We start from the raw sequence: 72,089 nt of genomic DNA, 5'->3' as shown, positions 1-72,089 counted from the left end.
ATATTTAGGGTGACTCTTAAAGAATATAAATTATTAATATATGTATGGAATAAAAATCATAGAGGACAAAATGGGAGGAAATGAAAAAATAAAAACTAAAGACAGGAACGGATGAAAGAATTTTTAAAAATAATAAGATTTTAGAAATAAGTCCAAATATATTAATAATCACAATAAATGAACATGGATAAAACTTACCTATAAAAAAACTGAGTCAGAGAGAGTTGATGAAAAACATGATCTTGCTCTGTGCTATTTACTGGAGACCTACCTAAAGTAATGCCATGAAAAATGTTAGATGTATTAATCATGAACAAAACATGTAGCTAAGAATGTGTTTCAAATTATATATAGCAAAACCTGAAAAAATTATAAGGAATCAAAATTTCAAATACTTAGAGAATAATTTTAACATCTTCTTGAAAAGGACCTTTAAAGAAAATTTTAATTATTGGAGAGATAACTATGTTTATGGATGGGAAGACAAGAGGGCTATCAAGTTTACATATTGTGGGGGAGGTTCATTTATATTGAAAAGAAAAAACTGAGGTTTTCAAACATTTTGGAGAAATGGTGAATCTTGGTTGGTACCGGAAAAACAACAAAACTGCATCTAGGACACTTGTGCAAGAAAGTAAGGATGTTTTCAAACACTAAAAATGGTCATGTCACAAGAACTTGAGGCCAACCTGAAAGAATTCCCACTAGCCAAAGATAAGGGAGGTTTGAATATCTAAAAGTAAAATGACTACAATTTGATTGAAACATATCAAATATGTAAAAATCAATGAATTCATAAAAATGCTTAAAAGCAAAACAATTCAAATCATACTAGTCACATTTGGTGGTTACTTTGTCCCAATCTACCATCTAATTACTCTGCAAATTAATTTTCTTAAAGGGGGTAGTTTGGGAAATAAATATTTATCCTGACTTTTTTGATTGGACTACATTTCAGGGTAACCAGAAAATTTGTGATGGGGATTTCTTTAGAAGAATTATAGCTTGCATGTATACAAGGGATAGTAGAATTAGGAAACCAATTTACAATGTTTAATGACATAACATATCTAAGAAATGATCATCATTTACTTCCAAAACTTTAAGTGAAAGATTTATGGGAAACATTAAAATGGAAGGTCGGAACTTGAAAGCACCTGAACCCACTACTTAGTTAATTTAGCAGCCCTCAAGTATTGTAACAGGAAGTGTATAACAGGTATTCTTTCCAGAAAAAAAAAAAAAAAGAACTTTAGTCTTCACAGGCTTCTGGAATAAAAGGACCAAGTACCAGGAATGGAATAAAGAACAAATTAAAACACCACAAGGAAACAATTAGCCAAATTATTGATGTGGATGTTCTGTAGAAATGCTATTTAAAGTGTGGTCCCTGGAACAGCAGCATTGTCATCACATGGGTCTATTATTACAAATGAATCTTGATTCCTATCTAGGACCTAATAAATCAGAATCTCTGGGGATGATGTCCAGGAAACTGTGTTTTATCAAGTTCTCCAGGTGATTTTGATGCTTAATGAAGTTTGAAAACCATTGTTTTACAGGATAAATGTCTGGGTTTCTTTAACAAATCAATGGTGCGATGAATTTTTTTAAAAAGGTAGGAGGTAACTTACAGAACAAGAGAGATTTAAAAAACATGATCAGTTTAGTTCAGTCGCTCAGTCGTGTCCGACTCTGCGACCCCATGTATTGCAGCACGTCAGGCCTCCCTGTCCATCACCAACTCCCGGAGTTCACTCAAACTAACATCCATCGAGTCGATGATGCCATCCAGCCGTCTCGTCCTCACTGGGGCTGGAGGATCCACTTCTAAGATGGTTCTCACATGGCTGTTGGCAGATACCTCATTTCTCACTGAGGACAGAAGGCCTCAGTTCCTCACCACATGGGCCTCTCCACAGAGCTGCCTAAGTATTCTCATGGTATTTTAGGTAGCTTCTCCCAGAGTAACTGATCCAAGAAAAAAGCAAGGAGGAAGAAAAGTGAAAGTCGCTCAGTCGTGTCCGACTCTGCGACCCTATGGACTATATAGTCCATGGAATTCTCCAGGCCAGAATACTGGAGTGGGTAGCCTTTCTCTTCTCCAGGGAATCTTCCCGATCCAGGAATCGAAGCGGGGTCTCCTGCATTGCAGGTGGATTCTTTACCAACTGAGCTATCAGGGAAGCAGAAGGAGGAAGATGTAGTGCCTTTTACGAGCTAGTCTTAAACGTTTCACACCATGGCTTCGTCTTTGCATTTTCTTCTATTCATCAGAACTAAGTCCCTAAGACCAGGCCACATTCAAGGAAGTGGGGAACTAGGCCCCACCTTTTGAAGGGAAGCATATAAAATAATTTTTGGACAAAATCAAATAATCTTGGACATACTCAAAAATCACCACAAATAACACAGGCCTATATGTACTGAAATGGGAGGTTGTACACTATACATTACCTGAAAAAGCAAACTGCAGAATTATGATGTCTTTGTTGTGAAAAAAACATTAGTGGGGTATGTGTGAAAATAAGGTCAGAACGGACACAATTAAAATAATAGTGGTTATTTCATAAGTTATTTGTGGAGGGTAGACTTAATTTTTACTTATATTATTTTAGCATTGTTACAATTTTTATGAACTTACTTTCAGTAAAAGATACTAGACTCTTAATCTCTAGTATATTTTAAAAATAAATTCTTAAATCTTCCTTAAAATGACAATCAAAACCAGTAACAACAGACTGGGTTTTATATACTGTACTTTATAAAAAGTGAAGGACCAGTGAGTTCATTTCTTTTTCATACTGACACTAGTTTGTCAGTTTCTGAGAATCCCAATTTGTATGTGTTAAGTAAACTTACTGTCTTTAAAATTTTTAGCATTTATAAACATTTAAAAAATAAGTAGCACTGTTATCTTCTCATTCTTGAATTCATATTTGTGATTAATGTTTCACTTTTCATGGGTTTTTATTTAGTTTATTTGGAAAATGGTACCTGGGTGGTATATTTTGAATCCTTGAATATTTCAGTATATCTTCCTTTTATCCTTCTATATTAACATCATATGGCTGTGTGGGGAAATCTTGATTTACCACCCTTCACAAGTTGTTTTTAACTTCTCTCACTTTTGCTTAGGAGGTAAAGCAGCAGTAGGCCTGTGTTAAAAAAAACACTACTTTGTAACTACAGGATCTTGTAATAGTTACTTAATCTTGCTAAATTTTAGATTGCTTTCTTTTAGTGTTGATAATAATACCTTACTGGATTATTGTGATGATAAATGAGATAACGTAGCCTATTTCACATAACTGCCCCTAACTGCTAGATAATATTTAGCTGCTGCTATGATTATAATTTTATGATGATGATAGTTTAGTTTTTTTCATCTTATTGTAATCTCCTTAAAAGTATCTATTTCTTTTATTCTTAATGGTTATTGAACATTTTAAACTGACTTTACAATTAAGAATATATCATCAAAGAAATAAAATGAATTTGTTACACAGCCAACTTATGATCTGTTCTACTAAAATAATTATTTTTAGACAGAATACATGCATTATCCCTTCAACTTTCTAAAACTGCATAATAATAAAAAACCAAGAAATTAATGGACTTACAATGATGAAACTGAAGAGCCATTAGCAAATGAGAAATTTCAACAAAAACCTGGATGGCAACGTAGGAATAGCGATCAGAGCCATTTAGGGCTAAAGATGTTTTATCCCAGAGTACAGCAGAGTAAAACAGACAAGAAAGGAACTGATGAGCCCGTGAACTTTGGAGAAGCTCAAATCCATATACCATTTGGGGCAGAAGGCCAGCCATTAAAGACCACCCTAAAATATTTCCAGAGAGGAAAGAAAAAGTTACCTACAAAGGAATTTCAGTTTATTATTATTTTTTTTTTAAATCAGTCTTGGCAACACTAAAACCTTATAAAACAGTGAAACAGTTTTAAGGAAAAATATTTTCACTCTAGAATTCTACACTCAGCCACTTGTGAGGGACAGAAAGACTTCAGGTATACAGTGATTCAAATGATTCTTGGGAATCTTTCCTAGTAACTATGTTTGGAGATTCTCCTTTGAAGAAAACCTCACCTGTTTCTCACCTTTGCTTTTTTCAGTGGTTAAAAAGTGTAATGTTCACAGGCTTGATTGAATTCATGTTGTTATGTGCCCTCCAACTAATGGAGTAAATCACAAAAGAGGAAGAGTCATGTGATTTTGAAAATGGAGCACTAAAGAGTAGCAGGCCCTGACTGGAGCAGGAAGATAGACTTTCCAAAATAAAAGGGGTGGGCAAGGGAATGAGACACCAGATAAAACAGATTATATAAAGCCTTCTAAATAAATCAAGAATTTGAGGACAGTAAATTTATCAAGTAAAAATTAAACAGGTAATCCTCCCCAAAAGTGTATAATCATATTCAAAATTATATAAGTGCTGCTTATTGATTTAACCAGAAAGTTAGCAATAATGCTATGCTGCTGCTGCTGCTAAGTTGCTTCAGTCGGGTCTGACTCTGTGCGACCCCGTAGATGGCAGGCCACCAGGCTCCTCCGTCCCTGGGATTCTCCAGGCAAGAACACTGGAGTGGGTTGCCATGTCCTTCTCCAGTGCATGAAAGTGAAGAGTGAAAGTGAAGTCGCTCAGTCGTGTCCTACTCTTAGCGACCCCATGGACTGCAGCCTATCAGGCTCCTCCACCCATGGGATTTTCCAGGCAAGAATACTGGAGTGGGTCACCACTGAGGATGAAAAGTAGAGGTAGGAAGTAAATAGATAACGTCTAAAATGACCAATCATGAAGCAATAATACAAGCAACATGAAGTGATATTGTTATAGTTGGCAAACAGTTCTTTTTCAAAGCGTGTAGACCTGGATCCTAGCTGCAGTACCTCCAGGTTCATGATCTTGGGAATTAATCTTTTTCAACCATTATTTACTAATGTGTAAATGGGGATAATAATAGTATCTGCAACAAAGGATCACTATAAGGATTACTTGAGATACATGTGAAGTACTTACCTGGCCCAGTGGTTAGCAGACAAATGGTATATAAATGTTTCTTATGATGGTGATGGTATTCATTGATTATATACATTATTTAACCACTTGACCTATGTTATGTCTCTTCTTACTTTTCTTGTTTTTCTTCATTATTAGAGTTATTTCTTTTTGGTTTACCACTTATGTTACATGCTGAATGTTTTTTTCGTTGTCCATCTTCTTATTTAGATTGCTTCCTCCTGGAAAGCTAATCTTCGACCAGATGGCAGTAACATTTGAAGATGTGACTGTTAGTTTTACTTGGGAGGAGTGGAAATTGTTGGATTCTTCTCAGAAAAAGCTCTACAGAGAGGTCATGTGGGAGAATTACACAAATGTCATGTTAGTAGGTAAAGTTATCCCAACTCTTAGGGAATAAGGTTAGTTTTTTCTGGGACCTGTTTTGTTGAGTATTTTGGTTCTTTATCTGATTGCTGTATTGAGGTAAAAGAGATTCTCAAAAATGGGTCTTAAATCACATGAAAAATTACAGATAGAGAAACGATATCTTCCAAAATGTGGCTATATAATTAATAGGTGTCTGTGATTATTATTATTTGTGAATATTTTCTGGATTACACATAAAGCACAGATTTCCATCTATAATTTTGTGCAGTCCTAAGTTTGTTCTCGCTTATGTTCTATTTGTATGAGTTAGCTTTTGTTATATAACAAACTACCCTAAACTTAGTAACTTAAAACTTTGTTATGTTTCATGATTCCAATTGGTTACATGGATCTTCTATCAGGAGTGACTTGTTTGGGGCTAGATGGTCTAAAATAAAGCTGAATAGCCTTATTCAGATGTCTCATGTCTGGCAGTTGGTCAGTATCAATGTTATAATGGCCATGTGTTGACCATATGTCTCTCCTCAAGGAGGCCAGCCCAGGCTTATTTTGTGATCACAGGACTATCAAAACCAGCAAAAGAGACCAACCCCAAAATACAAGTACTTTTCAGATTTCTGTTTGTCTCACTTTTGTCCCAGTGGCCAAAGCAAATTAGAGAGTCAGTGTGTAAGAGGAACACCCAAAAATGTAAATAAGCAGAGAATTTTTTTTTTACACAATCTACTACACTATTTTAGAACAAAAAAGAGAAACAGGTATTTTATTTCTTATAATAATTTCCCAAATAGAGTAATCTAATTAAATCTCAGTCTGTAAGATGATTTCCATGTAGCCAATCACTTTCTTTTTTATTTCTAATAATATTTAGTAAGTAGTAGATGCTCAAGGTATGTTTATTGAATGAATGAGTGAAATGAATACATCTATGAATGAATAAACAAATGAATTTCATACCCAATATGGAGCAGCCTAAATCATAACCCTTCTTTCTCACTTGTGCCCACACATATATTCCTATAATTCTGGAGCTTGTTGACTTGAGATACTTGGAAATTTTTAAACATAGCTCTCATCTCACCACTGGATTATCTGCTTATATTTTAGGAAATTGGAAAGAGAGCTGCAAACCCCAGGAAGAAAGATTCAGCTATTTAGACCATGAAAATCTTTCCTGCTGGCAAGGCTGGAAGACTGCCAGCACTCCGATATATGAGAATAAAAACTATGTGGAAATGGTTCAAGGTATAGATTCCAAAGACCTAAAGCAGCAACACCTTTCTCACTATCAAGAATGGTCAACACTCCCCACACAAGTAGCAGGGTATGGGAACTATGAACTGACTTTTGAAGGCAAAAGTCCCAGGAACTTAAAATATACCAAGTGTATACCTTGTTGGTCCTTAGAAAGGAAACACTCTGAAGACGATGGTAGAAAAATCTATGTGAGTGATTCATGTGGTTTTCAAGGACTCAGATACCATGTTGGCATATCCAGGAAAAATCTCTCTCTGGAAAAAGAACAGAAGCTTATACATCAGCATTCTATCCCAGGACAGGAAGCCTTTCCAGAGAACATTGGGGAGATATGCCAAAATTACCTGCTGAAAGGCTCTATGCAAGAGAAATACTATGCATGTAAAAAGTGTAAAGAAATTTATTATTGGAACTCACAGTATGTTCTCCACAAGAGAAATCAACTTGGAGAAAAGTTGTATCCATGCTCCATCAGCCCCACATGCTTCCCTCAGAGATCAGACCTATACAGACATCCAAGAATCCACACAGGTAAGCAGCTGTACAGATGTGATGAAGTTGCCAGTAACTTTAGGCAGAGCTTTGGTGTTCACTTTCATCAGAGAGCCCACCCAGGGGAGGTACCTTATATATGTAACCTGTGTAGTAATAGCTTCAGTCAGATCCCCAGGCTTCACCATCATCAAAGATTCCACCTGGAAGAGAAACTCTATAAATTGCAGTGTGATAAGGACCTTGGTAGAAATTCATTGCTTCACATTCACCAGAGACTTCACATAGGAGAGAAGCCTTTTAAGTGTGATCAGTGTGGTAAGAGTTTTAGTCGGAGTTCAGTACTTCATGTTCATCAGAGAGTCCACACGGGAGAGAAACCATATAAGTGTGATGAGTGTGGTAAAGGCTTCAGTCAGAGCTCAAATCTTCGAATTCATCAGTTAGTCCACACAGGAGAAAAGTCCTATAAATGTGGTGACTGTGGTAAGGGCTTTACCCAGCGCTCAAATCTTCAAATCCATCAGAGAGTGCATACAGGAGAGAAGCCATACAAATGTGACACCTGTGGGAAGGACTTTAGTCACAGCTCAGATCTTCGCATTCATCAGAGGGTCCATACGGGGGAGAAACCCTATATTTGTCATGAATGTGGGAAAGGCTTCAGCAAGAGTTCAAAACTTCACACTCATCAAAGAGTGCATACTGGAGAGAAACCCTATAAATGTGAACAGTGTGGTAAAGGTTTCAGTCAGCGTTCACATCTTCTCATTCATCAGAGAGTCCATACAGGAGAAAAACCCTATAAATGTGATGACTGTGGAAAGGGCTTTAGTCACAGCTCAAATCTTCATATTCACCAGAGGATCCACACAGGAGAGAAGCCTTATCAATGTGCTAAGTGTGGTAAGGGTTTCAGCCACAGCTCAGCTCTTCGAATTCATCAGAGAGTCCACACAGGAGAGAAAACTTATAAATGCCATGAGTATTACAAGGGATTCAATCAGAATTCACATCTTTACAATAACTGCAGAAGAGAAACCTTGTAATTCTGTTCATTTTGTTGTAACGGCTTTAATCAAAGCTTCACTTTAAGCCTAGTAAATGCTGCTGGAAAAGTGCTATAAATAACCCAAATAATCCCAAGCACCATTTAAAATTTCCTCTAATTCCTACTAAGAATCATTTGCTTTAAGAAGAGATGCATAGGACAGTATTTTAAAGTATTTTCTTTTTCTATCATATATATTAGGTATAGTAGTGTGTGTTAGTTGCTCAATTGAGTCCGACTCTTTGCAACCCCATGGACTGTAGCCTGCCAGGCTCCACTGTGCATCGAATTCTCCTGTCAAGAATACTAGAGTGGGTAGCCATTCCCTTCTCCAGGGGATCTTCCTGACCCAAGGATTGAACCCAGGTCTCCTGCATTGCAGGTGAATTCTTTACCATCTTAGCCACCAGGGAAACCCCATATGCATAGTCATTATAAAATATGTAAATGAGTCAAGAAGAAAACGTCTCATCCTGTTTCATTCTAAGTCTTTTTTCTGTGCATTTTCATGTGCATGAAATCATACTGTACGTTCAACTTTGTGTTTTCACTGACTTCAAAACATTTGCTTGTATTTTGGTTTGAACTGAAATTGGCTAGCTCTCAATGAACAGCAAGAATCTTGACTCAACTGTAAAGTCCCTTAGAAGCTACAGAAAAAAAGAAAATATGCAAAACCTGTAACTCAAACTGGCAGACAACTCAGATACGGAAGAATTAACTAACGGGTCAGTAAATTTCAATTGCTTATGAGAAAAGATCAGAAAACACTGTATTTCCCTTTATCCAAGACAGGATATCGTAGATAATTTATTTCTGTCAACCGGAAAACTCAAGAACCATCCTTTTCTTGCAAGGGTGCTACACTCTGAAGTTACCATAACACACTCCCACCCATTCCCCTGCCCAGTTTTCTATATTTATGCATTCGTTTAGACCCTAGGAGGTGTGGAAAAATTCTGGTTATCTACAAAACCTAAGCGGGAGAATAGATACAGAACTCTCCAATAGTAAATGTCAAGAGACAGTGTGATAACACCTTCAGAATTGTGAGACTCAAAAATCTGTTATCACCTATATTTTTTCTTATCAACTAAATTGTCTTTATATCTATAGGTAACAGATAAGCAAAAACAACAAAAACAAAACCCAGAAAACATATGTACCTTTCTTAAACAGATCTCAAGAATGTGGAATTCATAATGTAAAAGGACGGTAACAAACACTAAAATTAGTTAAACATGCAGTTAATTCTGAATTGTTAATTTGTTTACAAAACTTGAAAAATGTTAAAATAGTTGTACAAGAAGGTATTAATATAGAAATGCTGAGTATAAGAACATTATATATTAAAGACTGGATGGGATAGTAGGATTATCAGGTAAAGGAATCCAGGACACCCAATTAGGTCTGATTTTTCAGATCAGTTCAATTCAGTTCAGTCGCTCAGTCATATCTGACTCTGTGACCCCATGGACTGCAGCACACCAGGCTTCCCTGTCCAACACCAACTCCCGGAGCTTGCTCAAACTTACATCCATCCAGTCGGTGATGCCATCCAATCATCTTATCCTCTGTTGTCCCCTTCTCCTCCTGCCTTCAATCAGGTTTTTCTGAATTTTCATCATATATCTGATTTGTCAGATCTACAATGATCATTTTTTATAAGCATGTCCCAAATACTGCATGGAACTTATACTAAGAAAGTATTTGCTTATATGAAATTCAAACTTAACAGCACCCTGTGTTTTTATTTGCTAAATTTGCCAACAAGATGAGGGAAGAATAGCAAAAGAAAGTACTCTACATTTATGGTCATATTAAATAGCATGGATTCATTACATTTTCTTGAATTTAACAATTCCAGAAATAAAGGCCTAAAAATTTTTTTTTACAGAGTTCGAAATTACAATTAAAAGAACTAAAGAAAGCACATATATTTCAAAATAGGAAGATAAAAACAAAGAATATTCAGTCCCTAAAGCAAAAGGCAGAAAACAAAAACAATAGATTTAAAAAACTAGAGAACACATATCTAGGTGAGAGCAAATCAGATTTATCAAAATAGCTTAAATCTCCCTTTAAGAAGTTTTGAAAACCCTTGATTGAATTAAACTTTTTACTTATATGTGATTCAAAGACTATAGCAAAATGATACTGGTTAATTGACCAATTTTCAACTTCTCAAACTTCTCAGTATTGATTTATTGATTAATCTTATTCATATAAGAGAACAGGCAAATGTTTATTAGGCAAACATAAAACAATATGTTTTAAAAGTTAATTTAAATGAACTAATTATAAACCATTAAGGTGGGTAAAAATATAAAAACCAATAACTTTCTAAATATTACAATAATCAGAAAAATACTATGGGTGCAAAATAGAGTTTGTAATACTAAGTGAAAGTGAAAGTCGTTCCATCATGTCTGACTTTTGCGACCCCATGGATTATACAGTCCGTGGGATTCTCCAGGCCAGAATACTGGAATGGGTAGCCTTTCCCTTCTCCAGGGGATCTTCCCAACCCAGGGATCGAATACAGATCTCCTACATTGCAAGCAGATTCTTTACCAGCTGAGCCACAAGGAAAGCCCTTGTAATAAGAGATGGCACAGGACACCAACAGATTAAAGCAATGTGTATATGTGCACTCAGTCATCTCCAACGTTTTGCAACCCCATGGACTGTAGCCCACCAGGCTCTTCTGTCCATGGAATTTTCCAGGCAAGATTACTGGAGCAGGTTGCCATTTCCTTTTCCAGGAGATCTTCCCAACCCAGAGATCAAACCCATGTCTCTTTTTGTCTCCTGCATTGGGCAGGCGGATTCTTTACAATTAGCGCCATCTGGGAAGCCCCTTAAAGCGATGAAATACCATTTTTTAAATTAACAAAAATTATAAAAGCTATTTTCAGTGAGTACAGGATGACTGATACTTATATACTGCTTTTGTTGAGAGTAAATTGATAGACTTTGGAAAAGCTATTTGGTGAATCATAAGCCTTAAAATTGTTATTACTCATTCTCCTACAGTGATTTCATATCTAGGCATATATTCTATGGAAATAGAGTTACCTACTGTTACGGAAATCATATCTGCAAAGAGCAAAGCTCTACTTATTTCATACAAAAAGTGTTATATAACATTGTTTCAGAATCTCACCAAAACAACAAAACCCACAGGGACAGAAGCTTAAATGTGAGAACTTGCTCTAGAAAGCCATTAGACGAGGCTACTCCTTCAAGAACTTATTTTTGTTTCTCTTTGGTTATCCACTCCTCTACAGACTGACTTCCTGTTCACTCTGTGCATGCTTACAATCGCACCACACCCTTGAATATATGTATATATATTTTTCAATTTTATTGTCCACCACTAACTTGTAACTTCTTTCTGGGTCTCCAGATTTCTGAGTGGCAGGGAGATGATTGGTTCAACTTATAATTACTACCTCCTGACAAGTCTTTTAGTCTGGGCCAAACCATAGGCTAGTAGGTAAGCCTTTGGTTTGGCTAGCTTTGTTCAGATGTTAACTCTGGTGTTTTCAAACATGCCCTGGGAGCACTGATGTTCAATTAGGTTTCTCCAGAAAGTGGTGAGTCTGGGCCAAGCATTCTGAACTACATTAGAACACATACACAGATAAATGTTCAAGATATTTACAAAAATATTTTTATGCTGTCCTCCCCCCCAAAATAGGGGAAAGGTCAAATTATGATGCATCTACATGATGTAATATTATGCAGTCATTAAAACTTTTTATTTTCCAAGAATGTTTTAAGGATAAGAATATACTTATGGTATTGAGGAAAAGTACAAGATATATATAGAACTCTATATAGGATAAGATTCTATTTATATATAAATATGTATTTATATTTTCATGGAGAAAATATTGGAAATATACAAAAATGTTAATGAGTTTGATAGGCTGAATTGTGGTTTTAATGTTCTTCATATTTTTCTGTATCTTTTATATTTTTATTGGTGTCTGTTTCATATAAACTTTTTTACATAAAATTTAAAATGTAAATAATGGCTACATATTCCATTGTGTGACTGTATCATAATATGTAATTATCTTTATATTATCAGGGATTTACATTTTTAATTTTTATATCATGAATTGAACTGCCATAAATGTGCTCATGTATCAAGTTTTCTATTACTTTAGGTAATTTTTATAATGATTTTCTATATTCAGTTATTGGGTTAAAAGGAAGCAGAAATATAATTTGGTAAAGAAATGGAATAATGAAATTACATGATACAACCAGCTACTATCAAAGAAGGAGCAAGCATGGAGGTCATGAGGCCATATAGTAGACATGACAACCGGGAGGTGTCAATGAGTTTTGATAATAGGAAGCAGTTTCCTTTTATAAAAGTTGAATTTATTTTTCACTTCATTAGTATGCCCACCAGAGTAAAACTGGAAAACACAGTCACTAAAAAATGAGTTTATTGTTTTTTCATGCTGAAATGCAGTTTCAGAGTCATCTCAAAGATCTTGTCCCCAAGGTGGAGGCTTAAACTTAGCCAAATCTGGTCTCTGAAATCCTGTGCTTTCACATCATTTGTATAGTACCTTCTACATAGGTATCATGAGTTCCTGGAGGGTCTCCAACTTCTAGTACAGTGTTGACATACTATAAATGTTTTAGGAGTGGATACTGTTAAAGAGACAACATCATCTTAATTAACTTCACATCTTTGAATGATTTCAAGTCTATTGAGAGGAAAAGAATTTGGGGGGTTTAGGAGCAAAGAATCCATTAAAATCTTTACAGGTGCCCCACAAAAAGTTAAAATGGTAGTTGCACAGTCGCATCTGACTGTGACCCCACAGGCCGCCAAGCTACTCTGTCCATGGGATTCTCCAGGCAAGAATATTGGAGTGGATAGCTATTCCTTTCTCCAAGGGATCTTCCCCACCCAGAGATCAAACCCAGGTCTCCTGGCATTGCAGGCAGATTATTGTCTAAGCCACCAAGGAAGCCTGTTATTTCCAGTTCCTTTTATATGAAAACTGAGTCATAGGAAGAGAAACCTGACTTTAAAACTCCCCTACTCTTTAAACTACAGCATTTTTTATATTCATAATGCAACTGAGAAGAAATAAAACTTTAAAACAGCATCAAGCAAATCACTGTGCAGGTTATCCTCAGGTCAGCTTTCTTTCTCCACTTTTGTATTATCCACTAAATAGTGAACATGAAGGAATTATTTTAGGATCAAAGAATCAAATAGTAGCTGATGCAGAGTATTGGTTTAGATTTTTTTAATTCCAAGGGATTACACATTTTCATTCAGAAATCAAAACCACTGAGATGTTACCATTTTGTATCCATGAAGACACAAAGGAAAATTCTGTTATTCTGGGAAGTTTAATCTAGTAGCCTCTTCCTTTTCTTCCCTCAACCCTTTTATCTCTTGTCCTTTTTAGTTACGGTTTCCTCTATGACGTGCATACAGGCACACCTCCCTTAACTGTTCTTCACAGATGTTGAGGTTTGGGTTTTCTCAATTGTTTACAAATTGAAGGTTTGTGGCAACCCTGCCTTGTAAGATGATGGTTAGCATTTTTTAGCAATAAAGTATTTTTAAATTAAGGTTATATACATTTTCTTTTTAGAAATAATGCTGTTGTACACTTAATGGACTATAGTACAGTATAAACATGACTTCTGTATGAACTGAGAAACCAAAAAATAAAAAATGACTTGCTTTACCAGTTTTTGCTTTATTGAGGTGGTCTGAAACCGAACCCAGAGTATCTCCAAGGTATGCCTGTATTTTAGTATTAGACCAGATGGCTGGTTTTATCTTCCAGTGGGCAAAAGGCCTCTTTACTTTCCTGTTGTCTCCCACCTGGGCAGATCCTTATCAACACCCACTTTCCGATTGTCAGACAACAGATGAGTATGCTCCCATGTGTTAATTTCTGCTGGTTTTTCTTGTTTTCAAAATAATTTCTTTGATCTAGTCAGTATCTGCTATCCTTGGTAAGCCTGCATTCACATCTGTAAACATTCAGTTCAGTTGCTCAGTTGTGTCCGACTCTTTGTGACCCCATGAATCACAGCATGCCAGGCCTCGCTGTCCATCACCAACTCCCAGAGTCCACCCAGACTCACGTGCATCCAGTCAGTGATGCCATCCAGCCATCTCATCCTCTGTCGTCCCCTTCTCCTCCTGCTCCCAGTCCCTCCCAGCATCAGGGTCTTTTCCAATGAGTCAACTCTTTGCATGAGGTGGCCAAAGTATTGGAGTTTCAGCCTCAGCATCAGTCCTTCCAATGAACACCCAGGACTGATCTCCTGGGTGAACATGAAATCACTCAGTCGTGTCTGACTCTTTGCGAGTCCCCATGGACTGTAGCCTACCAGGCTCCTCTGTCCATGGGATTTTCCAGGCAATAGTACTGGAGTGGATTGCCATTTCCTTCTCCAAGGGATCTTCCCAACCCAGGGATCGAACCCGGGTCTCCCGCATCGTAGACAGACGCTTTACCATCTGAACCACCAGGGAAGTCCATCCTTTAGGATGGACTGGTTGGATCTCCTTGCAGTCCAAGGGACTCTCAAGAGTCTTCTCCAACACCACAGTTCAAAAGCATCAGTTCTTCGGTGCTCAGCTTTCTTCACAGCCCAACTCTCACATCCATATATGACCACTTGAAAAACCACAGCCTTGACTAGACGGACCTTTGTTGGCAAAGTAATATCTCTGCTTTTTAATATTCTATCTAGGTTGGTCATAACTTTCCTTCCAAGGAGTAAGCGTCTTTTAATTTCATGGCTGCAATCACGATCTGCAGTGATTTTGGAGCCCCCCCAAATAAAGTCTGAATGTGTAAACATAGACACACTTTATTGAGAGTACTGCCACAGGCATAGGATTTTTGAATGGATTTTTCCATAGTTGATAGTCATCTCTGAACAGGTCTCCAGGAGTTATTACTTTCCTTTTCTAGTTCAGTGATAGATAGGAAAAGTAAAGGTAAGCCTCTCTCCTTCTGAAAAAAAAAAAAAAAATTAAACCATTTCACAGCTGAAAATATACTAAAGTAAATAGTGGGGGCAGAGTGGGATCTATCCCTGTCAAAATGAACTGCTGTATCAGTGATGAATTCTAGGGCTAAAGGTTCCCCCAGAGAAAAATAAATTTCACTCTTAGAAAATCTGAACACATACGTTGAGGAATCCTTCATCCCTGGAGCTAGAATTTGTTTACTGTATTTGATATTTTAGAGGGTTGACTGTTTAACAATTTCTGAGCCAGGCTATTGCTTCTTTGGTCAATGATTAACATCTATAATGGCTGTGACTTTTTAGCATTTACAATGAGTCAAACACTGCTAAAAGTCATATATCTGCATTTCATTTGCAATTCCTGTACTTACATAATACATATTATTCCATTTGAGCTGTATAACAATCAAAATGTGGACCCACTATCCCTTCTCAAATAAAAATTAGAATCCCAAGTTAAATAACTGGTTATAGGACAAGAAGTTCTAATACTGTGGCCACTTGATGCGAAGAGCCACCTCATTGGAAAAGACTTTGATGCTGGGAAAGACTGAAGGCAGGAGGAAAAGAAGACAACAGAGGACAAGATGGTTGGATGGCATCGCTGACTCAAAGGACTTGAGTCTGCACTAACTCTGGGATATAGTGAAGGACAGGGAAGCCTGGTGTGCTGCAGTCCATGGGTCACAAAGAGTCAGACATGACTGAGCAACTGAAGTGGCTCAGTCAACAACGAAGTGGCAAATTGAGAATTAAAACCTAGAAGTTTGCCTTTCCATCTCTTAAGACTATATTAGGAGATATATTAAAATTTTCATTGAAAAGTGAGTATCAAAATACAAATCCTACATATTTTCCTCAGAAACTTTTTTTAGTCACTAAACTCATTGTCAGATATATTTAGTAAGTGGTATCTCTTATGATTTTCTTCACTTGCTAGAACGGTAACCTAGTTATCTCTGACAAACAAAAGTAAATCTTTCTTGTAAGAAATAACCAATGCTTTCAGCCATTACAGCATCAAAATGAAGTAATAAGAGCAAGAGAAATCAACTTGGATATCAAAGAGTTCTAAGAGAAAACTGATAGAGCACAACTGCTGTTGCTGTTGCTGCTAAGTCGCTTCAGTCGTGTCCGCCTCTGTGCGACCCCATAGACGGCAGCCTGCCAGGCCCCCCTGTCCCTGAGATTCTCCAGGCAAGAATACTGGAGTGGGTTGCCATTTCCTTCTCCAGTGCATCAAAGTGAAAGGTGAAAGTGAAGTCGCTCAGTCGTGTCTGACTCTTAGCGACCCCATGGACTGCAGCCCACCAGGCTCCTCCATCCATGGGATTTTCCAAGCAAGAGTACTGGAGTGGGGTGCCATTGCCTTCTCCGAGAGCACAACTAGTATTGGTAAATGACTAACTTTAAAGATCACATCTATGAAGATAATCAGGCTTCCCTTGTGCCTCAGCTGGTAAAGAATCAATCAAAGCTGCCTGCAATGTGGGAGGGTTCAATCCCTGGGTTGGGAAGATCCCCTGGAGAAGGGAAAGGCTACCCACTCCAGTATTCTAGCCTGGAGAATTCCATCGACTGTATAGTCCATGGGGTTGCAAACAGTCAGACACGACTGAGCAACTTTCACACTCACTCATGAAGATATCAGGACCACTGTTCATAACCCAGTCATAATTTAGTGTGAACAATACTTTTTTTTTTTTTTTTAATTCAAAGAAACATATAAACTTGAAGAAAGTACTAGTATATGTTAGTGGAATCATCAGTACAGAGCCAGTATGGACAACACCTTCAAGCAGTTTGGCTGGCCTGGAGATGATGTGTTAACTATAAATGGGAGGAATCCTTTCACAATGTATAGGTAGCAAATCACCAGGGTGTATACTTTAAGCATCTCACAGTTTTATCTGACTTACTTAAAGATGATTTTTTGGATTTGACACTAGAAGCAAAGGCAGCAAAAGCAGAAATACACAAGTAAGACTACATCAAACTAAAAAGCTTCTGCCCAGCCAAGGAAACCATCAACAAAATGAAAAGGCAACCTACCAAATGGGAGACAATAATTGTAATAAAATAAAAATAAAAAAGTATATCTGATAAGGGGTTAATATCAAAAATACATAAACACAACTCAGTTGCAAAAACCAATCTAATGAAAAAATAGGCAGAGGATTGGAACAGATGTTTTTCCAAAGATGACAAATGAATGGCTAAAAGGTACATGAAAAGGTGCTTAACATCACTAATCATCAAGGAGATGTCCTCAAAACCATAATGAGATACCTCACATCTATTAGACACCTCACATCTATTAGAATGGCTATCTAAAAGACAAGAAATAACAAGTATTAGCAAGGATGTGGACAAAAGGGAGCCCTTGTGCGCTGCTGGAGGGAATGTAAATAGGTACAGCCATTACTGCTGGACAACAGTATGGAGGTTCCTCAAAAAATTACAAACAGAACTACTGTATGATTCAGCAATCCACTTCTGGGTATTTAGCCAAAAAATAAAACACTAAATCAGAAAGATACCTGCACTCCCATATTCATGGCAGCTTTACTTACAATACCGAAGACATGGAAGCAACCTAAGTGTCCAATGTGGTATGTATATTTATACACAATGGAATATTCTTCGGCCATAAAGGAAATCTTTCCATCTGCAACCACATAGATGGATCTTGATGGCATTGTGGGTATGAGCGCTCAGTCATGTCTGACTCTGCAACCCCACTGACTATAGCCCACCAGGCTTCCCTATCCATGGAATTTTCCAGGCAAGAATATTGGAACAGGTTGCCATTTTCTTCTCCAGGGGATCTTCCCAACCCAGAGACTGAACCCATGTCTGTTGTATCACCTGCACTGGCAGAGGGTTTCTTTACCACCAGCACCACCTGGGAAGTCTTGATAGCATTATGATAAGCCAAATAAGTTAGACACAGAAAGACAAATACTGTATGATCTCACTCATATATGGAATCTTAAAAAAAAAAAAATTAACCACCTCTAAACAACAAAACTCCACAAACTCACAGATACAGAGAACAGATTGGTGGTTATCAGGAGTCAGGGAGCAGGGAATGGATGAAATGAATGAATGTGGTGAAAAGGCACAAACTTCCAGTTATAACATAAATAAGTCTTGGGGATAAAATGTACAGTATGGACAGACTATGGTTAATAATACTGTATTGTGTATTTCAAAGTTGCTAAATTTTAAAAATTCTCATTTTAAGAAAAAAAATTGTTATGTGCAGTGACAAATGTTAACTAGTCTGCTTGTGGTCATCACAATATATACAAATAATGAACCATCACGTTGTACACTTGAAGCTGTTATATGTCAACTGAATCTCAAAAACAAACAAAAACACTTCTATTTATGCTACAGATAATCTAAATGGGTACAGAAGCCACTCCAAGGAGATCTGGACACCCTGTATATATCACAGATATATCAAGAAAGACTGAGGTCCACTAAAAGTCTCTCATCAGATCATTCTGGATCCTGTCCATTGCCAGGGTGTCTTCCATTTGCTTTTCTAAATCCACTCTTTATCCTTCTCTGACATGAGAAGACTGACCTACATGGCTCCCCTAGGGCTCCAGCTGTGACTAGGCTTGGCCAATGGGGAGCCCTGACAGACTGGAGGGTTGATTTTGACAGGCTACTTTTCTAGATCTGAAGTCACATTTCTTACCAAAGTGCCTTCTTTACATGACCTCCTTCTAGCTTCTCCTTGCTCTTGCCTCTTCAGGCAGGCCTAGCGATAAGATATCCCCTTGTTACTACCCCTGGAATATTCCCATTTCTTGGGGTTTCCCTAAACTCTGTCCATACCTCCTAAATAATCCTATATTGTCAAACTGTCATCAAATTATTCTAAAATTAGAGTACGTTTCCAGCTAGGACCCAGACTGAAATATTTACTGGGACCAATGTGGACATACAAAACAGATCCTTTAAATGAGGTTCATTGGGCTGCTAGGAGCAGCACAGAGATAACCTCCTTGCTGAGGGGAAAACAATTTTAAGGCATAGAGATTTCTCCAGGTATCACTAGTGGTAGAAGTGACTAAAAGTGCAGGTGAGGGCAAGGTGTTGAGAGATCAAGTGGCCATGGCATTCAGTTGCTATGGTGAAAATAATGATTTTAAAGATGTGGAGCCATCTGGATTTTCTGTCACCTTAGAGAATAAACACAGAGAACAAGAGCAACCAAGAGCTGTGAGCATACAATTCAGAACCAGAGGAGGATCACCAGAGGGACCCTATGGAAATTTTGTAGTAGTTCCGATTTTCAACAATTGCAAGGCAAATATGACTAAGGGTTGAACCTCACTCTTGATTGAAGTAGTTGAAAAATCGCCGTACCAATTAAATTCAGAACTTGGTATGAAGTACGGTTAAGAAAACTGGTGAAGAACAATGGACAGGCACTTGGGCAGACACCGATGAGGCTAACACGGCCATCCCATTCCTCAGAACCTCTCTTCAATGAAACAGTATCCCTTATCTACTTATTTGAGCATGTCACACCTCCAGACAATTCAAGCTTACTCCTGACTACACCTGGAGCATTTGCCTCACAAGCTGATATCACACCTCTCCACTGCTCACCTCCACCACTGTCACTGGCTCCAGGCCCATAATGAGACTTAGATCTCAACTTAGCCCTGATAGAAAAAATGTCCTAGAGATTACCTGTTGTTAGCACTGTAAAAACTGCAAGATCTCTGTATTAGCAAGAGCCATGAGAGAAATTGTGGGAGTAGATTCTAAGATAGACCAAATGGAAATTACATTTGGGTTGAATTCACTGTCATGGGTGGAAACATCTGGGGCCTGGAGTTTAATGTGTTGCTTTAAACAAAAGAAAACCTATTCTGTTAAACTGGCTAATTAAAACCTGGAATCAAACTGGGCCTACTTCTAATAACTTCTCAAATACCATAGGGACAGTGTTAAGAGGTTCAGGGTGATGGAATGTTGGAATGGATTATTACTCTCTTCTCCAAAGATAAGAGGTATTTTGAAAAAGGTGCAAAGACATTCTTGAAGAGTCCTGCAGTGTCTGTCTAGGCTAGAGATGATGGTGAAAACTGCTGCAAAGGAAATGCAGCAGTTTCTTGATCTTAATGGTAATCATATAATTCAAGAGAGGCAGATGACCAGATGGTATACATGTGTTAGAGACAAATGATCATCATAATTACTGCAGTAAGTTATGGGAAGGTAGGAGCTATCCATGTTCTGATCCAGAGGAATCTGTGCCAATGCAAACTTGATCACAGCTCCCTAAATATGAAGCAATGGACAAATATTTAAGTGATTACTGTTATATTTAAATGGTTATCAGAGAACCCGTGTGATGTGCTCACCCCTAGCTCATCTCTGACCTAGTCCCTCACTGATTGTTGCTGCTGTTCCTGCTGCTGTTGCTGAGTCAGATGGTTCTTGAATCATGCTTGTTTTTTCGCTATCTCAGGTTGAGCTCTGCTTACTCCCTTACTTTATAGGCTGGATGCCTGGTCCTTTGCAACTCTTCTGCGCTTTTCTGTTGTAGATTGTGATCCTGTGCTGCCTGCCCTCTAGGGAAAAGTCATGCATTCTTGAGGTTCCTAAATCCTTAACTCCTGACCTGTTCCCTTCAATGTATTCTTTTTAAAGGTTCTTCATATAGGTAGTCAAACTGGCTCTCCAGAAAGGCAGTAAGTCAGTGGTTATTAGTTGCCATTTGGTTAACCATTATGCCAATGGTTATTATAGTTGCCATTTCTTGACAGTTCTGTTAAAATAAGTATTATTCCTTTCATATGTTATGAGCACCAAATGCTATGTTTTTATTATTAGTAAAAACAGTGTTTCCCCTGTTTATTGGTTATCCTTTTTTCATATATTGACAGTTCACTTTTTAGACCAGTTTTCACTGATGTTCAACTTATAATTTTTGCTTTTAATAAATATCAACCTACATTATAAATTCACCTAATGAATGTACCTGCATGATATAAATGTAATATTAACTAGTTTTTTTCCCACACCAATGTGAAGTGATAATTTATGATATACTAAATTCTTACAAACATCTAGGTCTAGTTACAGTTCTGTTCCAGAGATTTCAATTCCTAGGTTAGTACCATACTATGTTATTAAGGTTCCTATTATCATTCCTCTTTAATAAAAAGTTCATAGTTATTTTAACTTGTTACTTCTACAAAATAAACCTTTCATCACTTTGTGAAAGAAATCTTCCTAGTAAAATGTTTAATTAAAATTTAAAAGTTTAATGTGGGGAGACTCAACATCTTTACAATAATCTTCTCATCTAGAAACATAGTCCTACTTATTCAAGGTATTTTTTTTAAGGGAAGTGGGATGTATGTAGTGTATCTAAATTCACTTCTTAAATCTATGATTTTCTTTGAAGCTAAGTATGTTTAACTTAGTAAATAGTATACATAATCTTTTTTTTGGGGGGGGAAAGCTTAGAGATCTAGGAGAAAAAATAAGCATTTTACTTAGGCCAAAATAGCTCCTGAGAAAAAAAGATAAAAAATGAAAATAGTACTTTTATCTTTCAATTACCCAAAAGAAAACAGCTTATAAAAAAGGTAAACTATTAGACTCAGAATGCCTAAAATGAGAATGTCATAATCCATTATATTAAATGTGTCATTGCTTTGATGAATGACTGAACTATGTACCTCAAGAATTTATGATGTTTGGAGTGTTTTGCTTTTGTTTGGGAAATTCATATAAATAAAAGACAACTTGTGGAGAATCCTACCAATTACTTCTGTAGGGATTTGTCTTAAGTTAATGGCTTGTGGTATAAAGGATGAACAGATGAACACAGAATAATTTTTTCACATTTATTAACTCATTGTAGGGAGGGGTTCACTTCAGAATACATTTTCCACCTTTGGATAAGGTATGAACCCTGACAAAAGCCACCATCAACATTCACTGGGCATGTCTCCAGTATGTTTCTTTGGGGGCAAACTAACATAAGCATGTTGGTTCAAGAATCCTCTGGGATCCCGAGGCAGCTTACAGAAGAAAGAGGAAGTTCTGACACACAGAGGATTAGGACTCTGCTGACCTTTTAATGTTTGGGATAAATGACAAGCCTTAGGGTTATGGATGTCTCTCAAGCTTAGATCCCAGAGTACTTTAACAAAGGCAGATATTGAGAATACATGTAGACTAACAACGTATCTACCCACCATTGCAGCTGATAATACTCTTCCATTCCAGTCCCCATTCAGCACCAGGACACCCAAGGACATCACCACGGGTGGGGTAACTGGCAGTCTCTGTAGTCTTCGCATTAATTCAGAGTCAGTCCCTAGAAGTGTCCTTCTATATTCTCATGAGCTCCTGGTTGCTTGTGACCTTCTTATGAGGACTGAAAGTTTGAGTTTAATTAGATTTCACTCCAAGGGTATTGCTTGGCTCCACCCTAGTATCTACTTCATCAATATATCAGGTGAATGTAATTATTCCATAGGTTTCATTTATGAACTAGGGAGAGATGATGGTAAATGGACATCAGAATAATGACAAACACTACCACGTTGCTGTTTAATTCCGAACCCTTATGGCTTCATATGAAACCTGGAAAAGCTCCCTCAGATTTATACCCAATTTACCTCCAGTGTTAATTCAGTCATATCAATTAAAGAATACTCTCTAACAAATATTTTCTTCCATTTACTATATTCACAGGATTCCTTCCAGAAGAAATTCACAGACTTTGAATGAGTTTTGCACTCTGACTAAAGAAATCCCACATTGTTGCTATCACAGGACTTCTCTCAAGTATGAATTTTTTGGTGTTTAAGCAGGTTTGAACTTCTGGTAAAGGTTTTCTTACATTGCTTACATTTGAATGGTTTCTCTCCTGTATGAATCATTTGATGTCGAGTAAGTGAGGAGCTACGGGTGAAGGATTTTCCACAGTTAACACATTCATGGAGATTATTTGGAGAATGGAGTCTTGGATTTTTATTACTGTCTTTATGCGCACTGAGGGCTTTTCCAGATTGACTGCCTCCCCAGGCTTTTGTGGCAACATGAAGTTTTTGATGCTTAGTAAGGTTTGAACGTCGGTTGAAGCATCTTCCACATTCACTGCATTTATAGGGTTTCTCTCCTGTGTGAATGATCTGATGTCGAATGAGCGATGAACTGCGGCTGAAGGCCTTTCCACACTGATAGCATTTATAGAAATTCACTACGGTACGACTTTTGGGGAGCTGAGTATCTGAACTCAGGCTCAAGGCACTCGCACACTTATATGCTGAATGCTGCTTACCTACTGAGTCTAAATTAAATTCAAAGTTAGTTTTAAGCTGATCACACTTTGGGGAATCCTTTCTCATAGGAATTCCCTGTTGTGTATCAAAAATTGACTTAACTGACTTAACATCAGAGCTTACTTTATTTTCACTGTATTCAAAGTCTCCCTCCTTAGTGTAGACTATATTAGGAATGAAAACTTCTTGTGGCAAATTTATGTCCCAGGGTTCCTGATTCCTATATAACCAGTCATCACTGTTCCGGGCATCTATAGGAAAATGTCCGCCTTCAGTCAGTCTTGTTATAATCACTGCACGGGATGATTCTTCTCCAGAAATTCTCTGTTTGGGGACTAATTCCTGATTTTCTGAAATTCTCTCTCTGTCTAAAAATAAATAAAAAATGCCATGAACTGGAAGGAAAATTGCTTAATTAGCAAAGGAATGCTAAGCCACATAAGGGTGTATCTTATGGATCTTTAAATACAGAATTAAAATGTGAGGTGGGGTTAGAAAACAAGGATTATAGAAGAAATAAATGAGATAAAAATATTAAAAAGAGGATGAGGAGATCATAAAACATGAGGAGAGCTATTTAGGAATACTAAGGAGAATACACAGAACTTGGCAGAATATCAGTAGATATACAGAGATGGCACGGCATATCACATTTCAAGCCATCACTGGTTCATAACTAGTCTGTGAGAGTTATACCTAATCTTGCTTTCTCCAGTAACTTGTCTCTTTTAACCCAAGCTGTTTCAAATAATACGCCCTTCTAAAATGCCAATTTAATCATTTCTTTAGAACATGTCTAAATTTATAGGCCCCGTACCTTAAAGCAAACCTGCAATCATAGTGCCCCTATTATCCTTACAGCAGCAATTATTCCCTGTATTTAAAAGAGGCAGAAAGAACTGAAATATATAATAGCATGGAAACTATTCTTATTCTGGGTACAAAAATCACTCCTGATTCTAAAAGTGCTCAGACATTTTTCTATGTGTTTCTTAGGACTCAAAACTTTACCTGATTCAGGCTAGGTTTTTCTCTTTCCATCTCTCTTTAGTTTCTCTATTTCTTGTGATAAAGTTTCACTTCCTTTCTCAAAATTCCTTTTTCACTTAGTTTCTGTGTGTATATATATACCCAGTAAACTGTGCATTCTAGCATTTCTTTAAAAATTAAATTTAAATGACCTTTCTTTCTCTTTTTCCACATAATTTCAGATATGTCTAACATTGTTATCTTTCATGATTTATCAGTAGCTAAGATCTTCAGCTTTGCAGTTTCATACAGTTTCTAGGACATCTCCACTTGACTATCCCTACTCTCTTCCAAAACTCAGCAAATGAGAGACCATCTCCCTCCATGTGGAAACAGCTTCCCTTGACATCCTCATTTTTGTTCAATGAGTCACTGGTCTTTTAACATTTACACTGGAGTTTATAAAGAAAACTTGAATAACCACGGCTCTTCATCTCTCACATCTAATCTGTCCTTAGGTAATACTGTTTTACTTGATGAAATGACTTTTACCTCAAAGCAGCTCCCACTGATACATCCAACTTTGTCAAGTATATATCAGTTCAGCCTCCTTTAGTCTAATTTCTAGGAGAAATCATCAATTGTCTATACAATGCCCATGCTAGAAAGTAGACTATTAAATCAGTGTCCTAGGGTGGAGCCTCGGCATATACTGGGAATCCTGACTGCAGTTTTCCTGTCTCTACTTCACCAGTGTATGCTGGATGTGTGGGAGCAGATAACTTGTTCCTTGAAGTCACAGGTTTTCAGAGCAAGAGGAATCTCCTCCAAACCTGGACTTAATTCACAGAATGAATTTCTGCACTTCAAACTTGATGCCATAATGAGATGACATCTGGGGAGGGAGTAAATGTAATTAACAAGGAAAATGAAGTCAATTTGTGGTCAGAGGACAAACTACAGCAGATCAAAATTATGGCACGTTCTCTGATATGCTCTTCACAGAGAAGTGCAGTGTTTTTTAGTATTTTTTGTTTTCTTCCCCAGGAATTTGGGCTGATTCTGTCCCTGCTTAGCCAACAGAATGTAGCAGAAGTGATACGAGGCTACTTCTGGGCCTAGCCTTTAGAAGACTGACAGCTTCCAATTCCTCTCAGGATGTTTCCTGTCAGAGTATGGCTGCTGTGCTGTGAGGAGTCCTTGCCTCAGAAGGCCAGGTACAGGTATTCTGGTCCACAGGACCAGCAAAATTCCCATGACAGCCTGCATCAACCTCCGGCTATGTGATGAGTCATCTTAGCCATTCCAGCCCAGTCAAGTGGCCAGAACACTGCATCCTCAGCTAATATCGTATGGAATCTAAGAATTCCTAAGTCAACTCACAAAATTGTGAGAATTACTAAGATAATTGTTTTAAGTCACTAAGTTTTAGAATGATCTGTAAGAAGTAATAGATGATCAAAACCATAATTGTTCTAGCAGGATTTACTGAACAGCAAAATTCCTGGTTGTATTTCCCTAATAAGTCTATGTTCTCTTTACATATGTACAACTCATTTTCACGTAACTTCTTTACTTCTATTTAAAAAATCACTCTAATGTATTTTGTTATTTTCAAGTCACTTAGTTCTAAGATGTAGAAAACCTACTAATCTATTTATTTTATATCTGGCCATCTTACAAAATCCTTAACAGATATAATAATTTTGATACTGAGGATATATTTTGATATATAGACATGCCTAACTGCATCACTTTTCAGTACACCAGAAACTAACACTACATTGTAAATCAACCACACATCAATTAAAAAAAAATAAGGAGTCTGTGTTTCTAATCCACACCACTGTTTGCCTGTTCACATAAGAAAAAAAAAAAGTCTGTGAATGAAAAGCAATGACTTTTTCTTCAAAGTTTAGCTGGTTTGTTGTCACCTCCTGACTACCAACTCAAACCCAACTCAAATTGGGTCATACATTATCTATGTATTTAATGAACAGAAGCTTCTTACAAATGCCTCAGATCTGCCTGATTCTTACCAAAAACAGCTGTTCTTTGGATTTCTTGCTCCATTATCCAACTTTCTTTCTTACTCTCCAACTTGGAGGTCTCAACTGGTTTGGAGAGTAGATGCTCTTTTCATGGGGAAAAGGAAACAAAGACATTTCAGACATTTTTAGAGAGAAGAGAATTCAATCCCAAAGTAGTAGTCTCTGAGCTGCTAAAAGATAAGGCCAGTGAACCTGTGTATTTCTAGCTCTACATCAGAAAGGACTTTCAATCACATTCAGCAAGAACATCTGCTATTGTTCCCAAGTTATTAGAAAATCTAAACCCAAACTCAAATGCCCTCAACCACTTCAGCAGTCCTAGTTTTTAACAGAAGATGAAGAGACTACTGGGCTTCCCAGGTGGCGCTAGTGGTAAAGAATCCACCCAACAATGCAGGAGACATAAGAGATGAGGCCTGGATCTCTGGGTCAGGAAGATCCCCTGGAGGAGGGCATGGCAACTCACTCCAGTATTCTTGCCTGGAGAATCTCCATCAACAGAAGAGCCTGGCAGGCTACATACAGTCCACAGGGTTGCAAAGAGTTGGACACAACTGAAGCGACTGAGCACGCACACATGAAGAGACTACGAAAGGGCAGATTAGGTAAATACACAGATATCACCTTTATGCAGTGAATTCAGGTTCCTATAGTTCTCCAGCATCACATGCCTGTACAGGTTCTTTACAGCAGGGTCCAGTTGCCCCCACTCTTCTTTGCTGAATTCCACAACCACATCTTCGAATTTCACTGGTTCCTAAAACATTAAGTTCCTATTTAATTAAAGTTCTCCAAAATACTAGTATTACTAGAGAAGAAATGAATTTGGAAAGAATAGGGTAGGTGGTCAGAATATACAAAAATAATTGATAGGACAGTGTTGGCAGTTCTAAGTGGTAAAAAATCAAGTTACATGAGGGCCCTATCAACTTGGTACTCTGTGAGGGCTGCAAAAGGAAAATGAAGGGCCGTCCTAACTCTAGATGAGCTTATATTTTAATTGAGGAGAAAAAACAGCTGGAATAACTGTGGAACAAAAAGTTAGAGTACAAATAACTTACACAAAGAGTTCAGAACAGGAAGAGTTTAAGGTATAATGTGGGAAATTTGTAATGAAGATGTAGGTTCCGCTAGCAGAAGAGGGAGCATCTCTAATTGGGAAATGCAACCTTTTAATGCCTAATCCTTCAGGTCTCAGAGCCCAGTGTCACTCTGTTAAATACGTACCCCCCCTCCCCACCCCGCCTCTGATTACCCAACAAAGTAGCCTTCTTCCTAATCAGTCTACTGGGTTATGTTTATTTTTCTCTGTAATAATTATTACTCTCTGCAATTATCTTATTTGCTTGTATTTGTCTGTCTACTTCTACTAGAATATAATCTCCACAACGGCAGGTGTTTGCTTTACTGTCATATTCCCAGCGCTTAGAAATGTTAGGCACTGCAGAAATACTTCAGGCCCTCATCCCACTAGTTGTTGCACTTCTCTGTTCAGCACTCTTAACCTTGTCCTTCTAGGCACCACCACTCACACTGAAATACAAATCACACAAACCCTCCTCTGCCTCAGAGCCAGTCTTTGTGAATAAGTTGTCTACGTGTGTTCAGCCTACTTCCTCACTTTTCCTCTCCTCAACCCTCAACAATCTGGCTTCTGTTCCCATGCATGCGTATATCTCCTTGACGCTAAGAGAACAGACACTACCCAGCTGTACTTTCCTGAACTTTTGAAGAACTGAAATATGAAATATACTTGAAAATGTTCATCCTTTGCTTTCAAGGTGACATCATTTTGACCTGGCTTTCCTCTACAACTTTGGTCCCTTCATTTCAGTACCCTTTGAGGTTTCTTCTGCTCTTGCCTATTAATTGACATTGCTCAGGATTCTACCTTTGGTTCTCTTCACTTTGAATTCTAAACATTCCCTGGGGAGGCCCTATGCCTACAGTTTCAGTTATCATCTACAATCTTGAGGGCATAGATGCACAGAGAATATACAAAATTAAATATTTTCCAAAAAGTGTATCATCAGCTAAAATGGGTCCAGTGTCCTGTGGGAGAATAACAGTCATGCCCTTATGTTTGGCAAAAGTTCAAAGACCAAAAAGAAAGGGCAGGATTTTTCAATAAAGACTGGAATCCTAATTTACCTGGGATTTGCCTGTTATTAAGTCAGCTTCCATTTTCTTTTTCTTGAAGCTCCCCTTCTGATGTAGGACAGAATCCTTGCAGGTTATATCTGAAGATGAAGAAAACGTTAGGGAGAAACATTTTTCCCCAGAGAAACTTCTAATAATTACAGCAGTTCCACCATGCTACTTCAGAAGCTTGAAAAAAATGTCAAGTTCTACCAGCAACCAGAATCTCCAGGGGTGGGGCCCAGATTTTTATTTAATTCTTTATTATTGTTATTATTTACTTTTTGACTGCACCATGCAGCATGCAGGATCTTAGTTCACTGAGCCAGGGATGGAAACCACAACCCCTGCAGTAGAAGCGAGGATTCTAAACCACTGGACCACTAGGGAAGTCCCAGATTTTAGAGTTTTAAAAAGGTCTAAAAGTGATTCTGATATTCTACTAGGGGTGGAGAACTACTAGATCAGAGAGAAGAGGGAAAATAATACTTTGATGCCTTATCTGCGGTTATCACTCAGTTCAGTCACTCAGTCGTGTCCGACTCTTTGCAACCCCATGAATCGCAGCATACCAGGCCTCCCTGTCAATCACCAACTCCTGGAGTTCACTCAGACCCACATCCATCGAGTCCGTGATGCCATCCAGCCATCTCATCCTCTGTCGTCCCCTTCTCCTCCTGCCCTCAATCCCTCCCAGCATCAGAGTCTTTTCCAATGAGTCAACTCTTCGCATGAGGTGCCCAAAGTACTGGAGTTTCAGCTTTAGCATCATTCCTTCCAAAGAAATCTCACGGTTGATCTCCTTCAGAATGGACTGGTTGGATCTCCTTGCAGTCCAAGGGACTGTCAAGAGTCTTCTCCAACACCACAGTTCAAAAGCATCAATTCTTCGGCGTTCAGCCTTCTTCACAGTCCAACTCTCACATCCATACATGACCACTGGAAAAACCATAGCCTGGACTGGATGGACCTTAGTCGGCAAAGTAATATCTCTGCTTTTGAATATGCTATCTAGGTTGGTCATAACTTTTCTTCCAAGGAGCAAGTGTCTTTTAATTTCATGGCTGCAATCACCATCTGCAGTGATTTTGGAGCCCCCCAAAATAAAGTCTGACACTGTTTCTACTGTTTCCCCATCTATTTCCCATGAAGTGATGGGACCAGATGCCATGATCTTCGTTTTCTGAATGTTGAGCTTTAAGCCAACTTTTTCACTCTCCTCTTTCACTTTCATCAAGAGGCTTTTCAGTGCCTCTTCACTTTCTGCCAAAAGGATGGTGTCATCTGCATATCTGAGGTTATTGATATTTCTCCCAGCAATCTTGATTCCAGCTTGTGCTTCATCCATTTTGCATGATGTACTCTGCATAGAAGTTAAATAAGCAGGGTGACAATATACGGCCTTGACATACTCCTTTACCGATTTGGAACTGTTGTTCCATGTCCAGTTCTAACTGTTGCTTCCTGACCTGCATACAGATTTCTCAAGAGACAGGTCAGGTGGTCTGGTATTTCCATCTCTCTCAGAATTTTCCACAGTTTATTGTGATCCACACAGTCAAAGGCTTTGGCATAGTCAATAAAGCAGAAATAGATGTTTTTCTGGAACCCTCTTGCTTTTTCAATGATCCAGCGGATGTTGGCAATTTGATCTCTGGTTCCTCTGCCTTTTCTAAAACCAGCTTGAACATCAGGAAGTTCACGGTTCATCTGTGGTTATAGCAGATCAAAAAAATAATAACTTTAATCTTGTCAAAACTAAATCCTAATTAAGGCTTAGCCACCACAGGCTGTAATTCTACTGGGAGCTAATAATATTTTACCTAACCAATCACGTCCTCAAAGACATTGGGGATTACTCTGTGCAAGGATTCTTCTTCTCTAAGTTGCTTTGTGTATACTACACACAGACTTAATGACTTCCATGACATAAAAATCTTTGTGGTAACCAATTCTGTTCTCCAGCCCTTTGGTGAAACATATATATATATATATGTATGTGTGTATATATATATGTATGTGTATATATATGTATGTATATGTGTATATATATACATATACATATACATACACACACCCAAGGGCTAGTTTCTAATGTTACTCCGAGATTCATCAGTTACACCACTAATCTTAAAATGTCAGACTATGTACCAATACTGGTCTGTAAGTATTTCACCCTTATTGATTCAGGGTGAAATAACAAAAAACAAAAACAATGCAAGAAATATTTATGAGACCACTTTGTAAATAAAGGCAAAATTGAGGGAAAAAACCCCCAAATTTCAGCAACATGCCATTTGAATGTTGCCAATAAGATTATAGTCTGTTAACTTTATTCAGGCCTATAACACTTTGTGAAACCTCGGTCCCGTAATTCCTCGGACAGTGACTAGTCCATGTTTTTTCACTTTGTCATTCTTGGAAACATGCAAGATATATCTTGAAAAGATGCAAAAGCCTTAAATCAACCATCCTCCATTTTATCACTCTCACTGAGTACTGTTTCCTTTCCTTTTCCCTCCTGACCTCCTTTGTAAACCTTTACAATTGTGTTCTCTGAAACTCTCATGCCATTCAAAGAAAAATTCATAAATTGATACATTCTCAAGCTGTCTCTATATTCTTTCTCCCTTTTAATTTAAAATGGATCTTGCCCACCAAAGTCACCTCCTCTCATTCTCCACTACTATGGTCTTGGTAGTTGCTTAGATATAGTCATACTTTCTCCATCCCCACTTCCTCAAAAAGATTTTTTACTTGCTTGACATTTTAAAAATTCAGCTATTATAGATGGGTTCAGAATCAGTTTGGGTCGTTTTGGAAAATTTTCTATTTCATCTAAGTTTTCACAGTGTCCTCTTTGATTTATGCAAGTTTAATAATAATCTCCCTACCTTTATTCCCGATCTCAATGATTTTAGCCTTTTTTTTTTCTTGATCATTGTAGCTAAACTTTTATCAATATTGCTAATCTTCAACATTTAAAATATTTTATAAAGCCTATATTCTTTGTTTTCTGTGTCCACTTAAGTGTGTTTTGTCAGCTTAGTGGTTAGCTAGCAATTCCACAGAGATTCCCTTAAATGCTTGAAACAGGGAGAGGAAGTCTGATGGACAGGGAAGCCTGGTGTGCTGCAGTCCATGAGGTTGCAAAGAATCAGACACAACTGAGTGACTGAACTGAACTACGGAGGGGGGAAAAACTCAATATCATTCCCTAGCCTTTGTAGATGGGCTGTCTGCATAGGGAATGCCTTCAACACTTAGCCAGATAGTTATCACCTCTGCTTGAGCAGAGCCTGAAGACTGGACAGAGGTGAGAATCAGGGAATCCTCAGGTCTTTCAGAACACATACCCAGCCTCCTAGATTTCTAAGAATTTGTAGAAGCTTTCAAATTCTTTACTCCCTAAAGCACCTTTCCTCCCAATCTTTTTGTTTGGTTTATGTTTGTCCCAACTGTTTATTTGCTGTTCCAGGTGGCAGTAGCTAATACAGTTTTCTTTTTTTTTTTTCTTTTTTAAATTTAAAAATCTTTAATTCTTACAGTTTTCATTAAATGTTTTCAACAAATGCTAGCCAGTAGCCTCTCGGCCCTGAGAGATCTGTGTATAAGTCACTCAGTCCTGTCCAACTCTTTGCAACCCCATGGACTGTAGCCCGCTAGGCTCCTCTGTCCATGGGATTTTCCAGACAGGAATCCTGGAGTGGGTTGCCATTTCCTCCTGCAGGGGATCTTCCCAACCCAGGGATCGAACCCAGGTCTCCTGCACTGCAGGCGGATTCTTTATTGTCTGAACCACTATGGAAGCCCTCCTGAGAGATCTAAGTTAAGTAAAAATAAAGGCAAACCCTTTAAGTGGATTTTTCAGGGATCCATGACACGTTAAAAGAAACCAAAAGCCTTTCCCAGTCCTGTATTACCCTGCAACCTCTCATTTCCTTCCCAACTAAACTTCTCAGGAATAGTCTGTAATCATTATCACACTCTCACCTCATATTTCTTTCTTTCTTTTTTTTTACCCATGTGATAGGCAGAATAATAGGCCCCTTGAGATATTCATGCCCAAACCCTTGGATAGTATGGCAAAAGGGATTCTGTAACATTAAAGATCTTTGAGATGAAGAAATGATTCTGGATTATCTGGGTGGTCTCAATCAAATCACATAGTTCTTGAAAAGCAGAGGATCTTTCCCAGCTGTGGTCAGTGAGACAGAGAAAGTGAAAGAATGAATGAGTGTGAGCAACTGCATGTGTGCCAGCACACACTGTGACAACAGAATGGAGTGTCAGAGAGATGGCAGTGTGTAAAGGACCCAGTTCACCATGGCCAGTTTGAAGATGGGAGAAGGGGCGCACGAGACTCAAAAACAAAGAACTGCTGAAGCCTTGATTTTAGCCCAGACAGACCCATGCTGGACCACTGATCTAACCAACAATTTCAATCAATTATTTTCAGTACTCATTTTTATAAGACTTTTTTTTTCTTGCAACAGCGTTCACCAATCCCTTCTTTCAGATTTCTTCTTTCTTAGCTCAAGACACCAATCTTGCCTGGTTCTTTGACTCTCTGGATTACTCCTTTCTAGCCTGCTGACCTTATTTTGAGTTTTTTTATTTTTCTCAGTCCTTCATTTTTACCTTTTAGATAAAGACTAAATATAACTCCAACACCTATATCATCACTGTTTCTGATTAATAATTCTTAGTCAAATATCCAGTCAATTGCCTCAATTGTTTGTTATAAGGTCCACACATTCACATGATCAGTTTCATATCTTTCATGTTTCTTTTAATCTCTAAATCCCTCTTCCACGCCCCTCCCTGCTTCCTTAGAATTTTGTTCTAGAAACTGGATTGTCTTGCAGTTTCTGACAAATTAGATTTTACTAATGGCATTCCCATGGTATAGTTTAACACGTTCCTCTATCCTAGATCTGTTTTCTATAATGGTAGTTAAAGCTATGTGTGTGTGCTCAGTCATGTCCAACTCTGCGATCCCATGGAATGTAGCCCACCAGGCTCCTCTGTCCATGAGATTTTACAGGCAAGAATACTGGAGTGGGTTGCCATTTCTTCCTCCAGGGAGTTATATCTATACCAGCTCTTAAATACTGGGTCTTCCTAAGAATCTGTATTTCTTCTACTCCCGTTCATACCTATAAGTTTACGTATTTTTCCTTCTTGATTTTAGTGCAGAAAGACCCACTAATTTACAGACATGTAGGGCTATAATTCATATTGTTTTAAGTAATAAAATTAATGGTAACATGTTATAGCAGCAACAAAAACTACTAAACTTCTACTAAAATGGCTTCAACATTAAAGCCAAATTGTTCATTACATATTAGATGGTTCATTGTGGCTGTTGCACAAAGACCTCAAATTCAATGTGTCACATAATTAATATATCAATTTCTCCTCCAACAAAATCTGTTATTTAACACCCCATTCATGCAAGCCAGAACATTTATCCCATTCACAGATAATATGTAAATCCTTTAGGTTCAATTTCCTGTTTTCCCAATGCTTCCTCATCTCTAACACCTGACTACTACAATAGCTCCTAACTGGTTTTCCTATTTTCAGAGCTCACAGTGCTATCCTTTATCGCAGATATTGATAAACTTTTCCTATAAAGACCCAGATTATAAATATTTTATTTAGGCTTTCCAGGCCATATAGTCTCTGCTATAACCAATCAACTCCAGCCATAGCAGGAAAGCAGCTATAGACAAAATGTAAACAAATGGGATGTACCTATGTTCCAATAAAAATTTATTTCCAAAAATAGTTGGCCTGTGGTCATGGTCTACTGACCCCTGTTCTACAATGAAACCAAAAGAGTATTTTTGAAAGGCAAATCAAATTATTTTACTCCCCTACTCAATCTCTGAGTTCTCAGTTCAGCCTTCCTAGTATAGTAAAGTTCTTTATGATCTGGCCCTTGACACCATTCAACTTCAGAAAAAGTTACTATGCTAAGTGAAATAAGTCAGACAGAGGAAGACAAATACTCTATGATATCACTTACATGTGGAATCTAAAAAATACAACAAACTACTGAATATAACAAAAGAGAAACAGACTCATAGACTAGTGGTTATCAGTAGGAAGAGGGAATAGGGGAGTAAAAGGGTAGAGAATGAATAGGTAAAAACTATTATGTATAAAATAAGCTACAATGATATATTATACAACAGAAGGAATATAGCCAATATTTTATAATGACTATAAATGGAGTATAATCTTGTAAAATTGTGAATCACTATATTGGAAGGACTGATAATGAAGTTGAAGCTCCAATACTTTGGCCACCTGATGCAAAAAGTGGACTCACTGGAAAAGACCCTGATGCTGGGAAAGATTGAGGGCAGGAGGAGAAGGGAGTGAGAATGAGATGGTTGGATGGTAGCATCGACTCAATGGACATGAGTTTGAGCAAACTCCGGGGGACTGTAAAGGTCAGGGGAGCCTGGCATGCTGCAGTCCACAGGGTTGCAGAGTCAGACACAACTTAGGGACTAAACAATAACATATCATAAACCTCCAACTTACATAATATTGTACATCAACTATATACAAATAAAAAAATTTTTTTAGATAATTTTTCCTCATATGGGAGAGGGTCAACTATTCTACGTCCAATTTTCTATATTCTCACCTTCATCTTCAAGCATATCAATCACATCCTCTATGAGGCTCACCACGTCTTTGCTATTCTTCGGATATTGTGAATTCACCCAAGTCCTGACTTCTTCAGGGAGAACTGCCAGGAACTGCTCCAGCACCAATAGCTCTAGAATCTGCTTCTTGGTATGAATTTCTGGTCTCAGCCACTGAAGACTGAGCTCCCAGAGTTGGCTCAGGGCTTCACGAGGCCCAGACACTTCCAAATACTGGAAATGCCTGAATCGCTGACGAGAGGCCTCACAGTCATCTGTCTCCACGACTGGGATGGTTTCCTGCTGCCAAGACGTATCTGCTCTCAGGACCTCACTTTGTTCATGAGGAGCCAGGTTATGAGGTTTTGAGACAGTCATCAGCTTGCTCAAAAGCTGCATCCTCCTCCACAGAACTCCCACTGCTGTTCAAATTTGTTTTACCAGAAGATTTCAATAATTCTCAGGCTGGGGCTAAGCACTTGTGTACAATGTACATATGCAGTGAGAAAAGTTCCAGGAGCTTCAGACACACAGCCAATATTCAGGTAACTGAGAAACTGAAAAAAAAAAAAAAAAAAAGACAAATGAGATCTAGGTCAAAAAGTATATTCCCTTATAATAATTACAAGTTTTCATTTGTTAGGATTCGCTATGAACCAGTGTGCAATGTGCAACAGGGAGGTCTTAGGCTCAACCCAACATTCAAGACTTACAAGTCAACCACACATCATATTTGGCCCCAGCTACTAAGAAGGCTACTAGACAGAAAACAACGCTTGCTAGCAGAGGACTGAGGAACTGGAATTTTTCTTCAGTGGGAGTTCTCACAGAGTATAGCTCAAGTGCAAGGCAATGTGGCCCATGACGGTTGGGCAGAAAGCATCTTGACTGAAAGGTTCCTTCCACAGGACCAATATCTAACAACTTTACAAGTGAAGCTCTCAGAGCTCCCCAAAAGAACATGCCTGATTATAAGAGTCACTACAGTCAGAGAAGTTCAGATCCAACTTCCATCAGGTTTACAGCTCTCCCAGTCCAGATGCAATTTACCATTCAGGAGTCATGTTTATTGTAAGCCACTAGGCTAGTGGTTCTCAGGTGCAATTCTGCCAACAGAGAAAATCTGGCAATGCCTGGAGACAGTTCTGGTTGTCACAAGTGGGGGCTGTTACTGGCATCTAGTGGGTATAGCAGGGAAGCTGCTAAACACCCTGCAGTGCACATTACATCCTCTTATAAAAAATAATTATCTAGCCCCAAATGTCAATAATTCTGAAGTTAAGAAACCCTGATATAGTCTATATATAGTAGCTAAGAGTACACACTTTGGAGTCGTAGACATGAGGTTAAATCCAGATTGTACTAGTTACTACATGTATGAACTTGAGCAAATTGTTTAGCCAAAGTCTGAGTTTTCTCAACTGTAAATGAATGTAACAAAATCTGTCTGATTGAATTATAGGGATTAAAAGAACACTCACCTCACTTCTCAGCAGATAGTAAGCATTCAATAGATTATCATATATTATCATACACAACACAGATGTGTCTGCCTATAAGTATACCTTACAATCTGGCCAAAAGTTTATGTATAAAAGTATTTCCTGACCTCATCTACTGGCAATGTCCACCTGAATAGATCCATCAACATTCAAGTAAGGATTAATAAACAAAGTAAGGGAAGGATATTGGAGAAGGCAATGGCACCCACTCCAGTACTCTTGCCTGGAAAATCCCATGGACAGAGGAGCCTGGTAGGCTGTAGTCCATGGGGTCGTGAAGAGTCAGACACGACTGGGCGACTTCACTTTGACTTTTCACTTTCATGCATTGGAGAAGGAAATGGCAACCCACTCCAGTATTCTTGCCTGGAGAATCCCAGGGATGGGGGAGCCTGGTGGGCTGCCGTCTATGGGGTTGCACAGAGTCGGACATGACTGAAACGACTCAGCAGCAGCAGCAGCAGCAGCAGCAGCAGCAGCAGCAGCAGGGGAAGGATATACGAAGGCCTTTGAAATGACAGTGCGATACAAAGAAAAATACACAATGCTAGAGAGGACAAGAAAACATTTTAGAATATGACATTCCAGGGGGGTAAAAAAAAGGAGTTTGGAAATAAGCAGAATCCATAAGACTAAAGGCATAAGAAACATGCTCCAGTTGATAGTTATTTTCAAGAAGGTAGAAATGAAACAATTCTGATACTGATATACACTTGTGCTGGAACTGAATAATAAGTAAATGGAGTGCAGTTTCTGAGAGCCAGGTTTCTCAATGTTTGAGTGGGAGTTTTCAGATAACCAAGGGAAGGAGGCCAAATGATCCATGTGGTAATGAATTAGAGCTGGAGATATCAGTATGAACTTATGTTTAGCTTAATACAGGTAAAGAAGTCACATATAGAAATATTTACAGATATATGAACATATAGGGGTTAGTATACACACATATATTTCCTGGCTCTGTCAGCAGAATAGGCATAGAAGGAACACTTAACCCCCAGATCTTGGTTTCTAAAACCATTCTTCAATAAAAGGAACCAGGGTTCCATGGACAAATGGATGCTTTGAGGACTGGGGTAGTGAAAGGTTGTTGCTGAACGAAAAGACCTGGGGGTTCTTAGCCTCTGGAGGAGAACTCAATCTGGGGCCAGAGACAAGGCTTGATTGCTCAGAGCTTTTGTGTAATAAAGTTTTACTAAAGTCTAAAGGAGACAGAGAAAGCGTCTGACATAGGCATCAGAAGGGGGCAGAAAGAATACCCCCCTGCTAGTCTTCAGCTGGATGTTATAGAAATGACAGTGTCATTTCTTATAACTGCTGTAGTCACCAGCAGTCTGTTAATGAAAGAAAGGAATGTCTTAAAACTCAGGATGGCACCAGGTCCCTATCCAAAAGCTGCATTTTGGGATAATCTTGGCACCGGATGATTCATCCTGGGCCATAAAACGATTGACTTGAATCTTGTAGAAGGGCAGATTACCATACAGACAGTTTCGTTTACACAGATTAGGGGAACAATATCTGAGTATAACATGCTGGTTTGTCAAGCAGGTTCTGAGCCATCAGGCAGAAAGGACTTGAAGACAGAGTCTGGGGTAAATGCATAGTACATTAACATAGCTTAAGAATCAATCAATAAGTGCAGAAGAATACACAAATCTCCCACGTGAAGAATTCCAAATATTTACATACTCAGCCCTCCAGGAGGTAGAGCATAATCCTCCATTGAGTGTGGGCTCTTTGTCATGATTTCCTTCCAAAGGAGTACACTATGGAGAGGGAGAAAAGTGCATTTATAGTGGAGAAAGGGCTTCCCTGGTGGCTCAGACAGTAAAGAATCTGCCTGCAATGCAGGCAACCTGTGTTCAATCCCTAGGTCAGAAAAATCCCCTGGAGAAGGGAATAGCTACCCACTCCATTCTCCATTCTTGCCTGGAGAATTCCATGGACAGGAGCCTGGTGGGCTATAGTCTCCAGGGTTGCAAACAATCAGACATGACTGAGCAACTAACACACACACACACACACACACACACACACACACACAGGAGAAACCTCACAAACGCTATTTCAACCAGGTGATGAAGGGTAACATCAGTAGCAGTAAGTCACATTGACAGTATGTTGAGACAATGTGGTGGAAATAGCACTTTTCTCTCTGTGATCTTCCTTCTCTAAACCAATAACTCCAATCTAATCGTGAGAAAAATAATCAAATTCTAATAGATGGGCTTCCTTTAAAATACCTGACCTATACTCCTCAAAATTGTAAAAGTCATTAAAGGCAAGTCTGAGAAACTGTTATAGCCAAGGAGCTTAAGGATATAAAACAAATAAAATATAGCATCCTGGCTGGGACCACGGATCAGAAAAAAGATATTAGGTAAAAACTAAAGAAATATGAATAGAGTATAGGCTTCAGTTAACGTATCAATAGTATTTCATTAATTGAAATATAATTAATTAAATAGTATTTCATTATCCCATTAATTGAAACAGGTGTACCATACTAATTTGTCACTAACAGAGGAAATGGTTTGGGTATATGGAAACTGTACTTTTCTGTAAATGTAAAATTGTTCTAAAACACAATCTTTATGTAAAAAAATAAGACACTTGCCTGATGTCTACAGATTCAAAAGGATGTATTGTAACAAAAGAGAATTAAAAATCCTGTTGGTAAAACAGGAATGAGATGAAAGTAAGTATCAAAGTAGATTAGCAGACTTAAAATCTTGATTGGAAGCAGTAGAAAGCAGAAGTGACACTTCATCGAACCAATGATATGACAGAAAAGCCTAAAAATGTCTCCTAAAACATGGAGGAAAAGGGAGAAAAAAAATTTATGGTAAAAAATAAAACATGGGAAAAAAATTTCAAATCAAAGTGATCCATGCACATGGCACAAGGAAAAACAATCAAATGGCACATGAGAACTTTTATGATAAAAATCAACCATTTTCTACCTTACCTTAATTTCTATGTCCAGATTTACTCCGCAGAAGTGTTTTTTTTTTTTAAACTGATGAAAGCTTTTATTTTTTCTTTGAGTTATGGGGGATTTCTTTCACTTGACTTTGAAGAATTTACTTTTATGAAGAAACAAAAAATGTTTCTACCAGTCACTTTAAATTTATAAACTATTCCTTACTGATGGTTCTCTTCCCATAGCACTGGGCTTGCACAGTTACAATATCATTTCAAATTTCTCTGAAGATTTTCCTGTTTCCTGAATTCCCTTTGATTCTGTGATCAAGGTTTTTAATCATCATGGTTTTTAGACATCTAGTGTTCCCCAGTTTCCTGCTCATAGTTAAGAATCAAACGTTAGGTTGATTATTCTAGATTGTTATATGAATTTCTACTTCTGTATCAGTAGACTGGTTTCCTAACGGGTATTTGCCCTGAATGGGAGACTTACCAAGAGCTATTGAATATCTTGTCACCTCACTTATTTAACTTAAACACAGAGTATATCATGAGAAACGCTGGGCTGGATGAAGCACAAGCTGGAATCAAGATTGACAGGAGAAATATCAATAACCTCAGATATACAGATGACATCGACCTTATGGCAGAAAATGAAGAAGAACTAAAGAGCCTCTTGATGAAAGTGAAAGGGGAGACTGAAAAAGCTGGCTTAAAACTCAACATTCAGAAAGCTAAGATCATGGCATCTGTTCCCATCACTTCATGGCAAATAGATGGGGAAGCAATGGAAACAATGACAGACTTTATTTTCGGGGGGCTCCAAAATCACTGCAGATGGTGACTGCAGCCTTGAAATTAAAAGGCGCTTGATCCTTGGAAGAAAAGCTATAACCAACACAGGCAGCATATAAAAGAGCAGAGAAATCACTTTGCCAACAAAGATCCATATAGTCAAAGCTATGTTTTTTCCAGTAGTCATGTACAGATGTGAGAGTTGGACCATAAAGAAGGCTGAGCACCAAAGAATTGATGCTTCCATACTGTGGTGCTGGAGAAGACTCTTGAGAGTCCCTTAGACAGCAAGAAGATCCAATCAGTCAATCCTCAAGGAAATCAGTCCTGAATATTCATTAGAACGACTGATGCTGAAGCTGAAACTCCAGTACTTTGGCTGCCTGATGCAAAGAACTAACTCATTTGAAAAGACCCTGATGCTGGGAAAGATTGAAGGCAGGAGGAGAACGGGACGACAGAGGATGAGATGACTGTATGGCATCACTGACTCAATGGACATGAGTTTGAGTAAACTCTGGCAGTTGGTGATGGACAGGGAGGCTTGGTGTGCTGCAGTCCATGGGGTTGCAAAGAGTCGGACACAACTGAGTAACTGAACTGAACTGATGTGAATATCAGTGAGACATACACATTGGTAGGCTTTGATTTAGGGTGAGAGGAGGAGCTGGCTGTCAAGCTATGGGCTCCCTACACAACAGAATGAAAAGGTTTTACTATAAAAAATGTCAACACCAAAACTAAAGGTCTTCGTTATCCTCAGAGGGTTTATTCAATTTATTTAGAAAAGAACCTTATGTGGGAAGAAGGTCCTGGAGCTAAACTGCTTCTCTATGCATGTGAAAAGAGGGCTGGGAGTTTGGGGAGATAACTGGAATAGATGTTTCACATGTAACCCTTCACTCAATCCCTATCTTCCATTTGACATGGCCTGCCTGCTCTGTTGAAACAGTTTAAGATTCACACAGGCAGATGAGTTTCCACCTTCACTATGGCCACCTCCTAGCATATTCTAAGTGGTTGCCTTTGCTAAACTGTTTCTTTAAACCATATTTTCACTGTCTTGTACAAATATTTGAAACCATTTATATACTGATTAAGATCCCCATTAAATGGGGACACAGGGCAAAGTGGATCAACTGAGGAAAGATTCTGAGATCCAACACAAACCTTTTCCAAAACTTTAGGAATGTATGGGTTTATTAAAAAAATAAGTTCCAAGTGCTGAAGAGGTATCACTCACTGAGTTTCAGCAGAATGAACTATGGGCCCAGATACTCTAAGAATTAGTTCACAGATCACACGTTAAAAACAAAAACCAAGGGAGCATTAAAAAAAAAAAAGTAGATTTAACAAACAAGAATATCCACTGTAACGATAAATGCACTGAGTAAAAATTTAACTCAATTACATAAAAACTTAAGAGACATCCAAAAGAACTCCAAAGCTTAAAGGGATTATTAAAGAAATAAGCAAATTTAAACAACAAAATATGCAGGGATAAACTGAATTAAGATATATATTGAATTGAAAGCTCAAATGAATGAAATTAGACGAGGAAACTTTTTAATGATTGAAGGCACGACTCATGACATTATGACTACTACTATCTGTATCAAATCCATAACTGAAATATATTTATAGCAAAACTTCCAGACAACAAGAGATGTGATCAATAATAGCACAATATAAATAGGAGACTAAGACAACTTTTTCAGTCCTTAGCAAATAAAGTAAACTAAAATTAACAGCACAGTGGACATGAATATGCTTACTTTGATATATAAAACCAGATAGAATGTAATTTCTATTCAAGCTCTTACGAGAATGCTTAAAAAAGCTGCTACTTATTAAGGTACCAGAACTCTTCATTAAACAAAAGGTAAACAAAAGTTGTATAAACCACATTTATTATCAGAATGAAAACTAGCTCTTAACACCATGTAGAGATAGAAAAAAACAATTTCAACTACTTTGAAATTTAACTTTTGCTTCTAAAACACAATTCAACTTAATTAAAAACACTTCAAACACCCCACTTTAAATTCTATATAGCACAGCTCAAGTTCTACTGTTAGGAAATAGTGAAGCTTTACATATATTAAACAAGAATGAGATGAACTACACATTCAACTCAAAGAGAGAAAAAGCATCAGAATACACTAGGGATTTTATAGATTAAAAATATATTACTCAGTATAAATAATTATAAAGCTACGAGAGCAGGTTAGAGATGTTCAGGAAGATTTCAAAAGAGGAACAGTAGGGATGATAAACGGACCAAGGTACCGCTGTGAGTGCGAATAGCTTAAGTGCTCCGTTTAAGGGAGGAGCAATGGAATAGTCAAGAACTGTTGAAGTTTAAAAAGAAGTTTAAACTCTAAAGTACTAAACAGACACCTTTAAGGACGATGGTGTAACTCAGGATGAAGAGTTAAGGCGCTAAGCCAGTACCTCTGAAGGAAGGGCTCAGTAAGGCGCAGGTGACAGGAAGCCGGAGTTAGATTAAATAGCCAGCTGACACAAGTTCAAATGATTTTACAGCGTCAAGGAACTGGAACATACTTTAATTATGAGGAATAGGTAGTATCTGTAAGAAGTGTTGTTTTTAATCAAATACGTCATAGGCAGAGCAATACCCCGAGGTAGGGAGAATCTTACCTTCCGAGATTAGCTTGTAAAAAGGAGCATAAAGCAGTGTGTCAATAAGCGTCTGAATAAAGAGAATGCTTACAAAAGCCGCTACTTCATTAAGGAACCAAAAAATTCTTCAATAAACAAAAAGTAAATAAAAGTTGTTCAAACCACGTTTATTACCAGAATGAAGACTGGATCTTAACACCAAGTAGAAATAGAAAAAACAATCTCAACTACTTTGAAATTTAACTTTTGCTTCTAAAACACAACTCAAATTAAAAACACTTCCTAACACTGCATTTAAAAATCTACACAGCACAGCTCAAGTTCTACTGTTAGGAAAAGGTGGCTCAGAGGTTAAAGCGTCTGCCTCCAATACGGGAGACCCAGGTTCGATCCCTGGGTCGGGAAGATCCCCTGGAGAAGGAAATGGTAACCTACTCCAGTATTCTTGCCTGAAGAATCCCATGGACGGAGAAGCCTGGTAGGCTACAGTCCATGGGGTCTCAAAGAGTCGGACACGACTGAGCGACTTCGCTTCGCTTACATATATAAACAAACAAGAATGAGATGAATTACACATTCAACTCAAAGTGAGAAAAATAAAAAAATAGGGATTTATAGATTAAAATGTAATACATTACTCATTATATTTACTACTAAATATAAAATTACTAAGTTACTTTCAGGGCGTGGCCAGGAATGACAGAAAGCAAGGCAAATTGGAATGAACTTTTCTCCATTTTCTTTTCCAGTTAATCGATCCAATCACACTTGATCTGGAATCCACGATTCACTCCAAAATCAAGCTGCGCAAGATATATTTACCAGGGTAAGCGCCTGGAGACCGCCCGCATCGCAGAATTGAAGGGGAGACAGGGGATCTGGACATGAAACCTAGCCTTGCTGTTTCCCACCCATACCCTGCTTACTTCTCCTCTCCCATGCGCTGACTTCCTTCCGCAGCCCAGGCCTCCACCCCTGTCAGGTCGCGCCCTCCTCCAGCGTCTCCAGCACAAATCGCAGAGCGCAGAGCTGGAATCCGGGCAACTGCAAACAAGCCGAGGAGGCCCGTGCGTTCCGCGTAAATGCCCTCTAGCGGGATTCCCTATTCCACTCACCCGCCTCCTCACTGCCCGCTGAGCCGCGTGATACCTGCAAGTACCGCTCCCAGCCAGGGCTGGGTTCAGTCACACCCAGGAGCCAGTTCAGAGGAGCCAGTTCAGAGGAGCCAGTTCAGAGGAGCCGCACAAGTCGCCCGCCCGGTCGGGGAAGGGAGCTTGCGTTGGTAAACACTCCAGAACTGAAGTTCCGTGTATCACACTTGACCCTTACTCGCCGGCGCCGGTTCCGTGCCTCTTAAATTCCAGGCGCAGGCCCGCACACCTGCGCATGCTCACCAGGCTCGGCTTGAGCTCCCAGCAGCACCCGCGACCTATTTGTAAAGTTGACAGAGGGTGGGGCCTCTCCCAGACCCGCCCCTTTCCCAGGCCCCCTCCCACTTTGTAGCCTTGAGTCCAACTCTAGAGCCTAGAACCGAGGGCCGCCCTTAGGGTAGGTGGGAAAATGGCTTGTCAAACTTCTGTGGCTTCCTCCAAATACATCTAAAACTGGCCGAAATCTTTCTTACGTGTTTTCACTGCCCCACCTACTCATCTCCCCTTTCTCCTGGAATCAAAAAGCAGTCAGGAATTTGTAGATTGTCAAGATACGAGAAGGGGTAGTTTCATGGGCTATGTGTTATGGATATTTGTTTCTTTTAGGCGTCTGATCATTTGAATAACCTTTCTATAATTATAGTCTTCTGTTGAGTGTTGTGGAGAGTTGGAGCCTGTCTCTGTCCATAGAAATTGAATACATCTGATATTAAATGCCTTGGTCTGCATTGGAGTTAGGACTTAATCAATTAGATACACCCAGTCTAGACTGTAAATTAAGAGCTGCTAAGTCGCCTCAGTCGTGTCCGACTCTGTGTGACCCCAGAGACGGCAGCCCACCAGGCTCCCCCGTCCCTGGGATTCTCCAGGCAAGAACACTGGAGTGGGTTGCCATTTCCTTCTCCAATGCGTGAAAGTGAAAATGAAGTCACTCAGTCGTGTCTGACCCACAGCGACCCCATGGACTGCAGCCTTCCAGGCTCCTCTGTCCATGGGATTAAAGCAAAAGCATCAGTTCCTTTGCTTTTTAAAAAACAGACTTTATTTTTTAGGTCAGTTTTAGAGTTAATGAAAAAATGAGAAGCTATAGTACAGCATACGTGAACTGTGAACTTCCAGATGTTCAAGCTGGATTTAGAAAAGGCAGAGGAACCAGAGATCAAATTGCCAACATCCGCTGGATCATCGAAAAAGCAAGAGAGTTCCAGAAAATATCTACTTCTGTTTTATTGACTACGCCAAAGCCTTTGACTGTGGAGATTACAATAAACTGTGGAAAATTCTGAAACAGATGGGAATACCAGATCATCTGACCTGCTTTCCGAGAAATCTGTATGCAGGTCAAGAAGTAACAGTTAGAACTGGACATGGAACAACAGACTGGTTCCAAACTGGGAAAGTAATGCATCAAGGCTGTATATTGTCACCCTGCTTATTTAACTTATATGTGGTTCAAAATAGGAAAAGGAGTACGTCAGGGTGTATATTGCTACCCTGCTTATTTAACTTATATGCAGAATGTATCATGAGAAACACTGGGCTGGAGGAAGCACAAGCTGGAATCGAGATTGCCGGGAGAAATACCAATAACCTCAGATATGCAGATGATACCACCCTTATGGCAGAAAGTGAAGAGGAACTCAAAAGCCTCTTGATGAAAGTGAAAGAGTGGAGTGAAAAAGTTGGCTTAAAGCTCAACATTAAGAAAACTAAGATCATTCCATCACTTCATGGCAAATAGATGGGGAAACAATGGAAACAGTGTCAGACTTTATATTTTTGGGCTCCAAAATCAATGCAGATAGTGACTGCAGCTGGAGAAGGCAATGGCACCCCACTCTTGTACTCTTGCCTGGAGAATCCTAGGGACGGGGAGCCTGGTGGTGGGCTGCCATCTATGGGGTCGCACAACTGAAGTGACTTAGCAGCAGCAGCAGTGACTGCAGCCATGAAATTAAAAGATGCTTAGTCCTTGGAAGGAAACTTATGACCAGCCTAGACAGCATATTAAAAAGCAGAGACATTACTTTGCCAACAAACGTCCATCTAGTCAAGGCTATAGTTTTACAGTAGTCATGTATGGATATAAGAGTTGGAGTATAAAGAAAGCTGAGTGCTGAAGAATTGATGCTTTTGAACTGTGGTGTTGGAGAAGACTCTTGAGAGTCCCTTGGACAGCAAGGAGATCCAACCAGTCCATCCTAGAGGAAATCAGTTCTGAATATTCATTGGAAGGACTGATGCTGAAGCTGAAACTCCAATACTTTGGCCACTTGATGTGAAGAACTGACTCATTTGAAAAGACCCTGGTGCTGGGAATGATTGAAGATGGGAGGAGAAGGGGTGACCGAGGATGAAATGGTTGGATGGCATCACCGACTCGATGGACATGAATTTGAGTAGGCTCTGGGAGTTGGTGATGGACAGGGAAGCCTGGCATGCTACACAGTCCATGGGGTCCCAGAGTTGGATGTGACTGAGCGACTGAACTGAGCTGGTAGTACAGCGAATTCCCAGATACCTTCCCATAAACTTTTCCCATTATTGACCTTGTTTTTGTTCAGTTGCTTAGTTGTGTCTGACTCTTTGTGACCCATGGACTTCAGCAGCATGCCAGGCTATCCTGGTTTTCACTATCTCCCAGAGTTTGCTCAAACTCATGTCCATTGAGTCAGTGATGCCATCCAACCATCTCATCCTCCTTCACCCCCTTCTTCCCCTGCCCTCAATCTTTCCCAGCTATCAGGGTCTTTTCCAATGAACTGGCCCTTCACATCAGGTGGCCAGATTATTGGAGCTTCAACTTCAGCATTAGTCCTTCTTATGAATATTCAGGTCTGATTTCCTTGCAGATTGACTGGTTGGATCTCCTTGCTGTCCAAGGGACTCTCAAGAGTCTTCTCTAGCACCACAGTATGGAAGCATCAATTTTTTGGTGCTCAGCCTTCTTTATGGTCCAACTCTCATATCCATACATGACTGCTGGAAAAAAACATTACTTTATATGGATCTTTGTCAGCAAAGTGATGTCTCTGCTTTTTTATATGCTGTCTAGGTGTGTCATAGCATTTCTTCCAAGGATCAAGAGTCTTTTAATTTCATGGCTTCAGTCACTATCCACAGTCCATTGTTATTATTTACATTATTATGGCACAACTACTACAATTAAGAATATAAGAATGATACCTTATTATTAACTAAACTTTACACTTTGCTTGGATTTCCTTTTGTTTTTTATCCTTATTTTCTGATCCAGGAAAATTCTACTCAGGATACCATATTACATTAAGTTGTCATGTCTCCTTGGGCTCCTCCTGGCTGTTACAGTTTTTCAGATTTGTTTTTGAGGGCGTTTAAAGTTTTGAGGAGTAAAGGTTATACATTTTACAGGAAGCCCATGTATGAGAATTTGATAATTTTCTCCTGATGAGACTGAGATTATGGGTTTGAAGATCTTCTGATCATAAAGTGCTGTTTCCATCACATCATCTCAAGGGAACATACTGTCAACAGGATTTAACACTATTTATGTTAACCTTGATCACTTGGTTGAGGTTGTGTTGTCAGCAATTTCTTTTTTTCTACCAGCGATGGTAACCCACTCCAGTATTCTTGCCTGGAAAATCCCATGGATGGATGAAGCCTGGTAGGCTACAGTCCATGGGGTCGCAAAGAGTCGGACACGACCGAGCGACTTCACTTTCACTTTTCAGAGGAAGCCGCAATATTCCAATTTCCAGGTTCAGCGAATTGCTGCGCCAGCCTGAAGACGGTATTGACTGTGTAAACTGCGCCTCCTAGTGCTGAATGGCAGTAATATCCTCAGCTGACCTGTGCGTGCATGCGTGCGTGCAGTTACCAGTCGTGTCTGACTGACTCTCTGTGACCCTGTGGACTGTAGCCCACCAGGCTCCTCTGTGCATGGGATTCTGACCCATTCTGTGATAAATGAATTAGACCTGTGGTTCTGACTGAAGATAGAAATTAATGTTATTCAGTAATTTTTCTTTTTAGCTTAAATAATACATAGTCAGTTTCTGTTACTTGCAACTAAAAACCCTGACTGATACATCATCTTTATTATAATTCTTTAGAAGCTTCTTGGTCCTTTATCCCCATCTCCCTCCATAGCAGGAGAGGTAGTAGTTTTCATTGGTAATGTGAAAAAGCCCCACAGACGTCTATTTGAATGGGATGGAGATGATTCTGTCTGAGCTTTAGTTATCCATTGCCGCATAACAAGCCATCTCAAAACTTAGTGTCTTAAAGCAGCAGTCATTTTATTTGCTCAGGATTCTGCGGTTTCACAATTTGGAAAGTGGAGATGACAACTATTGGCAACGACAATATTTAAGATATGACCACGGTTGAAATCATTGAAGGAATGAAGATCAAAGAATTATGAGAATGCAAAGTATCTGAATATTTAATTCTGTGTGAAAATTAAAGTAACCAAGAGCTTTTAAAAGAGCAGTGTGTTAGGGAAAGTGGCAGTGAGTAAGGGGTTAAAGTCTGAAGGAAAAGGGAAGGGGCCTAGAAATGTTAAAAAAATAAAAGAAAAAAAAGGAAAATTAAAAGTCCACAATCCCACTCTCACAGTCATATCTTATTTCTTCCTTCGCGTTCATGGTGAAACTTCTCCAAATTAGTGTTTGCATTTTCTGCATACATTTTCTGTTTTTTTTTTTCTTTTTTCTCCAGTTACTGAATTAGATTTCATCTGGATCATCACTGGCAGCCAAGTTACAAACTTCAACTATGAATTTTTTGTCCTTTTCTATATCACCTCAATTATCACAAGCTTGAATAGGGGTTTTCTCTGATCCTTACTCTCCAGTTAGAGTTTGTCTATTCTAGTAATTTTAAAAGGAAAATGACAAATGCAAACGTGTATGAAAACACATTATGTGTCAGTCATTTCTTTGGGTGTATTGCACACACTCAGAGTTGGATAACATAAAATGAAATAAGAGCTCAATAAATGATTTTAAAATGATTTCATGGATACATGAATGAAAGAAATAAGAACTTTAGGTACTAGATATCTCCTCAATGGGGAGATATTCTACTGCAAAATCAATCTGAGGCATGTTGTTCCTGATCCATGTTTATGGTAACTGTGGAATGGTTACCATGGAAACTCCTCTAAATGTGTAACTGATTAAAGTTTGGGTAAAAGAGCCAAGCAGTTGTCAGCCAGTTTATTTGGATTAAGATTTCATGAGAACCTGAAGTGAACTCCAGAATTCTAGAGAAGATGAGCCACGGTGAGATGTAGTTAGAGACAGCTAAGCTTATGGAGGTACCAGCCTAGAGTTGGTAAACTCCAATTTCTAAAATTCTATTTTACTTTCAGAAGAGATATTCATTGGGTAACTTGGGATCATTCAAAGGAAGATGATCTGAATGAATATAGGGTATCAAAGAATGTTAGACAGAGGAATTTTAAAAGAACAAGTGGGTGATTGGCTGTGAGAAATGAATTTGGGTAGATGTAGAAATTGACTTCAGTGAATTTTAGTATAGAAGGATAATGAAAAATTATTCTAGGAGTAAAAGTAGTGAGAGTTGGTTGAAAATATAGGAAAACTGAAGGAAGATTTTTCTAATAGTAAAAAACTGTCTATATATGAAAGGGAATGATCCTAGAGCATACGGAGCTAGCTATATCATTCTTGTTTAGACAGATGACGTACAATTAATAGAAATATTATAGAGTAGTTTAAGCCTCAGACATATGTTTGGATTAGATGACTGTATTCCCTTTTTACTCTGATAATCTGTGGTTGATGAACTTTGGGGTGATGAAATAAATTTTCTGGAGCTTTCAGAAAAGAACATCATGAGCTAGGAAGCAGTGTTGCCTCTGGAACCTTTTTGCAACTGGAATGCTCTGGGCCGTGAATGATCCCAGTATTAAAAGACTCTTCCAAACATGTTGATTGTTTTGATCAGACTATTCCTAGGTTTGTATGACTGGGACATCCAAACTTGAAATGTCTTTGATGTTAAAATAATGTATTCGACTCATGTTAGATATTATCTCAGGATAATCCTGTTTAAACCTTGTAGATTCAATAGTGACTATGCTTCAAACACGTCCATGTTAACTGAATTAACCAAAAGCACCTTCAAAATAGCACTTAATCCTTTTCATAATCAAGAAGTAACCTAACTTTTCATCCTTTATTTCTTCCCTTTGTTTATAGGCACAGTTTCTGAAATGTGTTCCTTACTTTTATCCTTCTTCCTGAAATGACCTAATTCATAACTGCTGACTGTTCTTCTTTTAAGGATGTTACCATGCCTCCAAAAGTCAAACCTAAAGGTCACTGTCTCTGAGAAAAGGACTTTCTTCCAGCCAGTTTCTTGAGAGCTCCTTTGACATCCTTGTTTCTCAGGCTATAAATTATGGGATTCAACATTGGAGTCACCACCGTATAGAACACAGATATCATTTTATCCCGCTCTTTTACGGTCTTGGAATTTGGCCGCATGTAGGTGAATATTCCTGATCCATAGAAGAGGACAACAACAATGAGGTGGGAGCCACAGGTAGAAAAAGCCTTGAGCTGCCCCTCCCCCGCCTGCATCTGGATCACAGTGGAGATGATATTCCAGTAGGAGACCAGGATTAGGGAGACAGGAGCTAGGAGGATGACCACACCCATTGCAAAGATGGCCATTTCTGTTCTGTAAGTATCTGCTGAAGCCAGCTTCAGGAGGGCAGGGGGTTCACAAAAGTAGTGATTGATGATGTTCTGTCCTTGATAAGGAAGTTGGAAAGTAAACGTGGTGTCTACCAGAGACACTACTGCACCACTGGCCCAGGACCCTATGGCCAACCGGAGACACACTTGTGGGGTCATGATGGTGGAGTAGTGCAGGGGCTTGCAGACCGCCACATACCGGTCATAGGACATCACTGCCAGAAGTGCACATTCTGTACACCCAACCAGAAGGAAGACAATGACCTGTGTCATACACCCCACAAAAGAAATAGTTTTATTCTTCACCAGGAAGTGGACCAACACTTGAGGGACAATGCTAGTAGAGAAACAGAGATCTGCAAAAGAGAGGTTTCTAAGAAAAAAGTACATGGGGGTGTGAAGTCGAGAATCCATGAAGATGAGAATGATGATAAGCAGGTTTCCAAGCACAGTTAACAGATAAATGATGAGAAAAAGAATGAACAGCAGGATCTGGATCTGTGAGTCCTGTGAAAGGCCAAGGAAGATAAATTCTGCCACAAAAGTGTGGTTATCTTCTCCCATTGAGGTTTATGCTTGTTTCCCTGTTTGGCACAAACAAAAATAACAAACTTTGGGTTTATGATATTGGGCTTCCTGGGTAGCTCAGTGGTAAAGAATCTGCCTGCCATGCAGGAGACGCAGTTTCAATACCTGGGTGGGGAAGATGCCTTGGAGAAGGAAATGGTAACCTACCCCAGTATTCCTGCCTGGGAAATCCCATGGACAGAAAGAGCCTGACAGGCTATTATCCATGAGGTTGCAAACAGTTGGACTGACTTAAAACAACAACCTGTAGAAAAGGCTCATTTAAAGCTCAGTTTAAAAACCTAATTGGATATTTCTAGCTTTCTGCTATCCAACTTGTTCTAATTGATACTAAGTAGAGTATTTTATTCTTATTAGTTGGCTATAATTTAAATTCACTTTATTTTTTTCCCCAAATCTCCCTCCCCAGTACCACTTATTTACAGATAAAATACGATGTTGTTAAAACCTTCTTGGGTTTTGTATGTTCTGATATGAGGGTGTTAAAGTTCATGTGAACTTTACTAAATGGCTATACGCAGATTGTTAGGAAATGACTGTATAGACTGTTAACGATTATCACCGTGTGTAACAAATGTGCCAATACACTATACAAATGTGTTCAAAACACTACATGTTAAATTATAACATATGCTTGAAAAACATGAAACAGTTTCAGGCATCAAGTTTAATTAAATCTCTTAAAAAACAGCAAACTTTTCTTGGGTTTAAAAATAAAGCCTTAGCATATTAACACTAAGGACAATTCTGTTTGGATTAAAGAATAAAATCGTAAAAGTAAAACAACACAAAAAAGGAAAAATAGGTTAAAGTTGTGAAATATGATTAGGATTAGACTTGAAAATCACAACAGCTTTCTAAGAAACCTTGAAGGAAAAGTGTAGAATTTACAACATAAATGAGATAATAATATCGTGAATAAAATTAAACTACAAACTGAGAAAAATATTTGAGGGAGATTTCAGAAAAAACTTAAAATAGTTTATTACATTAGGATTCTATGTAAAACACTATGAAAATTGTTGAGTCTAAGAAATAATGGATCAAGGACATGAACAGACTATTTACAAAGAAAAAAATGCAAATACTAACCATAAGAAAAACCTTCAATATTATTATGACTAAGTACAATCACAACAATGAGAGATACAGCTTTTACCTGGGAAATTAGCTAAGGTTTTAATAGAAAAAGTCACAACAAAAAATAATAACCAGTATTTTATTGAGCAAAACACATATCAGGCATTCCTTTAAGGGTTTTGTTTGATAAAATTGTCCTAATAACATCTTGAAGTAGACACTGTCTTATTTTGTAGATGAGAAAACTGAGGCACAAAGAGGTTAAATCACCCAATTAATAAATGTCAGAATTCATTAGCTGTATGACAGAAATGCAGAGAAAAAGGCATTTTTGTACAATGTAAGTAGGAAATTTAATGTATTTCTGAGAAACAATTTTGTTAAATACATTAAATGACTCAAATACTCGTATGCTTTGACCCAGTTCTCAGTAGCATGGGTAAGGAAGAAACTGTTTTTTACTAGTCTTTTCTCCCCAGGAGGAGTAAAAATCTGATTTGTAACATGAGGATGTTGATTGGTCCCTGTTTACTACTAGGTAGAGTTATTGTGCTTTAAAAGGCCATGCTCATTTCTATTTTTTCTCTTCTTCCAAAGAGAGGACTGTTAATGTCCCTTAATGGACCTTGAACAAGGTTGTGCTTTAGAACTTTACTTGCTCTATTCGCTCATTTTTGACTAGTTCCTTGGTGTACTCATCATCACTTTGCCAGCCAGAAAGCAATATTATGATACAATATGGATTTAAGCCATAAGGGAAGTTTAAAGAACTTTAGACTAGATCATGTAGCCCAATCCATGCTCTTCAGAGCTCTGAACTTCAGTGGCATTAGGGACTAGCCTGATTAATAAAAAGTGGCATCTTAGTTTTCATTAATTCATATTTCTTTTATAGAATTCTAAGGGGAGGAATGATTTGGAATAGAGTAGTATTAAGGGCTCCTGCTTCACTGGTGGCTCAGAGGTTAAAGCGTCTGCCTGCAATGCGGGAGACATGGGTTCGATTCCTGGGTCAGGAAGATCCCCTGGAGAAGGAAATGGCAACCCACTCCAGTATTCTTGCCTGGAGAACCCCATGGACGGAGGAGCCTGGTGGGCTACAGTCCACGGGGTCGCAAAGAGTCGGACACGACTTCATTTTCACTTTCACTAAGCCTAATTTATTCTAACACCCCCAAACATTATTCCAATTTCTAAATCCAACTCTAGGAATCCATTCTAAATAAATACTCTAAATTTCAGAAAATATTCACAAGAAAGTACATTCTTATATCATATAGTGAAATAATGGTTAGAAACACATTCAGACCAATGCAATGTAATTTAGCAATCAATGCAAAGAAATAGAGGAAAACAACAGAATGGGAAAGACTAGAGATTTCTTCAGGAAAATTGGAGATACCAAGGGAACATTTCATGCAAAGATGGGCTTGATAAAGGACAAAAATGGTATGGACCTAACAGAAGCAGAAGATATTAAAAAGAGGTGGCAAGAATACACGGAAGAACTGTACAGAAAAGATCTTCATGACCCAGATAATCATGATGATGTGATCACTAATCTAGAGCCAGACATCTTGGAATCTGAAGTCACGTGGGCCTTAGAAAGCATCACTACGAACAAAGCTAGTGGAGGTGATGGAATTCCAGTTGAGCTGTTTCAAATCCTGAAAGATGATGCTGTCAAAGTGCTGCACTCAATATGCCAGCAAATTTGGAAAATTCAGCAGTGGCCACAGGACTGGAAAAGGTCAGTTTTCATTCCAGTTCCAAAGAAAGGCAATGCCAAAGAATGCTCAAACTACTGCACGATTGCACTCATCTCACATGCTAGTAAAGTAATGCTCAAAATTCTCCAAGCCAGGCTTCAGCAATACGTGAACCGTGAACTCCCTGATGTTCAAGCTGGTTTTAGAAAAGGCAGAGGAACCAGAGATCAAATTGCCAACATCCGCTGGATCATCGAAAAAGCAAGAGAGTTCCAGAAAAACATCTATTTCTGCTTTATTGACTATGCCAAAGCCTTTGACTGTGTGGATCACAATAAATTGGAAAATTCTGAAAGAGATGGGAATCCCAGACCACCTGACCTGCCTCTTGAGAAATCTGTATGCAGGTCAGGAAGCAACAGTTAGAACTGGACATGGAACAACAGACTGGTTCCAAATAGGAAAAGGAGTACGTCAAGGCTGTATATTGTCGCCCTGCTTGTTTAACCTCTATGCAGAGTACATCATGAGAAATGCTGGACTGGAAGAAACACAAGCTGGAATCAAGATTGCCGGAAGAAATATCAAGAACCTCAGATATGAAGATGACACCACCCTAATGGCAGAAAGTGAAGAGGAGCTAAAAAGCCTCTTGATGAAAGTGAAAGAGGAGAGTGAAAAAGTTGGCTTGAAGCACAACATTTAGAAAACGAAGATCATGGCATCTGGTCCCATCACTTCATGGGAAATAGATGGGCAAACAGAAACAGTGTCAGACTTCAATTTTTGGGCTCCAAAATCACTGCAGATGGTGACTGCAGCCATGAAATTAAAAGACACTTACTCCTTGGAATAAAAGTTATGACCAACCTAGATAGCATATTCAAAAGCAGAGACATTACTTTGCCGACTAAGGTCCGTCTAGTCAAGGCTATGGTTTTTCCTGTGGTCATGTATGGATGTGAGAGTTGGACTGTGAAGAAGGCTGAGCGCCTAAGAATTGATGCTTTTGAACTGTGGTGTTGGAGAAGACTCTTGAGAGTCCCTTGGACTGCAAGGAGATCCAACCAGTCCATTCTGAAGGAGATCAGCCGTGGGATTTCTTTGGAAGGAATGATGCTAAAGCTGAAACTCCAGTACTTTGGCCACCTCATGCGAAGAGTTGACTCACTGGAAAAGACTCTGATGCTGGTAGCGATTGGGGGCAGGAGGAGAAGGGGACGACCGAGGATGAGATGGCTGGATGGCATCATGGACTCGATGATTCATGGGGTCGCAAAGAGTTGGACATGACTGAGCGACTGAACTGAACTGAACAGAAAATAAACCCCCACATATATGGTTAATAAGGTGTCAAGAACATATAATGGGGAAAGGATAGTCTCTTCAATGAATGTTGTTGGGAAAACTGGATACTTACACACCAAGGAATGAAACTGGACCCTTATCTCACATTATATAAAATTAACTCAAAATAAAGACTTAACTCCTATAAGAAAATATGGGGGAAAACCTCTGCCAACGTCTGCTGGATCATCGACAAAGCAAGAGAGTTCCAGAAAAACATCGATTTCTGCTTTATTGACTATGCCAAAGCCTTTGACTGTGGGGATCACAACAAACTGTGGAAAATTCTTCAAGAGATGGGAATCCCAGACCACCTGACCTGCCTGAATGATTCCTTGAATATGACAGTAAAAGCACAAGCCACAAAAGCAAAAGCAGACAGGTGAAACTACATCTAAGAAGCCTCTGCATTCCCAAAGAAACAGTTAACAAAATGAAAAGGTAACCTATGGAATGGGAGAGAATATTTGCAAACCATCCATCAGAAAAAAGGTTAATGTTGAAAGAACATAAGGAAATCATACACACAACGTCAAAAGAGCAAATAACACAATTAAAATAAGCACTAAGGAACTGAATAGATGTTTTTCCAAGAAAACATACAAATGGCCAACAGGTATATGAAAAAGTGCTCAACATCACTAATCAACATCGAAATGTAAATCAAAACCACAATGATTACCTCATCCTTGTCAGGATGACTATTATAAAAAACAAAAAAACAGATGTAGTAAATGTTGGTAAAAATGCAGAGAAAAGGGAACACGTCAACACTGTGAGAATGTAAATTGGTGCAGGTATAATGGGAAACATCATGGAAGTTTCTCAAAAAACTGAAAATAGAACTATCCTATAATCCAGCAATTCCAAAGAAAATAAAAACACTGATTTGAAAAGATAAGTGCACCCTGATGTTCATAGCAGCATTACTTATCAATATATAGAAGCAATCTTAATATCCATCAAATGAATGGATAAAGAAGATGTAGTATATACACACAAAGGAATATTACTCAGCCATAAAAATAATGAAATTCTGCCATTTGCAGCAAGATGGATGGACCTAGAAGGTATCACGTGAAATATGTCAGAGGAAGACAAATACTGTATGACTTCACTTATATGTGGAATCCAAGAAATAAAACAAATGAAGGAATATAACAAAATGGAAACAGACTCACAGATCTAGAGAACAAACTCCTGGTCGCTGAAGACAGAGGGAGGGGCAGGATAGAAGTAGGAGATTAAGAGGCACCAAATACTGTGTATAAAGTAAATAAGCTACATGCATATATTTACAGCACAGAGAATCTAGTCAACATTTTATGGTAAATTTAGAGTATAAGCTGCATATAACAACACTGAATCACTGTGTTGTACACCTGAAGCTAATATCACAAAGCAAGTATACCTCAATAAAAAATGGGTAAAGAAAGTGTTGGATATACACACAGTGGAACATTATTCACCCTTAAAAAGAAGGAAATCCTGCTATTTGTGATGACATGGATAAGCTAAGAAGACATTATGCTAAGTGAAATAAGCCAGACACAGGAGTACAAATACGTAATATCACTTATATGAGGAATATAAAATAGTCAAACTCATAGAAGCAGAGAGTTGCCAGGGGCTGTGGGGAGGAGGAAATGGGAAAGTACTAGTCAAATGATATGAAGTTTCAGTTAGACAAGATAAGTCCTAGAGATGTACTGTATGGCATAGTTATTGTAGTTATTCAAAGAAATATTTCCTTTTCCAGTTATTTTTGAAATTCCACAGGGAATAATTTACCTGTTCTCAGCAGGCTCAGCTTCAAAGTCAAATCTGTCATTTTCTTTTTTCTGTTCTCTTGTCTGATGTTATCTGAGCACCATTTCTTCTACACCCTACAAATAGTGATTATCAATAATGATAATGAGGACAATAATCTTCCATTGGTGTGAGAGAGAAAAATAACATCTCCCAGGTGGTGCTAATGGGAAAGAATCCAGCTGCCAATGCAGGAGATGCAAGTTCGATCCCTGGGTGGGAAAGATCCCCTGGAGTAGGGAATGGCAACCCACTCTAGTATTCTTGGCTGGAAAATTCTATAGGCAGAGGAGCCTGGTGCGTTATAGAAAATGGGGTTGCAAAAGAGTCAGACACAACTGAGCAACTGAGCATGCGCACACACACACACACGCACACACACACGCACACACACACGCGCACACACACACACATTCAAAATGTATAGAAAATATTGAACAATATTTTCCAAAATGTTGAGAGCAGTTTACTCCAGGTACTGGAATTATAGGTGGCTTATTTTTCTTCTTTTCTAATACTGTGATGCTTTAAAGTTGTTCTTTAAAAGGCCACATAGTTACAATATAGGAAAAATATGAAAATAGGAAAATCTCAGTATTTAACTGAGGATGCTTTAAACTAAGGTCATTTTATTGCTTCTACTTTTAGTCTTGATAAAATAAGTGGTATAGAACTAGCCATCTTTCTAGAAGCAAATATAAAACAAAATATAGAACAATCATTTTTCAGACATTGGACAATAGCCAACTCAGAATATAATCCTGTATAAGAAGATTAGCAAAGGTGAAAACAGATTGAAGCCACCCACTGTGTATTGGAGAGTGGGGCAAACAGATTTGAAGTATGTAGCATGTACATTTACCAAAATATCTCTGGAAGGTAATCTCAAAATATCACAAAATTCTAAAATAAGCTTATCTTTTTTTCTAAACAATGCTAATTTTAGGTCTTTATATTTTGGAAATCATTATAGATATTCAAAATCTTTGTCTCAAATGATATTCACATATAGAATTATTTCCAGAAAAAAACACTTAAAGTTTAACAATAGGTGATATGTTAAATAAATTCTAGATTTGCTATTTAATGTAATCAATATAGCAAGAGAAACAGGTAAGAGTAAAGATGTCTGAGTCTCACAGATGTAAGCTTTGGATCCTTTTCCCCTTATTTCTTAACTCTGTATCCTTGGACAATGTAAGTATCTCTTGCTTGCATGTGACAATTTCCTAACGTAGAATGGACATAACACAAATTCACCGTATGATTATCAAGATTAACTTAAGAACTTAATGGAAAATAGTTTTCTCAGGGTCTGGCAACTACATTAAAGAAATGCCTGCCTGCCTTTAGGGTGATGATGATGATGCAATAAACCATTAAAAGGTAAGTAGATCTATATTTTCCAAAGGAAGATGTCTGACACTGTTGCATCAAAAGAGTAGTTTGCAAAATAATATGTGCATGTGTGTGTGCGTGTGTGTGTGTATCTCAATGAATCCTTTAAATAACACCTTATCACACTGATAAACTTAACACACAACAAACTAAGAATTCAGGTAGAAACTATTCAGTATATATGAAGAATGGTTATCTCTCTAAGCTACCATTTGTACATTTAACATACATGTGTGTATATATGTGGGTTGAGGAAGAATTTGGTTTAATCTCCAAGCAGAGAGAGTAATAAATGAGTGAAAAAAATAGCCAAATAAGATGAAATGTAGTATCATTTATATCCCAAGGAAGGTCAGGGAAAATTATTCTTTTACTCTCTAAATTTTCATATAACTTTGTCAACTTGACTAAATAATTCTCTTAAATACAGATAGAAAATGAGGAAGCAAAAATGGATGGGAAAAATATTAATGGGAATATAAGTTAGAAGAAAGTAGGGAGGGGAGGCTGAACATAGAGGACAGGAAGCCAGAGATGGGGAGGAAAGCAAAAGGAGGAAGGGGCTCCAGAAGGAGATCTGTAAGTCTGGCGGTTTTCCCAAACAAAAAAGACAGGCAGTGAATCTTTTATACCTCTGAGGGCCTAATAACATCATAACCGGTATGGTCTTTCCAAATATCTTCTCTTAGTGATTTAATCTTATGTACACACAACTGCACACTTGGGAATGACTCCTTGTCATACACAGATAATGATGCTATGCATACCTACTCAGTCAATTTCACAAGCAATATTTCAGACAAACACACAGACAGCTACACATCACAGATAGACTCACATGAGTATTTTGTATTCTTATATACTTATTCTCATAGCCCCCAAATCTTTACCATAACCAAAGGAGTTGCAGGGTAAGTTTTGGGCCAACTGGATACTGACCAAGGCTGGGTCATATAGGAAGTCACTGTGCCTGACTCGTATGAGAAGAATATTGGAATATGAGGTATACGTGTGATGGCCCAGCAGTGGAGGCTAGTGTCCTCCTCCAGACTGGAAGGACAGTGCTGACTGTAGCTGTCCCCCGTCTGCTCTGCCTCATCAAGGGGATTGGAGGCGGCAGTGCTAGCATTCCTAGAACAGTATATCATGCAGGCCAGGTTCCTTCATATCTCCTACCCAGAGCATGTTCACAGACAAGGAACTCTTAAAGGGGTTGGTTGGTTCCTCAAAGCAGGATTCCCAGTATCCTTGAGTTCCCTGCCTATTCAAGAGGAGACGCTGGGGGAGCAGCGAAGGCCGAAGGGCTGACAGCAGAGGGCGGGGGAGAATCAGAGTTGTTTTTCAACAGCAAGAGGGAAGTCATGTGACCTCTCTGGAAACAACCTCATCCCAGAAGGAGAAATTCTGGAAGAGGATTTGGGGCTGGGATTCTGGAGGAGAAGACTGGAAATAGAATTGTCTCTGGGAGTCTAGCAAGGAAAAAATTAATGAGTAAGAGAGTGACAAAGCTCATTTTTCCCAACACCATGCCCATACCTCAGTCCCCAATCTGTATCGCAGAACTGTAGACTGAGGTCCATCAGAGACTTTCCTACTCTTACCTGAGAGCAGAGAGAAAATAGAAAAAGGCTGAGGAATCATTGGTAGATGAAATGAGGATCAAGTGCCAGAGGGAGTGATTCCTATAGCCTGCATAGCCACTCTTGAAGAACATCACCAGTTGTAGGTAGGCTTTTAAGCAATGCCTCTCAAGGTCTGTACTAGAGTCACCTTGTGAGTTTCACTCAGACCCAAGCTTCTCTGCCTTACTTAATTCAAGGTACAAATTCCCATTCCCTATGTCCCAGTTCTGAACAGATGATTTTCCTTCCATGGAATATGTAAAAGTGAGGTCCTGAAAGTGATGTAAACAGGGCAATCCCTGGAGTTCAAGAACCCTCAACCTTTTTACCTTGTTATCTTAATACTTTCCATCCTTTGAGGCACCCTAGGGCATTTCATGTTATATTTGAAATCACAGACTAAAGCCTTCAAATCATAATCATCTCTCTTTTAAACCTTATAATGTTATTCAAATAATGTCAGCACACCTAGTCTCAGAGGTTCATAAGTCATCAAAAATTGTGTCTCCATTTGTATGATAATGAAATAGAAATGAAAATGGGCAGATACTGGGTTATGCAGATGCTAGCTTTCTAATTGAGTTATGCAGCTTAGTTGAAGGGCTTGTATTTTCATTTCAATTTATGGTTATTTAGGTGCCCTGTGATCACCTTAAGTGGTAGAGTTTAATTTGGTTAGTGCTGTCTGATATCACATGAGAACAGGGTGTGCTGTGATATTAAAATTGTATACTTTTACTGAACACAAAGTCAAAGCTTTTCTTTTGTGGAGGAAATTTACAATCAAAAGACAGTTTTGAAGAATGAAACTTTAGCTTTGTTTCTTAAACTATTAAGACTGGTTTGACTATGTGAAAATGGAACTACTGCTACAGTTCTCTCAAGCTAATGAAAAAAAAAAGTAAATATATCTGAATGGGGCATACATATTATCTAAAGGCCAAGCAATGCAAGATAAAAATGATGGAAGAATCGAGTTATCAAAGGATAGTATAGGCATATAAGATTCTAGAAAATGTCCTGAAGCTGTTAGTTCTCCAATCATAGTTCAAGTGGCAATTTAGTTTCAGCAAGACATCATCTGTCGCATTAAGGAAATGCTGTTAATTTGAGTTCTATAGTTTTACTGGTTTTGTGGTTTGGCTTAGACATTATTGGTAGTTTAGTTGAGGTTTCACAGAACATATAAATGTAACTCATTAAAAATAAATGGATTTTGTTTTGTGGTATAAATATGCCATGATCTATTTAACTATATTCACGTTAATGGACTTCTGGGTTATTTCCAATCTTCAGATATCAACACAGTGCTATGATGAATACTTTTGAATACATATCTTTGTGTCCTTTTCAAATATATTTGATGAGTATGTTTCCTGAGGGTCTAAAAGTATATTCCTTTAAAATATTAACAAATATTGTCAGTTGCATTAATTTATACTTCCATTAAAATTGCATTCAAGTTCCTATTTAATTATATCTTTCCTTACAGTTGGTATGTCATGCTCTTCAATTTTGCTAATCCATTAGGGAAAAAACCCTCACTGTTATTTTACTATATAATCTTTAATTATATTTGAGGATGAGCATAATTTTATATGTTTATTCATCCTTTTCATTTCCTTTTCTGTAAAGGGACTGTTTACTCATTTTCTCTTACTAGGTTGTTCAACTTTCTTTATTGTTAAATCAGTAAGTACCATCTGACTCTTTTGCAACCCCATGGACTGTAGCCTGCCAGGCTCCTCTGTCCATGGGATTTCTCAGGCAAGAATACTGGAGAGGATTGCCATTTCCTTCTCCAGGGGATCTTCCTGACCCAAGGATCAAAACTGCATCTCCTGCATAGGCAGGAGGATTCTTTACTGCTAAGCCACCAGGGAAACCCCAACTTTCTTTAACTGCTTTGCAAGACCCTTGATTTTGAAAAATTGACTCTTTGATTTTCTCTCAGAAATAAGTATTTTTCCATTTTGTTTGTTGACCTACTTTATGGATTTTTTATATCACACGTGTTTTTATAATTTAACCAAATCAATCAGTCTTTGATATTTGAAAGGTCTCTATTGATATTTTAAATCACTATGCTTTTTAAAAATATTAATTTTTTAATTCTAGGATTTTCATATTTTTGCTTACATTTATATCTTGCTGCATTCAGAATGTATTTTGATGTAAGGAGTGGGATAGGGGCTTCTTAGTTCTTTACCTCAAATGAATTTGTCACAGAATGGGAAAGAATATTTGCAAACCATAGGCTGATAAAGGTATTGAGAGCCTTGTACATGTTTTCAGAGTCCTTCCATGTTGTCGCAAATATCAGTACTTAATTCCCTTGTATGGGTATAACACATTTTGCTTCTTCAGTCCTCAGTTGGTGGACATTTGGGTTGTCTCTAACTTCAGGGTATTTTGACCAGTGCTGCTATGAATATTTATGCACAACTATTTGTTTGAGTTCTTGTTTTCAGTTCTCTTCGGTGTTTACCAAGGAATGGAATTGCCGAGATGTATGGTAGTTCTATACTTATTGCTGCTGCTGCTGCTGCTGCCAAGTCACTTCAGTCGTGTCCGACTCTGTGTGACCCCATAGACAGCAGCCCAACCAGGCTCCCCCGTCCCTGGGATTCTCCCGGCAAGAACACTGGAGTGGGTTGCCATTTCCTTCTCCAATGCATGAAAGTGAAAAGTGAAAGGGAAGTCGCTCAGTCGTGTCTGACTCTTCGCGACCCCATGGACCGCAGCCTACCAGGGTCCTCTGTCCATGGGATTTTCCAGGCAAGAGTACTGGAGTGGGGTGCCTTCGCCTTCTCCGCTATACTTATTGAGGACCTGCCAAACATTTTCACAACAGCTGCACAACTTTACATTCCCAACAGCAATGCATGAGAGTTCCAGTTTTTCCACATCTTCACCAATCCTTGTTCTTATCTTCCTTCCTTCGTGTCTTTATTATTATTATAGTTATCCTAGTGGGTGTCAAGTGATATCTCATTGTGGTTTTAAATTCCATTTCCCAAATGCGTAATGGTGTTGAGCATTTTTCATATTCTTCTTAGCCATTTTCTTTGGAGACATGCCTTTTAAGTGCTTTGTGCATTTTTACTTTATTTATTTAGGGCTTCCCTGGTGGCTCAGAGGTTAAAGCATCTGCCTGCAATGCGGGAGATCTGTGTTCGATCCCTGGGTCGGGAAGATCCCCTGGAGAAGGAAATGGCAGCTCACTCCAGTATTCTTGCCTGGAGAATCCCATGGACAGAGGAGCCTGGTAGGCTACAGTCCATGGGGTTGCAAAGAGTCGGGCACTTACTTTAATTTAGTCCACTTTAAAATTAGGTTGGTTATTTTTGTCTTAAGTTGAATGGGTTCTTTATACATTCTGGATACTAAACTGTCATCAGCAATACGGTTTGCAAATATTTTCCCTATTCTATAAGTTGTCCCTTTCAGTTTCTTGGTTAAAACAGCACAAAGCTCTCCTAATTGGATTCCAGTTGTCTTTTTCTTGATTAAACGTGCAGCTGTTTATTCTAAGCTTTTGGTATTTTCCAGAGTCCAGATAAAGATTTTTTTTCGACAGTATTTGCCATTTTTTCTTTTATATTTCTTTGCGGGATGGCCCTTTGGGATCCTCTATTTTACTGTTTCACTCTTAAAAATAATTTGGGACAGAACTTTCACTATCTCTGTAATCTTTACAAAGAACCAGTTTGGTATTTTGATAATCTTATCATGTTTATATTTTGTTGTCTATTTCATTGATCTCCTCTTTTGAATTTGGATTTGCTCTGCTACTTCACACCTCTGCCCCCAGCAGCTTTAATTAAATGCATCACTTTATTTTTCCTCTCCCGTCTCTCTCCTCTCTCTCTCACCTCTCTTTCTTTTAATGAGGTGTTACTTACACACAGTAATGTGAACCAATCTTAAGTATAGCTCAAGAAGTTTTTACATATGTGTACACCTACATAATCATTATGTAGGTCAGAATGTAGAACATTCACAGCTTATCAAAATGTACCTAGTCAACACTCTTTCAACAGTAACCATTATTTGGGATTCTAAAAGCAAAGGTTAGGTTTTCCTGTTCTTGTGCTTCAACTAAATGGAACCACGCAGTACCTACTTCTCTGTATGTCTGGCTTCTTTCACAGAACATCATGCTGTGCGTTTCATCTGTGTGGTTGTATATATATAGCAGTAGGTCTTCCTTTTAAAATTATTTAATAGCATTGCAGTGCTTGATTGTACCACAGTAGATCTTTACTGTTGTCTATGGAAATTTATATTGTTTCCACCTGTAGCTATTTTGAATAGAGTTATGACATCCTTGTACATATCTTGTGATAAATATAAACATGCATCTCTATATGGTATATATTCAGGAAAAAATTTACTAGGTTGTTGGAGCGAAGACATATGCTTAGGTTAGTTTTCAAAGATACTTCCAAAAGGACTTTTAAAATTCATTATACCAATTAATGCTCCAATCAGCAGTAAAAATTTTTCCACATCCTCAGTCATTTTATGGATTTTTGTTAAGGGTTAGTGGTATTTCACTATGGTTTAAATTTATACACTCTGGTGTCTAATTATGCTGTTCATGTGCTTATGAACTATTTTCTATATTGCAAGACATATTCAAGTCTTTTACCCATTTTAAAAACTGGAATTTTCTGACTTTTCTAATCAATTTGTAGAAGTTCTTTATATATTCTGGGCATCATGTCTATAGCTTACTATTAAATTATTAAAGTACTGTATGTGAAAATAAAGTGTTATTAAATGTTAATAATTAGAGGATCTAGTTATTTTCTGAGACATACTACATTTGCATTCTATAAATTATAAAATTCCTCAAAATCATACACAGACTATGTGATAGACCTGGGGTTGCCACCTGATAATTTTTCCTCCAGAAAACAATGAGTGAAGTCTCTCAGTTGTGTCCAACTCTTTGTGACCCCACGGACTGTAGGCCCACTAGGCTCATCCATCCATGGAATTTTCCAGGCAAGAGTACTAGAGTGGGTTGCCATTTCCTTCTCCAGGGGATCTTCCCGACCCGGGGATTGAACCCCGGTCTCCTGCATTGCAGGCAGACGCTTTACCATCTGAGCCACCAGGGAATCCCCAGGAAACAATATTTAATTACAAAATACAACACTTCTCCAAAGAAAGACATGTTAGAAGAACTGGTAACGTGGCTTGTAAATGGAGATGTGGGTGCTTATTAAATGTTATTTTCTGTTCTCCTTATAACCATTTGGGAACCTTCTGAGAGGAATGCAGCTCAGGATCCACCCTAATGGTTCAAATTCTCCTGAGCACTTCAGCTGTTCCAGAGGCTGCTCCTGGTATTCTGGTGTTTAGCTCATTTAAAAGGAACTATTGTTGCACAATATGCCCCCAGATCAATAAGAACTTTGGATAGAGCAGGAGGACACAGGAGATGTGCGGATTCCCTTTCCTGCTTTGTCCTTGATCTTGACTTCAGAGACTTTACTGAGCAATTTAACTTGATATCACAATACCCGAGTCTCTGCTCTTCTAATTCTGCAACCAATACACCTGCAGCAATTTTCCCCTGAACAGTGAGATGTTTTTACTGGCTTTAACATGCTAATGTGATTTTTTTTTTTTTCTCTCCACTGGATGAGAAAATGCTGATATGATTGTTAGAGGGAGGAAAAGAGAAGGTATGAGTTGAACAAAGGGGATAACTTGGCATATATTGGGAGTGAACTGGTTTAAATCTCTTCATAGATTCGATTTTTAAAATTCAACTATTAATGATTTTGTCCCAACAGTCTGATTCTTACTGCTAAATCTTCTGGCATAGATCTAGGCAAGGTTTTTTCCACAGGGAATTTACCTTATCAAACCACAATTACAATGTCACATTCTTTGTGATGAGGAATTGTGGTTCTCACCTGACGAAAACATAAGCAGAACTTCCATGGGGATTCTTACACTTCTCATGCTTCTGTTGAGCTGGGCATGGAAGACGGTAAATAGGTATGGGAAATAGGGACTAGGTGATTTTGAGTCCAAAAGATCTTGGCCTCAGAAAATAAATTTAGTATATTTTTTTGTTGGTTCCTATGGATTTCCTCAGTATCCTCTTCCTAAAAGAAATGTCAGATTAGACAATGCCTGGTTCTGTGACCCTGTGGTCCTGTTCCACATCCAGTAACACATGTCATTTTTAGAGAAATGAACTTACAATCTGATGTTGAATCTGAGGAAAAGGTACAATAACACAAGAGAAAGAGTGACAGTAAACATCATTTTCTTACAAAGGCTTCCTGACCCTAGGGGCAGATTTGCAGTCACCTGGGGGGACATTTTCTTTTCCATGCTTGCATGGGAGAATAATATGCTTTTGAAAACAAATCAAGCAAGTTCAGAGTATAGCCCTCTAATGCTGCACTCCCAGGGCCCATGAGAGCTGCTACCCTTTGACAGTTCACACTCATCTCTGACTCACACTGACCTCTCTGTCTCCTGCTACTTTGGCTCAGGTCAAATCAATTCGAAAAAGGTGAGTTAATTATTTCTGTACCAGGATTTATCTTACTTACTGTAAAGAAGGATGATTCAGTTGAGGTCCCTGCCCTCGAACATCTTACAGTCTCCGAGAAAGAAAATAATTTCAATATAATTCATTAAGAGTTATGATGCTATAGGTACACTTATGTATCTAGGATAGACTAGATGTTTGAGAATGTGTGTATTTGTGTATGAGTCTATGTCTGTTTCGTTGGGAGTGACTGGGAGTGGGGAGTGGAGAAAATGTGTGAGTCAGAAAAGAAAATTTTCCAAAATAATATTTTTTCCCAAACGGGATCTTGAAAAATCTATAGCAGATGAAGAAGGCATAGAAATTATCAATATCCTGTAACTGCCCATTCAATAAGTTAACCACTGATTGTAGGCATCACTTTGAACTTTGCAACAAGTGTTTAGTTCTATGCTCTCTACTTCTTTGCATCAAAACAGAAAGATATTTGCTAATCATTTAATTTTCCCTGAGATCTAGTCACATGATTGATACAGTTGCACTAATTTCTATTCTGGGAAGGATGTGTGGCAGAGAAATAACTTAAGTCTAAAGGACCCAAACTGAACTATATCCTGGAGACTAAGAACCTATGAAGTAATAACTTTCACTACTGCTGCTGCTGCTGCTGCTGCTAAGTCGCTTCAGTCGTGTCCGACTCTGTGCGACCCCATAGACGGCAGCCCACCAGGCTCCCCTGTCCCTGGGATTCTCTAAATTGGTGACAATTCTGAAAGTATCTATCTTAACATAGCTTGTTCTCAAAATTTATTTTTATATCAGCTGTTTTGACAACAGACTATATTTCCCTTAGAAGCAATTCTATATCATTTTGATGTAAATAATTGCTAGGTGATATAGACTCACTTGGCCCAGTACATTCATTCATTAAACTATGATATGCTGTGAATCTATGTTGTTCTAGGGACGACTATAGCACTAGAGATGAAACATGACTATAGTTTGGTCCCTCCTATCTGAGGGCCTCTGGCTTTGGGCCTTCTATCTGTATCCCCTTTACTAAGCACATGGTTGGCCAATTATGCTCAGAAATCAGGTAATTGAATATTGCAAGAGTGTTGAATGCTCAAGGAAAACAATGCTATCTCTACGTAGCTGGCTTATCTGTTAATAGAGAGACTATGCTGAGCAAAAACCAATGAGGTTTAAAAATGCAGTGTGTCCTGGGTATGTGGCAGGAAAAATAGCTAGAAAAGTGACTTGGGATTGGATAAGGAAGCCATAAATGACCATCAAGCAGAGATGAGATTGTTCTTATTAATGTTTTATTTGTTTGCTTATTATTTCAATGTTGAATTGAAATCTTTCATCATATTGACCCATCTAGAACCACCCAGAAACCTAAGACTCCATTACCTGATAACATAGAATGTAATTATGACTTTTTGAGAAAACTCCTGGGAATTCCTTTAGCCCACAACTTCCTAACTTGAAATTCTTCAATTCCATGAGGGTTCTTCAACCTCCTTTGTTTTTACTTTAACTGAAATTTCTTTCTTGTTTGGATGTAGCAGTATCCATGACTTTATCACCAACAGAAATTAGAAGTATTTTAAAATAATATTGCAGTTGTTGAATTTACCTCAAAATCTTATTTAGGCTCATCATTTTGAAACTAAGGTGATTATTAGATCTGCCTAAGTTTTAATGTGTTAAAGAGCCACACGTATTATTATATCACGTAGTTTTTTTCCCCAAAACTGTTTTGGTAACTGTTTCCTTGGTAATCTTATGCATTCTATTTGATGCATGTATTTTTAAATTTATTTTTAATGTGAAATCTTAAAAAAAAATACTTTGAATCACCTTTACCAAACACATAAAGGACTGATGGCCCAAAACTTGCATAGAGTTCTAAACTTAAGTCTTAAGTAAATTTCTTTCCTTTCTTTTTTGCAACAGCTCCACAAACAATTTTATTATTGTTCCCACATTATTGCAAGTCTCTCTAGGCTTTCTAAACAACTCGACTAAAAACTATGTGGTCAAATTATTTTTATTTACTTCATGGAACATAATTTATTGAATAAAGTTCTACGCTATGTCTTTTAAAGAACACGAAAATGAAAAAGACATAGACACAGTTATCAAAGGAGTTTTTAGTCTCTGAGAAGAGTAGACAGATAATGCAAGACAGATGATAAGGCAATAACAAGCGAGAGATGATGTGCTGGAAGTGGTGGATTAGTGCTGTTTAGTCTGAACCAAACCAGACAGGGTGCCGGCTTAAAATGGAAATTATGTTATAATGGTGTTTTGGAAGTTCACTGATGGCTAAGATTTATATTCAGGAGCTCCAGTTGAAGTGGGGGACAGGACATTCAGAAAGATTATAGCACACCATACAGAGTTATCCCTTGGTTTCCTAGCTCTTTCAAAATAGATTATTTTGTCCAAGAAAAAAAACATCAATTCTACAAGGTACTTTGGTTCTTTTTCTTATACCTTGGTGAGTGACTGTTTTGTTTTGTTTTGTTTTTCAGGGAAGAAACAATAGGAAGATTTGTATGTTTGAGAGACTAAAAAAAATATATCTATACCATCATGAGATGGGGGAGGTGTCACAAGAGCAAAATAAGACTCAAATGTTTTTGCTGATGATAAAGAGAAATTAAATTTCATTACTTTACAAGTGAATTCAATCTATTGTTTTTATCATTAGAAGTATGATGTTCAGATACAGAAGATGATGAAGATGATTCTTTTGATCTACCATATGCTTGTCAGATGACACTAGAAATGAACGTACCATCTTATGAAGTATTAAGTTTTGCAACATTGAAAACAGTCCAAAAAAGCAGTATAATCTTTTTCTAACAGCCTAATAAAGGGGATTCTTAAAATGGTTGGTATGATTGGGGGCAATTTCTAAGCCTTCCAGTTCTGAATTGTATAATCTTATAGGCTATATCCAACTATATATACTGTATAGTGACTTCACACTGATAAAACTATGAGACAGACAAATCAGACACAGGTGACAGAATTCTTCCTTCTGGGACTCTCTGATGACCAACACACCCAACAGCTGCTTTTCACCTTATTCCTGGGTGTCTACCTGGTCACTGTGCTTGGAAATTTGCTTCTCATGTTCCTTATTCAGGTTGACTCTCAGCTTCACACACCCATGTATTTTTTTCTCTGCAATTTATCTCTGGCTGACCTCTGTTTCTCTACCAACGTTGGTCCTCAAGCCCTAGTCCACCTGCTATCCAGACAGAAAGTGATTTCATTCACACGTTGTGCAGCTCAGCTTCTACTCTTCCTCATTTTTGGGTGTACACAATGTGCCCTTTTGGCGGTGATGTCCTATGATCGATATGTGGCTGTCTGCAACCCTCTGCATTACCCTAGCACCATGACTTGGAGGGTGTGCATCCAGCTGGCTGTAGGGTCATGGACCAGTGGCATTCTGGTGTCTGTGGTGGACACCACCTTCACACTAAGGCTGCCTTACCAAGGCAGCAATAATATTGCTCATTTCTTTTGTGAAGCCCCTGCAATGTTGATCCTGGCATCCACAGACACCCACACTTCAGAGATGGCCATTTTCCTCATGGGGGTTGTGATTCTCCTCATACCAGTTTCTCTAATCCTGGCGTCTTATGGCCGCATCATAGTGACTGTGGTCAGGATGAGGTCAGCTGAGGGCAAGCTCAAGGCATTCTCAACCTGTGGCTCTCATCTTGTGGTGGTCATCTTTTTTTATGGGTCAGCAATTGTCACCTACATGACACCAAAGTCTTACAAAGAACAGGAAAAGCTGGTATCTGTGTTCTATGCAATGGTGACTCCCGTGCTTAATCCGCTCATCTACAGCCTGAGGAACAAGGATGTGAAGGGAGCTCTGAGGAAAGTAACCACAAGGAATTTCCCATGCAGGTTTGGAGTTTTCCAGACACTGAGAACCTCCTGGTTGTCTACTTCTAAGACTGGCTGAGTAGGTGCCTCTACAAGACTGGAATATGGTAACTTTCATCCTTGGTACTCATCTGTGGACCCATGCTCCATCCTTTATCCAGCACTCCCTTTGTAGAAGAAGAAGGACAATAATTCATGGAGTATTAGAAAGGATGCTCTGCTTCCTTCTGGTCAGTCTGTTAAAAAAATCACCTGAGAAACACTCCCATTTTATATCAATAAATATATCAATGAATTATGAATAAATTCTTATGAATACTTTACACAAAGCTATGGTGCCCATGTCCCAAGTCTGCTCTTTGCTGAGTCTAGAACTGAACTATGTTCACTGACAAAGTCTTAAAGGGGCAGCAAAATTTGTTGAGGGATATGCAAGCTTAAGAAGGACAGTTGATTCCATCCAATCATAATAACATTACTCCCCAAAAATCTAGAACAAAAACTCTTTGAGTTATTCATAGTAGTTTCCCATAATCTGTCCACATCTGCTTAACTTGGGATTCTTTTACACTCTTTCTGTCAAGCAACTCCCATATCTAAGGTGGATAGTTTGAGATTAAGGCACTTTTCCATGTAGTGAATTAGTTTTCCCCATATGAGGCACAAACCAATTATGGTAGCAGAGGAAGTCCTCAAATCATACCCTTCTAAACATGGGTACTTTACAAGCAAATGGCGGATTTAAAGTATCATTTTATTTTCTCTCTTTCTCACTAGAATATAAATTCCATGAGGCAAGAAATTTGTCTTATTCACCCATGTGTCTTCAGGGTTTAAATAAGGTCTGACATATGCTGAATAAAAATTTGTTGACATTTTGAGTTCCTAAATTTTTGAAAGTTTGATTCTAAACCCAAAGATTTTGAAAAAAAAAAGTGAGTGAAAGAATGAAGCAAACTCTA

General features: G+C 38.4%; 4 protein-coding genes and 1 long non-coding RNA gene across 7 annotated transcripts in view; 2 read left to right on the top strand and 3 right to left on the bottom strand.

Annotated features, from left to right (window-relative positions):
* ZNF214 (zinc finger protein 214) overlaps positions 1–8,463 on the top strand; it is a 16,586-nt gene extending 8,123 nt beyond the window's left edge. The window contains exons 2-3 of the mRNA XM_018059484.1: positions 5,248–5,408; positions 6,514–8,463. Of these exons, the coding sequence (XP_017914973.1) occupies positions 5,248–5,408; positions 6,514–8,204 (1,852 nt within the window). The 3' untranslated portion in view covers positions 8,205–8,463. The remainder of the gene's footprint in view (positions 1–5,247; positions 5,409–6,513) is intronic.
* Positions 2,786–6,910, bottom strand: LOC108637675. Its single transcript, XR_001919232.1, has 4 exons — positions 6,799–6,910; positions 5,038–5,361; positions 3,624–3,842; positions 2,786–3,158 (listed from the first exon to the last, which is right to left on the bottom strand). It is a non-coding gene; the product is annotated as an uncharacterized LOC108637675 (long non-coding RNA).
* On the bottom strand, positions 22,118–44,676 carry ZNF215 (zinc finger protein 215). Of its 3 annotated transcripts, none has more exons than XM_013969624.2 (6): positions 44,385–44,676; positions 35,401–35,958; positions 28,749–28,837; positions 27,222–27,354; positions 26,586–26,681; positions 22,118–23,945 (listed from the first exon to the last, which is right to left on the bottom strand). In XM_013969624.2, the coding sequence occupies exons 2-6, from the start codon at positions 35,798–35,800 to the stop codon at positions 23,077–23,079; spliced, it is 1,587 nt and encodes a 528-aa protein (XP_013825078.2). In that variant the 5' UTR covers positions 35,801–35,958; positions 44,385–44,676; the 3' UTR covers positions 22,118–23,076. The 3 variants fall into 3 exon arrangements, with proteins under 3 accessions (XP_013825078.2, XP_013825079.2, XP_013825080.2); XM_013969625.2 differs by having other exon boundaries at positions 44,419–44,676; XM_013969626.2 differs by lacking the exon at positions 44,385–44,676 and adding an exon at positions 44,196–44,338.
* On the bottom strand, positions 50,750–51,736 carry LOC102189694 (olfactory receptor 2D3). Its single transcript, XM_005689734.2, has one exon. It carries the CDS (start codon positions 51,692–51,694, stop codon positions 50,750–50,752), a length of 945 nt encoding a protein of 314 aa, XP_005689791.1. The 5' UTR covers positions 51,695–51,736.
* LOC102171896 (olfactory receptor 2D2) lies at positions 70,220–71,206 on the top strand. Its single transcript, XM_005689750.2, has one exon. The coding sequence runs from the start codon at positions 70,220–70,222 to the stop codon at positions 71,204–71,206; it is 987 nt and encodes a 328-aa protein (XP_005689807.2).

Source organism: Capra hircus, chromosome 15 (assembly GCF_001704415.2).
Source record: "Capra hircus breed San Clemente chromosome 15, ASM170441v1, whole genome shotgun sequence".
Classification (NCBI taxonomy): Eukaryota; Metazoa; Chordata; class Mammalia; order Artiodactyla; family Bovidae; genus Capra; species Capra hircus.
The sequence above is the reverse complement of the archived record's forward strand: the minus strand, read 5'-3'. Positions and strand labels throughout refer to the sequence as shown.

Excerpts from the sequence above, each read along its gene's own strand:
- LOC102189694 (XM_005689734.2), bottom strand. The coding sequence starts at position 51,694 with ATGGGAGAAGATAACCACACTTTTGTGGCAGAATTTATCTTCCTTGGC.
- LOC102171896 (XM_005689750.2), top strand. The coding sequence starts at position 70,220 with ATGAGACAGACAAATCAGACACAGGTGACAGAATTCTTCCTTCTGGGA.
- ZNF215 (XM_013969624.2), bottom strand. The coding sequence starts at position 35,800 with ATGCAGCTTTTGAGCAAGCTGATGACTGTCTCAAAACCTCATAACCTG. Across the intron at positions 28,838-35,400 it reads TGATATGCTTGAAGATGAAG|ATATAACCTGCAAGGATTCT; the intron begins GTGAGAATATAG and ends CTTCATCTTCAG. Across the intron at positions 27,355-28,748 it reads TAATAACAGGCAAATCCCAG|GAACCAGTGAAATTCGAAGA; the intron begins GTAAATTAGGAT and ends TTAATGTTTTAG.